This window comes from Mauremys mutica, chromosome 6 (assembly GCF_020497125.1).
Source record: "Mauremys mutica isolate MM-2020 ecotype Southern chromosome 6, ASM2049712v1, whole genome shotgun sequence".
NCBI lineage: Eukaryota > Metazoa > Chordata > Testudines > Geoemydidae > Mauremys > Mauremys mutica.
Window position 1 is genome coordinate 56,069,942 of NC_059077.1, and position 71,760 is coordinate 56,141,701.

The following is a 71,760-nucleotide window of genomic DNA, read 5'->3' on the forward strand; positions in this document are numbered from 1 at the left end:
CACCTCTAGCAAGTACAAACAAATCTTATAATTCATATTTGTATTGTCACCTGTGTCCCATGTTTTATGACTTTTATATCTAGCTCGTGAATTACAAGGTCTTTCAGGTCATGAGGTCTGTAGCAGAGGGACTTGTTCAGTCAGTAGGCCTAGTGGTTTGGACCTCTGACCTCAGTCTCTATTTCAGTTCACTATATCTTTTGCTCTCTGGATGAGGTCCCTGCTGGACTGGCTTCTTAGCTTGTAATCCCTTGCCCTGCCATTTTTGGGGCCAGGAGCTGTGGCTCTGGGGTGGGTAGGGGGACTCAGGCCCTCCTGCTTTACCAGGTCCCAGCCCAGGGCCCTGAAAGTGTAATGTGGTGGGATGGTCTGGGTTCAGCCGCTGCCCACATTCCCCTGGGCCACTTCCTACCACACCCTGTGTCTCAGTTTGGGGTGTGGCCACAACTGAGTTACAGTCCTTGACTCAAACCCCACAGTCTAGGGCCAATGCCTGCAACCGTTTGGTCTCCTTGCCCCTGGTTCTACCGCTCCCCAGGGTAGTGTCATGGGGGGCAGGACTCACAACCAGATCCCTTCAGTAAAAGTTTCTTCTCCTGCCACTGCACAGTAGTCTTCCTCCAGAAAATGGCTTCTTTATTTTCTCTCCCCACCACCCTCCGGAATTTATATTGGTCCTTTTCCCAGGAGCATGCTGAGCAGTGCCTGAGGGAGGGGCCTTCTGGGCCTTGAACTCTTCCACCCTTACTTTGCCTTGACCTTAGGGTGGGGGTCTATAGATCACATCACAGGGCCTTCTCTCAGTTACACAAGTGTAATTCCATTGACTCCCTGATTAACACTGGTTTAAATTAAAGGAGAAATAGGCTGCTTCTATTTAACTTGAGGAGTCATTTTGAAATAGGGCATTCTAAGAGCATGATGAAGAAGGAGACATGAAACTGGGAAGAGAAAAGAAGGATGGCGAGAGAGGCAAAGGAAGTGGGTGAGAGGAGGAAATTGTAAACAAAAATATCATGCAATGGACAATGGAAAAAGCAGACAACTCTTGAAAAATTAAGGCTATTGCAGCGTCTTGGATTTGTGGTGAAATACCAGTCCACTTGTACCTTGTTCATGTAATTTATGATGTCATCATAAAACCCCTTGATGGCATTATATCCATGTAATTCACAGTTGCATGGCATTCTTTTCTATATACTGTACAATAACTCAATGTGTAGCTATTGGTTACAGAGATACACTCACACACAAATGTTTATAGATATGTGTGTTCTGAGTCTATAGTCTGCAAAGAAACCAAGCATTTTAAATGTGGTCAATTGTGTGAGTAAAAGATAAAAACCCAGAGTTTGAAGAGACAGGAGCTGAGAATCAAACTTCCGTATGCTATTCGTTAAGTACCAGCTTTGTCCTGAAGCATTATCTAGCAGCGAGATGCATGATACAGAAAACATACTGTCCCTAACTATTTTAATGGATTTATTATATAAGTATTGAAGGACAAAATACTTGTAGGGTTAGCCAGGAGTCATTGTTGATGGGAAATATGTGAGATCACACAGAGATTAAGGAGGAAATATATTCAATTCATCCAAACATTACAATAATAGGATTAGAAAATAATAGGATTATAAACACTAAGCCTTTGGGGATAAATTCTACTGTTGAGGAGATCTGTGGCTGGATCTCTTGATTGTCTGACGATCTCTGCATGCAGGCAGGATTGTAGGAATCATTTGGAATCCTTCCTGACTTTCAACATGGATCTCAGTGTGTCAGCATCCATTTGAGAGGGTTTTCTCGAATGGTCGTACAACTCAAACACATGGTTAGTATTTATCCAACAGATCACTACCATATCAGAGTGTGATGTGTTAGTTCAAAGTGTTTTGTTGTTGCTGCCACACACAGAACAAATGAGATAGAGAATAATTTGTAATGAGAGAGAATAGGTAAAAGCTATTACTGACATCTCTGTGCACAAGACCAAGGATATTGCTGATAAGAATGGCCATACTGGGTCAGACCAAAGGGCCATCTAGCCCAGTATCCTGTCTTCTGACAGTGGCCAATGCCAGGGGCTTCAGAGGGAATGAACAGAACGGGTAATCAACGAGTGATCCATCCACTGTTGCCCATTCCCAGCTTCTGGAAAACAAAGGCAAGGGACACCATCCCTGTCCATCTCAGCTAATAGCCATTGATGGACCTATCCTCCATGAATGTATCTAGTTCTTTTTTTTTAACCTTATTATAGTCTTGGCCTTCACAACATCCTCTGGCAAAGAGTCCCACAGGTTGACTGTGCATGGTGTGAAGAAATATTTCCTTTTGTTTGTTTTAAACTTGCTGCCTATTAATTTCATTTGGTGACTCCCTTGTTCTTGTGTTATGAGAAGGAGTAAATAACACTTCCTTATTTACTTTCTCCACACCAGTCATGATTTTTACAGATCTCTATCATATCCCCCCGTAGTCATCGCTTTCCAAGCTGACAATACAAACATTGTTTCATGGTAATTATTAGCTATCCTTTATTAGCTAATCAGACAATGGGTGTGATTCTCCACTGCCTTGCACCTTGTGTAGTCATTGACATTTCATATTCATAGATTATACGGCCAAAGGGGACCATTGGGATCATCTAGTCTGAGTTTTTTTATAACACAGACCATAGGACCTCCCTGAATTGTTTCCTGTTTGAACAGTAACATATTTTTAGAAAAACATCCAATCTGGATTTTAAAATGGCCAGTGATGCAGAACCCACTATGCCCCTTAGTAATTTGTTCCAATGGTTAATTACTCTGACTGATAAATATGTGCACGTTATTTCATTCTGAGTTTTTCTACCTCCAACTTCCAGGCATTGTGCAAAATGAGGGCAAAACTCGGTAGTGTGTTACATTCACTATGCGTAGGGGTAAATAACTAGTTGCAAGGCAGTCGAAAATCGGGTCTTGTGTTTTTCAAACAAGGCCAAAGATTATATCATTTCTATCCAGGACCACTGTCACTAGTGAAAAAATTCCCCGTGCCGGCAGATTCCTAAGCAGTGGGCACAAAAGGATCATAGTGAGGGCTAAGATCTGATCCTTGGTATTGAATTTCAATGTGCACCAATTTCCCATACTTAGTCATTTAGACCTGTTTGGGGACCAATTTCACACAGAAGTGTAGCTTGCACCGTTTCAAATCTCTGTTGAATCTTGCCCATGGACTTCACTCACTTATTCCAGGCTGTATCTGAGAACTTCCACTTGAACTGGGATGCTGACATTATGTTGTTATATGTGTGAAGATGTCAATCAATATCTTTAGCAATGAGCAACTGACTTTACATCAGTCATTTCTTCTAAGATGGAGAAAAAGTACATATGAACTGGCACGTATTTAAATTAGTATCAGGACAGAAAATTTGACTTGTATTTGTACGTGCTTCATACTAAAAATATCCCATTCGGGAATCAGTTGGCCAAAAGTCAGAAAAGTGCAGACACACCATTTGGATTGTGGAAGAATTTTTTGGCTTTCAGTATATATTTATCCCCTAAAATACTTCAGCTAAGCTGCTTATCTGAAACCTTCTCTGTGCATTTTATAGTTCAATTTGGTCTTTAATTATGACCTGATCCTACAGTCCTCTTATGCAAAATTCCCAATGAATTCAGTGGGATGTAAGTTGAGTTTGGACTCTGGGATTTAGTTGAGAGATGATAGATCTCTCTAATAAATGGACTGCATTTTTTCTCAATATATTCAAGGGATTCTAGTGGTTGTAAAGCAGTGCCTAGGTTAGCAAATGTATTGATTGTGATTTATTTGTTTTTAGTGATATAGCTGATGCAATGCATCTTTGCAGACAGGCTTTACTTAAAATTGTTTTCTGAAGCATTTTTTCACTTCCTTTATTAGCTAATTCCTCATAGTGACTATTAAAAGTTCCATAGTCTCTTTCAATGAGGACCTTGAAGAATAGTCATTTGGAATTCCATACTGAGAAAGTTCCACCCAGCAAGTAGAAAGAGCAAAGATGCGAGGCAACATGATGTCCACATGTACACACCAACAGTCCCCCCACCTCCATTTTAATTTCTGCCTCTTTATGATGCTAGTGTGGACCACAATAACATTTTCCATAACATATTTGGAGCCAGGCCCACATGCAGAAAAGTGAAAGACAAAGCTCACTGAATTTATGAAATTGTGCATTATAGTGAGAGTGAAGGAAACTTCAGAAAACACCAAGTGCTTATCTAAAAATAAACTGTTCCTATATGGGGTAACATGCAGACAAACACAGGACAAGGTTGGGCCCAGCCTTGTACAGGTCTTGCAAGGGAGAGAAGGTGCATAGTGGCTCCTCACCACCAAGTGTACAGGAACAACAAAGAATGCCAGGACTTTGCAAACTCGGCACCTGCAGCACAAATAGCTTTTCCAAAAAGGACTTGCACATAGCAGACTGACCAGTGGGAGGCAGCACACAATATGCTGTACTAGAACTGTGTGGCAGAGAGGCTATGCTCCAGGAAGCAAGTGTGCCTACTTCATGTACAGAGTTCTTGGAGCACCTGCTGAGGTGAGAGCCTCCTCAACATTGCACACCCTGTAGGAACTGCAGCATCTCAGGAACTGCGACTATAGTGCCAGTGGCTTTTGAAAACTGTACATTATTGCTCAGTATAACAATCTACAGGTTGACATAGTTTTATGGTTTCATGCTTTAGAGGAGGGTGCCGGTAAGAAATAAAAATACCAAAACTAAAAAATTGGAGAGTTATCCACTCTGGTAATAGCTATACACTTGGATCTTGTATCCACAGTTTGATTGTACGTCAGTTTTGATTTGTCTGTTTCTTTAAAGGAAGGATACTGATCTTGATGAATAGCTAACAGGTAAGATCATTCTTAAAGTTGTGAGTGATTAATAATGATAGTGCATAGTTGTTGGGGTTTTTTCTCCAGGAATGGAAATCAAATATATCATTCACATTAAGGGTAAGTGTTTGACAGAATGATTCATAGTACATTGGTAAGCATAAGAAGTCAAAGTTAGGGACTTCCCAAAGGTGTCAAGTAAAGTTATTTATAATTCGTACATATAAATATTTAAAAAGTGTATGCAGGTATGGATATTCCTTCTAAGAGATTGGTAGAAATTATTTATTTGTCCAAAATTAGAAGAAGCAAGAGCTACTTTTCCTGTCAACCCGTGTTGCAGAGGATGAGTGAGTAAAGTTTAAATAAACCACTGCTCTACTGTGTCACTGGTCCTTAGAGTTCACTCCAATGGAGATTTTCTGTATTTCCCTTAAATTGGAGGATCCCAAGGGGTCGAAAAGCCATACAATACAGAGGTCTGATATGTACTCATTACACAATACAATGGAATGTTATTAAATTATTAACTGGTTAATGCACCGAAGCTAGAAAATGCATCTGCAGCAATGCTGCAAAATCTTTAAAAATGTCAATTTCCAATGCTAAAAATATAGGCTCTACATGGAGGAAAAAAATGTTTGCAAGTCAAGTCATGTTCCTTTTTTGTCCTCTTGACCAGCTGTCTGTTGTTGGGCTACAGATTGTTTTCTTTATCCACAAGAGATACTGAAAATTAGTATCCCCCATTTGTGTGGTGCAGTGTATCACATCATGATCCTCAGACCCCCCTTGCTGCCAAAGACAACAGAAATCAGAAATAGCACCTGAACAAAGGATTTGCTCTTAAGAATAACGTGCCGACTGCACTTTTCTTCAGCACCCCTAATGGCAGATAGGTGATGCACCATTAACAATGGCAGAAAATGACTCCTTGCATTTCTTCTCAGGTGCAGTGGCAAACAGTAGCAGTGATAAATGGAAACAGTAGTGATGGCCATGCTTAAGTGTCTTAGGGTGCGTGCCTAAAGAAGAAATGAACAGACGACATGTATCGTCCTAATTTTTAGCTATGGGTGAATTTAGGTAGGTTCACTTTTTTAAAGAATAAAAGAGAAGGGCACTGGGCATGCATGTAAAGGCCAATGGATAGATAGTTCTAATAAATTGAACTTTGGGGGGTATTTTATGCTAGCATAAATATCCAGTATTTTGTTAACTTTCTTAACATAGTAAATATTATGGAGGCACTGGTTTCAGAACCATATTTAAAGCTGAGTTGAATAGTAGGTCTAGGAACAGATTGAAGGCCAGATTGTGGCATTTAGCCAATAGCCCAGTGCAGAGCCACAAAGTCCCATGGGGCTCATGGAAGTCCCGGGTACAAATAAGATTAGCCCTCCACTGACAAGGACCATGGGGAAAGACAGTAATGATACCAATGCCAGCTCTTACTCAAAGTGAATTCCCCATGCGGTGGAGGTATCCAGGTATCCAGACATGTTTATCTGCATAAACCAGCTTGAATGAATTTGGTCCTTTGTATTACCTAATGTCTTCATCTACGTATGAGTATTCAACTCACCAATCAATCTGCCAAGTATTGACCGTCTAGAACGGCACCATTAGTTGTCATTTTGAGAAGAAGGATGTTATAGTAGGGACGAGCACAGACTGGGTGATTGGAAGTTATATAGAGGTGACTTGCTATTTCTTACTCATCCCAAGAACTTTAAAAGAGGTGGAGATCTTTGTTGCTGAATGCTTCTAACTGGGTACAAGGGATTCCAATAGTTCAAGCATCCAATATAAAGACAAAAGATAGATAAAGAATATGGGTGAACAGGTGCAGAATAAACAAGCATCCTTGCTTGATTTTGGTCATTTCCAGAACTGTACTTTACCTTTTTTTAAAAGTTCTGAAATTTTTACTTAATCTTATATATTATATAAGGTTCTAGATATTTTCAAAGCTCAATACTTCAGTGATCTGGTCAGAGCCAGACAATACAGGAACTAAGATACTTTAGGGAAAGGTTGTTCATTTGGTATTTCATACCTAATAAGAAGTAGAAATTTTGAGAAAGGATCTTGTTCTATCAGGATACCTAATCACATTTCCCCCCATACTTAATGGCTTCAGATAAGTTCCCCAATTCTAGATTTCTTAATGCACCCTGTCATCACACTCCAGCAAGGTAACTAGGGTGACGAAACCATACTAAGCAAATAGGAGGTTTAGAAAACAGGAATTTTGTGGAATTTATTAGATTTAGATTCACAATGTAATGCATGGATTTTAAGTTCAAATGGTATAGAGAACATTTATGAAACAGTTCACAAACTCTTTGAGAAAAAGTGGCAACACTGACTGACAAAATTACAAAATATTTTTTATTTAATATTTAAATAAATATTAATTACAAAATATTTTAAGGCAAATGGGAGAGTGCAATATCTTACGTGATAACATGTATTCCACTTTAAAAGGAGATAAAATAAATGTTTATAATGTAGGCTTCACTAAACATCTTTCTTTTCAAGACTTTATTAAGGGAACCATGTTTACAAAGCATGAAGCTGATGAGAAGCAGAAGAAAATTAAGAAATTCTAGGTGAATCAGTATAAACAGTCAGCTGGATTCTTTCAAAAATTTACAGAGGGGTCAAATAAATATATACAATGTTTAAAATTGGGCTTCATTTAATGAAAGTTCCTTGTTATAAGTACTAGACACCCAAAGATAACACAAAGCTCTTCAGACAAGTACTGAAGTCTGAATAGTAGCTATGTATTTAGAAGTTAGAACTGTAAACCAGCAGGGAATCAGAGCAGTATTTCATATGACTTACTTAGCATCCCAGCCAGGGAAGCTTTTGTGACTGTGAGCTAATGTTAAATTGAAAAGAAAGGAATTTGGAGGTAAATATCCATTTGACTTTTTTTTTAACTTCTATCTTTCATAGTTATATTGTCTTCATTCCACCAAAAATGCAAATTTATTTCAGGTATTAATTATATATATAATTGTCATTCTTCTAGAAAGGAAGCAAGCTTGAAATAACATAATTCATCTGAAAGCAAACACACTGTGAAGTAGTATGTCGCCATGGCTATTTACAGAGAAGCATCAAATAAGACCTAAGGAATTTTCTTTGTCATTTCACAAGTGCCCTATCCATCTTTATTTAACCTTTGACATAGAATTTAAAATACAGAAAAAAGGCCTTTTAAAAATGATTAATTCTTAATGGAATATTGGAACACTCCTTGAGAAATACTTCACAGGATCTGGCAAAAGTCAGCACCATTCATTTCTGCTTAATAGTCAGTAGAAAGAACAGTGCTAACATATCACTAGCATCTCACAGAGACCCACTAAAAGGGAATGGGCTCTTTCTCACAAGTTCAAGTTTTACACGGGTCTCCTACTGGAACAGAAAATTTCACCCATAATATTGCAAGGCAAAAAATAATCCATCCACCCCTTCCTCTTTGGACTCTATAATGTTGTCCTTAAAAATAAGACAATCATCTGTATGCTACTCATCATCAGGCAGGTCCTTGAAAGACAATTATTTTATATGTTCTTGCAGGTTCTTTATTGAAACAAAGGACACCACAGGTTTCAGGATAGATGACAGCCAAGATACATAAACTTTATTGTTATTACTGCCCATTTGATGAGCCAGTGTCCCAAATGGCTGTCTATTGGCCATTCAAATGGAAAACAGAAGCCTGTTTATCATCTGGCTAATTATACTGAAATATGAAATAAGACTCCCAAGAGGGAAACTCCCTCCCATTTCTGTTTCTTACCCAAAACATAAGTGACTTATGAAATGAGCACTTTCCAGTGCTCCGTTGTTTATCGCAGAGAACCATATCTGACTGTCGACCTCTCATTTCTGAATGGCTCTCTGGTTGTCAGATACATAATCATAGTAGAAAAGGAAAGAAGTTTCCTGACATTTTCAAACTTCCTTTTATCTTTATTCCTCACCTCAGGAATGAGATAATAACCAAAAGCAAGTGCTGTAGAAATATTTCTGAAAAGAAATCTGATGGAAGCAGAATTGCAGGACTGGATTCTTCAGGATATTGATAATAGGACATAGTTTCTTTCACCTCTAGGTTGCTGTTTCAATTCCAATCTAGATCATACTGAACGAAAGCTGCTACCATGTCATTGATGTTTAGTAGCCACTATGAAATGAATTTGATAGTCTCAGTCCACTCCTAAAGGGCAAATATTGACATAAAACCTCCAGCAATACAATTGTTAGTCATTTCAGCATTGAGGCCAATGATACTGTGCTGTGAAAAAAAAGGAGGACTTAGATCCCCAGGGATCTCTAGGGATGTCTGATTTGCAACTGTTACTATCACTAAATTTACATTAAAATTGAAAATACTAATTACAATAAAATAATAATAAATAATCTGGTCAAAGTATTCATTTCCAGTTGATGCCATAATCTGAATTTTCCAAATTTAGCATTGCTCAGACTTTTACCGAAAATCAGAGTTGTTCAGATTTGGCTTTAAGATTTTGGCCTGTTTAGCCCCTATGCCATCTATGAATTGTTCCTGTACAGATCACATATTAATTTTAAGATGGAGGAGCAAGAGAGGAGGACCCCTGCATTCCAAACTCCTGTAGTTTGCTGCATAACCAATGTGTTTTTACATTTTTGTCCTTTATCATTTTTCTATTAGTGTCTTCTCTTTGCCCATATGGAAGAGCCATTCATTCATTTCTATAATCTTTTTTTCTTTTTGTCTATTTATGGATAACAGAAAATGGAGGATCTCTAAATTCTGATCACCAAAAGGGGCTAGAACCATTGTCCTCCTTTGTGAATATTGCTATACCTGATGTAGTGCATATTAAACACTATATTTCAAGTTCCATCTAGCTTGCTCTACCATTATCAGAAAGGAAAAAGAACTTTTACATTTAGTGTTAAACATCTGACAAAAATGTACCACAGACCACTCTTAGCAGGAAGCCTCGTGTCTTAATAGACCACCTCATATATTAATTAGAAAATCTTCTCTGTTAGGCAACCAGTCTGAATACTTCTTTAACACAGATTTCACTCTGCCTAATTTGCTTATAGTTAAGTTTTGTGGAGTTTTACAAACTTTCACAGAATGACATGAGCTATTCTAGCTGAATTGCAATGCCAAACACAGGTGAGATTATTGTGCTGGTGAGCTAGGGAGGGGAATAGGTAAAAAGCTGTCCAGATGCAGCCACTATTAAGACAAGAGGTTGCTTGCTAAAAAGGGTCTCTTGTACAGATTTCAATGCGTGTTAAAAAAAAATAAATCTTGAGATATTTAATATTTCTTGTTAAATCTAAATAACATGGATCATTAAACCTCATGTTTAAAATGGTCAATTTCTAGAACTCAGCTCTCATGTATTTGATGTCTGCAAATTGCATCATAGACAAACAATCCTGCTAGCTTACTAGAGCTGTATTTTTAGTAGTGAATGAAATTGGGGCCTCTTTGTATTAGGTGGTTAGTAAAGGACTAGAACTGGGACTTGAACGCAGGTATCCCGAATTCCAGTCTAATGCCGTCACCCATCTTCCTCTTCTGCTAATAGTTGTGTGTATTTCTTTCACAATCAAAGAAACTGGGAATATCATACGGCTATTGCTCTTTTCTATGATAGCCCTTCTACATTTGTATTTTTATCTGTATCTCTGGCTTGTTGTACATTTCTACACTTAAGATAAATAAGTTTTGTCATGTGCCCATATTATTTTTACCTCTTGGATTATTATCACCCAGGCCTTTAAATGGTGGAATGTAAAGGTTCTCTACTCTCATGCCTCATATGTCAACTGAAATGAAACAGTTGCTTCTCTTCTCAAATGCAGCCTGTAGTGATGCATCTCCCCCAGCTCCACCTGTCTTTCTCCCTTCTTTGAATCCATACAGAAACTGGTGCTCACAGTATTTCAATTTTTATCAGGGATCCATCTCAGACTATACATTGAACAGCCCCTGTGGGGCACTGAAAGTTTCCAACTCCCACTGAAGTCAGGGAAAGGTGAGGGCACTCAACACTTTCTGGTCCAAAAGGAAATTGTTTATAACAATCTGTGTCCAGAGAATAGTTTGCTTCCTCTGTCAGCCAAAAATATTTAACAGGGGGTGTCTTATCATTTTGCCCTTGGGTTTTCCAGTAGCCACTGTCAAGCTGTCTGGAGTGGCTCAAAGGTATGTGTTCCAACCTCAGGGCAGACTGCTAAGAAGCAATGCATGCACCCCAAATTGGTTGTGAGTTCTGTACTTAGATTACAACAACCACGTAAAAAGTGTGAACTTCTCAGAAATTACAAGAGTCTTAACATAAAGTCACATACAGTCCCCTTGGGTACTCTGATTTATCTTCCCACACAAAGGTAAGCTTTCTTTTTGATAGATGGTCCCTTACACCAAAAATTACAACAATATTCAGGTTTCAGAGTAGCAGCCGTGTTACTCTGTATCCACAAAAAGAACAGGAGTCCTTGTGGCACCTTAGAGACTAACAAATTTATTTGAGCATAAGCTTTCATGGGCTACAGCCCACTTCATCGGATGCATGCAGTGGAAAATACAGTAGGAAGATAGATATAGATATAGATATATATACACACACAGAACATGAAACAATGGGTGTTACCATACACACTCTGATGAGAGCGATCTGTTAAGGTGAGCTATTACCAGCAGGAGAGAAAAAAACTTTTTGTAGTGGTAATCAAAATGGTTCATTTGCAGCAGTTGACAAGAAGTTGAGAGAAACAGTGAGGGGGGAGGGGAATAAACATGGGGAAATAGTTTTACTTTGTGTAATGACCAATCCACTCCCAGTCTTTAGTCAAGCCTTATTTAATGGTGTCCATTTTGCAAATTAATTTCAATTCAGCAGTCTCTCGTTGGAGTCTGTTTTTGAAGTTTTTTTGTTGTTGTAATATTGCGACTTTTAGGTCTGTAATCAAGTGACCAGGGATTTTGAAGTGTTCTCTGACTGGTTTTTTATTGTTATAATTCTTGATGTCTGATTTGTGTCTATTTATTCTTTTACGTAGAGACTGTCCGGTTTGGCCAATGTACATGGCAGAGGGACATTGCTGGCACATGATGGCATATATCACATTGGTAGATGTGCAGGTGAATGAGTCTCTGATAGTGTGGCTGATGTGATTAGGTCCTATGTCGGTGTCCCCTAATAGATATGTGGACAGAGTTAGCAATGGGCTTTGTTGCAAGGATAGGTTCCTGGGTTAGTGTTTTTGTTGTGTGGGCTGTGGTTGCTGGTGAGTATTTGCTTCAGGTTGGGGGGATCTCACAGATTAATAACAATAACAATATGAATAACAATATTCAGGTTATTCTCAGTCCCAAAGGATCAGTCACTTACCCCAGGTCAATTGCACCTTAGATCTCAGACCAAAGAAGATTGTAGCCAATCCCATAATAAACTATCTAAATATTTATTAATTACGAAAAAGAAATTAGTTATTTACAAGGTTAGACAGGTAAAAATACATACGAGTTAGTCTTAGTTCCAAGGATGGTTGAAGCTTCTATAAGAAGCAAACTCTATATGTCCTTCAGAGCTAATCCAGGCTAAGAGCTGGGGATCTCTTGCTTATGCTAGGAAATCTTTGCACTCAAAAGTCCAAGCAGCATAGAGGCCCAGTTTATTCCTGTCAGATATTTTTATTTCCTTCCCCCCAGAGTTGGTATGAATTCTAGTGGGTGTGTTGGGAGCAATCAAGAAAATATTTTGTCCTCTGATGTTCCATAATGATTTGTCTGGAGCCTGTGGCCTTCTTTAGTTGGGCAGAAGATAACACCTCTTGTGTCAAACCAGTATTTCACACTTGTTAATGCTTCTCTGATGATGGTGGAGGTTTAATATTACCTTATACCTAGGGCCCTTCATTTTCTATTTTTATTGTATTTAATTTTTCCTGGGAATTTATCGGTGTTTATTACTACAACAACAATACCGGGTGAAAATTGAATAGAAATAGAAAAAATAGAAACTATTACTAATTTTTCTGAGTAAATATCTGGGTTTATTTTGGTGGTCAGAAGGACAGGGGAAAATATTCAGTAGATTAGTGCTTTGATGAATGGAATTCCATGCGGTTTGCTGCAGAACTAAAACAGAACTCAAAACACAATGCTACCTCTGAGTTTAGGAAAACACTGTATCTCTAATCCCCAATAAAACTTTTCATCTGAAGAAATAATTTACTGTTGTAGACTTAGAACTATTAGCCTATAAATATTTGCATTTAATAATTGGGCCACACCATTTGCAGTGCATACACTCAACTTTATCCTTTTCTCCTGTCTTCTCCTGTTTCTCCTGGCCAGGCCTCTGCGTAGGACCCGGAGGGAGGACATGCTGCTGCTTCCGGGAGCTGCTTGAGGTAAGCACCACGCAGAGCCTGCACCACTGACCCCTCCAGTGCCCCAACTCCCTGCCCCAGTCCTGATCCCCCTCCCTCCCTCCCTCCGAATTCCTCAGCCCCATCCTGGAGCACTCTCCTGCACCACAAACCTCTCATCCCCAGCCCCACCCCAGAGCCTGCAACCTCCCTGCGCCCAACCCCCTGCCTCAGCCCTGATCCCCCACCTGCCCTCCAACCCCTCAGTCCCAGGCCAGAGCACCCTCCTGCACCCCAAACCCCTCATTTTCAGCCCCACCCCAGAGCCTGCACGCCCAGATGGAGCCTTTATCCCCCTGCACTCCAACAACCTGTCCCACCCCTGATCTCCTTCCCACTCTCTGAACCCCTTGGTCCCAGCCGGAGCACCCTCCTGCATCCCAAACCCCTCATCCCCAGCAACATGCCAGAGCCCTCACCCCCACATACACTGCACCCCAACCCCCGCCCCAGCTCTGATCACCCTCTAACTCTCCAAACCCTTCATCCTCATCCCGCAACCCAAACCCCTCATCCCCATCCCCATCCCCACCCCAGAGCTCACACCCCCAACCAGATCCCTTGCCCCTCACCCCAACCCCCTGCGCCAGCCCGGTGAAAATGAGCAAGTGAGTGAGGGTGGAGAGAGCGAGCAACAGAGGGAGGGGGGTGGAGTGAGTGGGAGCAGGGCCTTGGAGAAGGGAAGGGGGGCGGGGCAAGGGTGTTCGGTTTTGTGCAAGTAGAAAGTTGCAACCCTACCCCTGGTGGAGAGCCAGATGGGCAGCTGTCAGGAGCCTGGGTCCCTCCACCCACCCTGGGCGGGGGAGCTGGGGGGCAGGGACATGGGCAAGGGGCTGTTCTCTCCCCCCCCTCCCCCTCCGGGAGGACTCACTCCCCAGCCAGGGTTGAGGCCTCGGGGGAAGAGCAGGGGCGAGGGGGGGACTAGGGGGCTGGGGCCCCGGCCCCCAGCCCTCCACTTTTGGAAAGGCTCTGAAGCCTTTGGTTGCCTCTCTAATCTTTTGCGTGACTGCAGTTCTGAAGTGAGCACTCAAAAGCTTCTCACAAATTACTAGGCCCACCTAGTAATGTAATATGGCACATTCACAAATATCTTCCAAAGTTTTTAAACGTGGGCCTTTTATTATGTGTATAGTATTGGTAAATGCCTGTGTAATCTGAGAAGTCAGAACTAGACCACATTGTTCAAATGCAGATTCATAGTTCCCTAAAATCGGGGGCCTGTTCTGACTGAAGGTTTTGGCTTTGTCCATTATTTACCTCCAATTCTGAAAATGCTGTCCCTTCACAAAGATAATGACAGTTTACCCAAAAATGTAAATGTCTTGGTCTAAAACCCTATCTGCACACATTCCTTGTTTTTAGGTGTTTAAAGGTTTCATGCAAACTCTGGAATTTATAAAGCTGCAGAAACTTCTTTTCCTTGTAGCTGGAAAAAAAATGAAGCCCACAAATTAACTTCCTCCTGCTTTTCTTGTTGCATTCACTTACACTCCCTCCCTTATTTCTTCATTCTTCTCTAAAGATTCATAATGTGCAGTAACACCTGCTGGGGCAGTAACAGAAGTTTGAGCTTTCCCATAATGGTGCCCTGCTAATGTTTAAAGTGATATAGATCAGTGTCTCAACCCCTTTCACCGCTCACCCTTAAGTTATACCCTTTCTCTAAAAGATAACCACATTCCAGAGCAGTCTTCATTCCTAGTGTGGCAAGACCTAGAAACTTGGTCCTGTTTGCAGTTATGAACCTTAACAAACTGACAGGACTAAGAATAGAATCATTGTCTCTCTAGTACAGATGGTCAACAGGCTTAAGTGAGATAGTGCTTTGAGAATGGGCCAGATCTACTTTAATTACTAAATAACCTAGCATTCCAGGTTTGCAATCTCTCTGCTCAGATACTGCTAGTATATAAAATGTAGTTAAATATCTGCCAACTTAAAATGAAATATTTAAATAACCCTATTAGCTTTTTGAACCTTGCTCAGGAAAACCTGAGCATTATTTATATGGATTTATGGAGACGTAGAAGCCTAAAGTAATGTTTCAGCACTAACAAATTTGGGTAGAAGTGATTTAAAAACAAGCTGATCATGCATTAGAACAATAAAGCGCCAAAGGATTAAGGCAGTCAGTGAAGATGAGAGTGTGGGCAAATCTGCAGGGGGGGGAAAAGAGTTTGAGAGGAGCTTCTAAAGAAGTTAAACACACAGAAATGTTAAAGACTTACCCTGGTGATTTTTTTGAATCAACAGGTAGATTACAATATCAAGAAGGTGTAAGTGTCCTCAGCTTTAAATATATCTGATCTCTTCACTTAGGAAAAAGAAAATAAAGGGGAAATAGTTTTCTGACCCCTATGGCTTTGACAACATCATTTAGCACTATTATCTATAGAAAAGCATTTAATGAGTTGAATTGGGAACATTTCTCAGAAAAAAAATATACTACATACATGGGCCAGCTTAATTATCTCTACTGCAATGAACTGGTTCGTGTTTAAGTGTTCATAAAAAACTTCTGAGATAGTTCCTTGTTATGTACGCACACTTTTTTTTTTCCTAGTTAAGCAATGCCAAGAAGTGATAACTCTGAGTCTGGGAATTGTGCTGACAGTCAGCTGTCATTCATTGTCCTTTATTCTGACAACGTCACGCATTCAGCCATGGATTCATGAGTTTTTTTCCTTTCTCTTTATTTTTAAGGGGGTGGGGGATGGGGGAGTATATCAGAGGATTCAAACCTGAATAGACTTTTGTTTTGCTCTTTCTTTTGCCTCCTGACTGTGTCAAATGCAGTGTCTCTCATGCAGTTTCACTCTTTAGAGAGCCTTGACTGGGTCGGCTAGTTAGTATTCAGAAACAAACCAAAGAGGATAAAATTCTTCTCTCTGGCTTGCTGAGACTGCAAATAATCAATTACACTAAAAGCTGTGTATTGGCAAAAGAAGACTTTTGCAGCTTTTGTGGTTGACTGGAACCTGCCAATATATTTTCAAACTTTTAGAATTGCATAAGAGAGAGAAATATCCAGACATTACAAAGGACATATGATGGTTAATACACTTGTAAGGCATTTGCAGGAAGACAGCTCAGCTGTGTACTGTACTCTGTGAACTGTAGGATTTGCCATTTAATCTTGTTTACTTATTGTAATGAGAAACAAATGAGGGGAAGTTAGCAATGGAAATGGAAAATTCATCTTTTCCTGAAATGTAATTAAGATGTTTCACAGAGAGGAATATGTGTTAATATTATAGTTTCCCATTCCTATTTAATTCCTTGCTTCACATCAACTCCCTCTTCCTCAGCCCCTTTTCCATTGCATCATATTCAATCTTCTCATCATCACCCTCAAATCTCTGTCCCTCACTACTTATCGATTTGTGTATCTGATTGCATCACTCTCTGCTTTGCTAGTATTGCTACCCTAGACTTTTCTGCTTCTCTAGCTATCACCTTCATGTCTTCTTCCATGCTTACCCTTCCACATAGAACAGATGAGCAAAGCTGCTACAATTTTTGTTCTTGAGGTGTCTTTTGTGCAAGCATTTGCTGACTTCGTGGGGCCAGAGGTTATGAGTACATAGCCCACTCTAGGGACATGGCCTTTATCACCAGCCCTTTACAGCTCGTTAGGCCTCATAAACTTTCAATTTCCCACTTCTTTGTGTTATTGTTTTTAGTGGGAGACTTGCCTCCACCCTGTAGCTCCCTTTGGTCTCTTGGTCTATGTATTCCTCATATTCCTTATTTCACCTAACTCTCCTACAGCAGGCCAGCTGATGACTGAGGCTCTTTCTAAGTCCTCCTGGTCCTGGCCTTGGTCCCATCTGTCAAGGTGTACCAGCTGTTTGCTGATACTCCTCAGTTCTCTTCAGTTTCATCTCCACAATTGTCCTGAGTCTGTAGCTACTTTATATAACCTGTGTTGCTTTGTATGGTCATTTGACGGTTGAACCTAGCCCTTCTGTGGACTCAGCTCCTCTGTTGTAGTGGGCTGTCTGCTTAGCTTGATGTTGTATTAGCTGCTTCTGTGTACTGTCCATCATTTCTCTGCTGGGCTAAAGCAGACTATCCCTCTTGATGCTCAGGCCCATCTGTCTCTATGCAGGGTGTGATGCTGTCTAAACAGGTTACCAGCTCTGTGACACAGACAGACCAGCTCAGATCAGAGCTGATAGAAATAAAGAGACAGATGCTGATTGCATTGTTTTCATCTTTCTGTATCCTGTACCTAATTAGCCTTAGACTGAAATGTGTGTTAATGTATAGATGTAAATTTACTTGATGTTTAAAACTGCATGAAAACTAATGAAGAATTGTTTCTGGCTATCACATTGTGTTTACATTATATTTCCCCATTGGAGACTGGAGCCTTGGAAATGTAAATGAAGGAACATGTTGACTTCAAAACGTGGGTCATTGTGTGTTCAACAATGGGGAATCTACGGACCCAGGCTGTGCTGAAAACACTTTTCAAACTGTTTTCAACTATAAGAAGGAAGCAATTCTGTGTCTGATTTATTTGGATGCTGTCGGGGGGGTGTTCCAGGTACAAGATGGAGGTCCCATAAAGCCATTTTGGCAACACTGAGAGACCTATGGGAAACTAGCAGATACCACATCACTACTATCATTTCAACTTACAAACTCTGCTTCACCTGTTATGTAGTTTACCTGCTTTAACCCCTCAATAACTCTCATTTCTTTTTCTTAGCTAATAAATCTATAGTTTGTTTACTAAAAGATTGGCTAACAGCATTGTTATTAGATCCAGAGTATCTACTGACCTGGCATGAGTGACCAACCTTTTGGGGTTGGAAGAACCTAATGTGAAGTGATTTTTAGTTTTAATAACTTTTTATCACAAAGTCCAGCTTGTCTGAGTGGCAAGATATGCTGGAGAGCCTAAGGCCTGGTCTACACTACACGTTTAAACTGGTTTTAGGAGCGTTAAACCGATTCAACGCCACACCCGTCCACACTAAGAGGCCCTTTATATCGATATAAAGGGCTCTTTAAACCGGTTTCTGTACTCCTCCCCAACGAGAGGAGTAGCGCTAATATCGGTATTGCCATATCGGATTAGGGTTAGTGTGGCCGCAAATCGACGGTATTGGCCTCCGGGCAGTATCCCACAGTGCACCACTGACCGCTCTGGACAGCAATCAGAACTCGGATGCAGTGGCCAGGTAGACAGGAAAAGCCCCGCGAACTTTTGAATATCATTTCCTGTTTGCCAAGCGTGGAGCTCCGATCAGCACGGGTGGCAATGCAGTCCGAAATCCAAATCCAAAAAGAGCTCCAGCATGGACCGTACGGATGTGATCGCTGTATGGGCAGGCAAATCTGTTCTATCAGAGCTCCATTACAGAAGACGAAATTCCAAAGCATTTTTAAAAAATCTCCAGACAGAGGCCACAGCAGGGACTCAGCACGCTGCTGCATGACAAACATAACAGAAAGCCAAAGAATCAAATGGACGCTCATGGAGGGAGGACTGAGGACTCAAGCTATCCCACAGTTACTGCAGTCTCCGAAAAGCATTTGCATTCTTGGCTGAGCTCCAAATGGCTGTAGTGTCAAACACATTGTCCGCGGTGGTTCAGGGCATAGCTCGTCAATTTACCCCCCTCACCTACCCCCAGAAGTAAAAGGGAAAAAAATCCTCTCTTGACTGTTTTAAATGTCACCCTATGTTTACTGAATGCTGCTGATAGATGCGATGCTGCAGCAGTCAATGGCAGCATCCTCGCCCCCCCCCCATGGGTGGCTGATGGTACAATATGGCTGATATCCATCATCATCATCAGCCTTGTGGCAGATGGTGCAGTGCAAAAGGACTGGTATCTGTCATCATCAGCCCGTGAGTGCTCCTGGCTGGCCTCCGGTGAGGTCGGCCGGGGGAGCCTGGGTAAAAAACTCCTGATCATTCCTGGTAGATGGTGCAGTACGACTGGTAACCATCTTCATCATAGCAACAGGGGGCTGAGCTCCATCAGCCCCCGCCCTTCATGTGTAAAGAAAAGATTCTGTTCTGCCTGGACTATCATAGCAGCGGGATGCTGGGCTCCTCTCCCCCACACTGCTTAATGTCCTGTCTGGACTATCATAGCAACTGGAGGCTGCCTTCCCCTCATATCTCACTAACAAGTCACTGTTTCTTATTCCTGCATTCTTTATTACTTCATCACACAAATGGGGGGACACTGCAACGGTAGCACAGGAAGGCTGGGGGAGGAGGGAATCAACAGGTGGGGTTGTTGCAGGGGCACCCCCTATGAATGGCATACAGCTCATCATTTCTGCAGGATCTGACACGGAGCAGTTGTGCTCTCTGGTTCTCTGATACACTGGTTCTCTAGTACACTTGCCCCATATTCTAGGCAGGACTGATTCTATTTTTAGATACCGTAAAGGAGGGATTGACTCAGGGAGTCATTCCCATTTTTGTCTTTTGTGCCCCCGGCCGATCTCAGCCAGGGGCACCTATGACAGCAGCAGATGGTGCAGCACAAAAGGACTGGTAACCGTCATCTCATTGCCAATTTACAATGGCATGGTAGATGGTACAGTACGGCTGATAACCATCTCTGCTATCATGCAAAAGCAAATGAATGCTGCTGTGTAGCTCTGCTGAATCGCCTCTGTCAGCGGCATCTAGTACACATACGGTGACAGTGACAAGAGGCAAAACAGGCTCCATGGTTGCCATGATATGGCATCTGCCAGGGCAATCCAGGCAAAAAGGGCGTGAAATGATTGTCTGCCATTGCTTCCCCGGAGGAAGAAATGACTGATGACATTTACCCAGAACCACCCGCGACAATGATTTTTGCCCCATCAGGCACTGGGATCTCAACCCAGAATTCCAAGGGGCAGGGGAGACTGCGGGAACTATGGGATAGCTACGGAATAGCTACCCACAGTGCAACGCTCCAGAAATCGACGCTAGCCTCGGACCATGGACGCACACCACCGATTTAATGTGCTTAGTGTGGCCGTGTGCACTCGATTTTATACAATCTGTTTTACTAACCGATTTATGTAAATTCGGAATAATCCCGTAGTGTAGATGTACCCTAAGGGAAGCATCTGTGGCTCCACAGTAAAGCTAATATAGCACTCCAGGAGTGCATGCTTGTAACTGGTTTGGTAAGATCTAATTATAGAATATGACACCAATTTGGGATGTCTACCCTGTTTTTCTGACAGTCTGTTTTAAGATTGGCACTCTCAGTTTTGAGTCACTTACCAGGCACCATGACATAGGGCTTCTATCTCATCCCTGCGAGCTTGTATTGGAATGGTCCAACACTGCCGGATAAGGATCCCTTCCTGTCTGATTTTCCTTTGTCATCAGTCTCTTGGCTGTTTTTACTGCTGACTCTACCTATCCATTGCATCGTGGGTAGCCAAGGGAAGACGTCTTGTGCTAAAATTATCATTTAGCACTCAATAGTTTTAATTCTGCTGCAGTGCCAAATGGCGGACACATTGTGCTCATATTATCTGGAGATTTGTCCGGTATGGCTTACCAGAAAAAATGAGCCTTTAGTTTCCTGATTTCAGTTCTTGCCTGATTATTCTCCAGATAGTATACCTTCCAGAAACTGGAGCAGTAATCTACTATTCCTGGGCAATCCCGGTCATTAAAAGTGAATAGATCTGTTTGGACCTTTTCCCGGGGTCGGGTTGGAATTTCATGAGGCATAAAGTCTCCTTCTGTTGTTGATCACTATACTCTTTGCACACCTCACACTTTTCTATGTATGATCTCAATGACATTCTTGTCTGGCTGGTAGATACTCTTCCTGGCTTGTTTCAGGCATGTCTCCATCCCAAGGTATAAAGCCGATACCTCAGTCTTGATATCAATTTTTAATCTCTTGGGATTAGCGGTTTGTCCCTGTAACAGGGTGGCTTACCCATGTGCTGGAGAGCATGGGGTGAAGCTAGCCCTGGTTACAAGATGAGCCCCACATGAAAGGAAGCAGGTGGAAATTGGAAAAGATGAGAAAACTGCAGCAATGAATGTAGATGCCACAGGGAGTAGTAAGAAGGTTCTTGCAGGGCCCTGAGTCAGCAGAGGCAGGTACCAACTGAGAAAGCCTATAGATAAAGAGAGAAACTCAAGGCAAGAAGTCCTGGGAACCAACCAAACAGACAGATATTCAGGGAGGCGAGGCTGTGCCCAGCTGAAACTGGGAAGAAGATTCTGCGAGTTTGTGTTTGATTTTCAAAGAGTATGTTATTTTGGACTACTGGGAGAAGGATACTGAACTGAGGTTGTGGCCTGGAGGACCAATGTGTGCCCAGAGGACTGAATAAATGGGACCCCTTGTGGGGATTGTTTAAAGTACCTGTGGACAGGGTCCTGAAGAGTGGGAGAGAAATAAAGTAAGTAGTCACTGTGCTATAGTCTCCTTTAAATAGAATCCCATTTTGAACCCACAGCTCATCCTTCCCCTGGTAGTAGGGGGTAACATCCAGTGGCACTTGCTCCTTGCCATCTGGCCAATCCTGGAATATGAATTATTTTACTGCCTGAAGCACGTCATCCTGCTCGGTGCTTTGTTGGATTCCCTAGAGCCTCCCATCACAGATGAGAAGGTAATGTAGCATGTTGATAAATCTGTCTCCTGTTCCACAGAGCCATCTGTGTTGTACTGTGGAAGGCATACCCTAATCAGTGTCTGTGTCGTACTGTGGAAGGCATACCCTAATCAGTGTCTGTGTCGTACTGTGGAAGGCATACCCTAATCAGTGTATCTGCCACCAGTAGTGACTTTCTTGGGCAGTAACTTAGCCTCACATCACAGTGAATATGGCAGTTGAATCAGCAGCTGCCTTGTTCAGCATTACATGTATATTGAGAGTCTTTGAATCTGCTAAAGTCAAACTGTTGATATCCTCATCATAATATGCATTGTGTTCTCTTGGGTGCACTCCTAAATGGTTTCTTCATGCTGCTTTTTGGCTTCCGATGAGACCAGAGCCAGCTCTAGGCACAGCAAACCAAGCATATGCTTGGGGCAGCACAATTTCAGGGGCGGCATTCCGGACACCTTTTTTTTTTTTTGCTTCAGCAGTTGCGCTCTCTGAGGTGGGTTTTTTGGGGTGATTTTTGGTTGTTTTGTGTGTGTGTGTTGTTGTTGTTGTTGTTGCTGCTGCTGCTGCTTGGGGTGACCCTGGATGAGACTGCATGTCTACTTGTGCCCAAAGGTGAACTGATGAAATTGTTCCATTCCAAAGAGCACAACCCATAGCTCCTTTTTTATCTGAGCATATCTCCTTTCTGTGTCTGTCAGAGCTCTACTAGAAAATGTTGTGGAGTGCTGACTTTGCATCACTGTTGCTCCTAAGCCTCATTCTGAGGCATCACTGTGGCTGTAGCTGATCCACAGGGTTTTGCAGTACTTTAGAACTGATGCCTAATTTCTGATTTTCTTTACTTTTTCAAATGCCTGTTACTGGGTCTCTGCGTCATTGTGTGTTAACTGTCTCAAAGGTTCACCAGCTTAGATATGTGTGTGCAGAATCTGGAATGATAGCTGGCCATCCCTATACATCACTGAACTCTATTCACATCCTTTGATCTGCGCATTTCCTCTCAGTTCCTCAGTGTCTGCCTCGAGTCCCTTGAAAGTCAAGTAATGCCCAAGGTAGGGGACCTCAGTGCTCCTCATCTTCAGGGAGTTTGCATTCAGCCTAATATTCTGCTCCCAGCACCTGTTTAGGAATAGTCACAGCTTGGTATAATGGCCATAGATTGAGTCTTCCTTATCTCCTTCTCCTACAATAAGAATCTCATCAGCTACAATCTTGATTCCTGGAGTCTTTCTATTGCCTAGTTCAGTTTACATTGGAACACCTGTGGGACTGGACTGATGTCCATAAGCATTCCTACCCAGTGGTACCTGCCAAAATGTGTGGGAAATGTGATCGAGTGTTGGATGGCTCATTTAGTTCAATATGCCAGAACCTATTCTTGATATCACAAACAGTGAATACATTTGCCCTACATTGTTCCAACAGTATGTCCTCAATCATTGGTAATGGACAATGAAGTCTTTTCAGTGCTCTGTTAAGTGGTTTGTGATCAATGCAGATCCTAAGTTTATCTGATGGTTTTCTGACCTCTACTGGGCTGCTGATCCACTCTATGCTAGTTTCAACAGGTGCAATAACACCTCTTCTTTGCAAGATTACCCATTCCTTCTTCAGTGCCTCCACCAGGGCTGATAGAACTCTGTGTTTTGGTAGTCTCCTGGGATGTACATGTGGGTGGGGGGAGGTCTCCTTTGTTCACTTTGCCCCCTGAGTGTACATCTGCTAGAAATATGTCCTTATCTTCTGTTAAAGTGCTATGCAGGACCCACAGCAACTGTTCTCCTTCCTCTCCCAGGTTGAGGATATTCTGGTGGTGTACTGCAATCAGATCCACTGCCCTGCTGCACAGCAGTGGGTAGTACTCCTTTGTGTCAACACTCCTGTGTGTCAAGTGATAAGTCTCTTGGTTTGTGTGTTTCTTATCAACAGCCTGTATTTGCCCACTGGCGTCAGAATGGTTTTATTGTACATCACCAGCACTTGGTCACCTTTTTCCACTCTAATATTGCAGCTTATCAGTGTTGCTGGGATTACACTATAGGTGGTTCCACAATCCAGCTGGTACTGAATTTGTCACTGATCTAAGAAATATAGTAGTAAATATGGCAGTTGAATCAGCAGCTGCCTTGTTCTGCATTACATGTATTTTGAGAGTCTCTGAATCTGCTAAAGTCAAAGTGTCGATATCCTCATCTTCATTGGAAGTCTCTACATCTTCAGACACTGAATATACTGCTGCTTTTCATTTCCTGGGGTAGCTGCTGCACTGGGATATAAAGTGATTCTGTTTCCCACGTCCCTTGCACCATTGCCCATAGGCGGGGCACATTTTCTTTCTGCTTATTGTGTTGCTTTCCTCAGTATGTATCATGGACCATGATGCCTGCATTCTCAGTTTGGTCTGTCTGTGTCCTGCTTTCTTGGTTCCTTTAGCTTGAATCTGTGTATTTGTTCTGCACTAGTGGCTGACACTGTTTTGATCCTTTCCATGGATAGTTCAGCTGCTATTTGGCAGCATTTCTGTAGGGTTTGATTATTATTAATAATTATTTTCTGTTTCTCTCAATGATTTCTCCTGTAAGCTAGAACAGTGTGTCCCACAACCTATCCTATGTCTCCAAAGTTATATGTGGATGCCAAACTTCTTAGCTCTGCAACATAAGTACCTATTCCCTCTTCTGCTGCTTGATTTTGGGCAGAAAATCACTCTCTCTCTATTGTCTCATTCTCTGGCATCACAGTCTTCATTGAACACTTTTATCACTCTTCTAATATTTCAGGCATTATTCTTGTAATAGTGTCTCACGCCTCATTCTTGTTTCCCAATGAGATAGTAAAAAAAACCACTTTTACTCTCATTTTCCAATCTTTATCCCCTTGGTCAGCTCTGTATACAGACTCAGTTCTTGCTTCCATGCTAATGCAAAGTTTTTTGGTGGTCTGAGTCTCTCCCCATTGCTTATTTGCTCTGGTTCTAGGTCCTGCTTTGTTTGCTTGTTAATCACACTCTTCCTTGTTGTGGTTCTCGCTAAAGTGATGACTGCCACTATGTTTCATGTACCATATTCTGGGTAATAACAAGAGAGGACTCCATGCTTGTAAAATTAAACTGCCTATTTATTATGAGAACTACTTACAGAGTTGCTACAACTGCAACTAACATTCAAGCAATGTACACGCAGACTGGCTTCCTGGTGTTTCCACCAAACCCTCCCTTCCTGCAACATGTGCTCCTCCCTCTAAGTTCCATGCAGGTTACCGTTACAGTACCAAAAGCAGTATTCAGTTCTATATTGTCCCAGAAAATATTGTTGAATTGTTTAATGATGCTGTATAATTCAGTGGTCCTCATATACAGAGGCATATGCCAGCACCAGTGCTTAGGTTTCTGTGACTGGTATATAGTGCCTCCCCTACCTACTTGATCTAACTCCTACTGAAGTCAATGGCAGTTTGAGTGGGCTTTTAATTATGCTGAGCTCTGGTTTATTGTCAATATCCGCCTCTCCTGCAGTTGTGCAAGCTCTAATTTGCAGTGGACTCAAACTCCTGATTTGCAGTCACCAAAGCTGCATTCCTGCTTAAAATGTGCACCATTGAATCAAAGGTCTTGGACTGGTAAATTAGTACAGTTGGAGGTGTGGGGAAATAAAGGGAAATGATTTATCTAATGCATTTGCACTTACATGCTCAAAGTAAGGCTAGAGATAGGATCTCTTTTACTACTGAAATTCTACTGGACTAATAGACTAAGCCTAACAGAAAAATGGTTAATCATTACAATTTTAGTCCTGGAAGCAATTTGCCTTCAGTTGATAAACACCAACAAAACAGATGCTAAAATGAATAATTATTTTGCTGTGATACATTTGATGCCACGTTATATTTTACATTTTCACATATGCAGTATTACCTTTTACTAGGAAGAATCATTGTGACTGCAGTGTCAGCTGAGGCACTCTGAACTATCCCCTAAGAGAAAGAAGACGTAGTATAATTTTTTTTTTCTTTTTTTAAATTGCAAATCAGAATTTCAGTGTCAGAGTGGTTGGTTGATCGGGGACAATTTTCTTGACAATTTTCAGCTAGATGATACATTTTTTAAAAACTCTAAGAATAAACATGATAGTTTATTCAGCTGAAAACTTTTAAATTCTTCCCCTCCTAGTACTAATATAACATTTTTATGATTAAAATAGTTTTGAATACCATATGTTTGATTTTTCTCTATGGAATACTATATATACATCTATTTATGTGTGTCTGTGTACAAAAGTTTGTAACTATAGATTTTATATATAAAATAGTATTCATACTATGTTTATATTACCATTATTTTTATATATTTTTATATATATTTTATATATAATATAAAAATGGTTCCAATACATGGTCTAATTTTAAACTGTGATTTTCATAGGCACAGTACTCCACCTGTGTGAAATCCCATTGACTTCACTGGGACTCTGCACAGGCAAAGAAGTCCATTCACATAGATTACAATGCAAGATCAGGGCCTCAATGGCAAATAATGTACAGTACGTCTTAGTTTTTTGCACACACACAAACTTAAGCATACATGAATATCTAAAGCAAAAGAGTAGCAATTGCTGCTCTGTTGATTTTATATTACTTTGAAAATTCTGGATTTTTAAATATGTTTAGAAAATATATCATAGCGGATTATATATTTTATGGGTTAATGGATATTTGGAAGTAGCTTCTTCGAAAATATAGAATATTTTGTAGGCACAGAAGCATATTATAAACACAACAGATGGGGTGGTCCAATTACTGTAGATTCTGTAAATCTTGACCTTTCACACTTAATCTCTCTCTCAAAAAAAAAAAAAAAAAAAGACAATAAATCCCGTCTCATAAATCAGATGGGGTGGAGAGAAAGATGTGATTTACTTATCAGACTGAAATCTGAAGCATGTATAGGCATAGAAGATCTGTGCTAGGCATGCTGGTTTATATAAGCAGAAAGAAAAGGTGGCTGGGTAGATTTTATGTTCATATTGGATTTTTCTAATGGAATATGGTACATATGGACATCATTTCTATATGTACAAACCTTCAGAATTAACAATTACAGGAAACATAATTATATCCTTAGCTATAGATAACTTTCCAAGGCAACATTATTAGTTCTTTTTTTATCAAAGGTTTTACAAAATCCTCCTACTGCCCTAAAAGGTATGTACATGTATTGAGAGTCTCCTTATATCTGATTAGATATTTTTCATATGACTCTCATATAAATGTTATCTAATGCTTATTTTTTTTCTTTAAAAGCAATATTACCTACATTTGTCTCAGTCCCATATGGTAATAAGAAATCCATGTAGTCAAACAGTGAAAGTAAATGTCTTTTTCTTCTCTTTATGAGGGGATACAACAGTAGGCGATGAAGTATTTAAGCCATTTCAAAGTCATGTAAACTATCCCAAATATGCACTGGGAGGAAGAGACTGCAATTCATTATTTTCTGCAATGAAATGACATGCAAGAGAACATTTTAAAGAATCCAGTGACTTCATTTTCATTGTACATTGAATATCAGTGGTTCCATACCATGAATGTTTTGTCTATTTAATATATAATGAACTTTTTGGTAAACAATGGATTTATTTTTTTTCAGTCAAAAGGCAAACAGTTTTATGGGAATCTGTCTTTGGGCTGTCTTTTTCTGATAATAAACTATAGTGCATTACTGGCATTTTTGATGGGGTTTTTTTGTTTTTGTTTTTGTTTTTGTTTTTACCAGAATAGCTCTTTAAAAATAGCTTTTGGGTTAAGTTTAGAGGCGAGAGCAAGAAGGGTGATGTCGTGGTGCGCGTCTGCTTAGACCACCAGACCAGGAGAATGAGGTAGATGGGGCTTTCTTCGGACAGCTACCAGAAGTTTCCAGATCACAGGACCTGGTTGTCAGGGAGGACTTCAATCTCTCTGACATCTGCTGGGAGAGCAATACAGCAGTGCACAGACAATCCAGGAAGTTTTTGGAGAGTTTTGGGGACAACTTCCTGGTACAAGTGTTGGAGGAACCAGTTAGGGGCCGTGCTCCTCTTGACCTGCTGCTCACAAACAGGAAAGAATTGGTAGGGGAAGTAGAAGTGGGTGGCAACCTGGGCAGCAGTGACCATGAGATGGTCGAGTTCAGGATCCTGACAAAAGGAAGAAAGGAGAGCAGCAGATCCTGGACTTCAGAAAAGCAGACTGTGACTTCCTCGGGGAACTAATGGGCAGGATCCCCTGGGAGGCTAATATGAGGGGAAAAGGAGTCCAGGAGAGCTGGCTGTATTTTAAGAAGCCTTATTGAGGACATAGGAAAAAACCTTCCCAATGTGCAGAAAGAATAGCAAATATAGCAGGTGACCAGCTTAGCTTAACAGAAAAATCTTTGGTGAGTTTAAACTCAAAAAGGAAGCTTACAAGAAGTGGAAACTTGGACAGATGACTAGGAATGAGTATAAAAATGTTGCTCGAGCATGCAGGGGTGTAATCAGGAAAGTCAAAGCTCAATTGGAGTTGCAGCTAGCAAGGGATGTGAAGGGTAACAAGAAGGGTTTCTACAGGTATGTTAGCAACAAGAAAAAAATCAGGGAAAGTGTGGGACCCTTATTGAATGGGGGAGGCAACCCAGTGACAGATGATGTGGAAAAAACTGAAGTACTCAATGCCTTTTTTGCCTTGGTCTTCACAGACAAGGTCAGCTCGCAGACTGCTGCTCTGGGCAGCAGTATGGGGAGGAGATGAGGAGCCCTCAGTGGTGAAATAACAGGTTAAGGGCTATTTAGAAAAGCTGGACAAGCACAAGACCATGGGCCCATATCTAATGCATCCAAGGGTGCTGAGGGAGTTGGTGGATGTGATTGCAGAGCCATTGGCCATTATCTCTGAAAACTCGTGGCAATCAGGGGAGATCCCGGATGATTGGGAAAAGGCAAATATAATGCCCATCTTTAAAAAAGGGAAGAAGGAGAATCTGGGGAACTACAGACCAGTCAGCCTCACCTCAGTCTCTGGAAAAATCATGGAGAAAGTCCTCAAGGAATCCATTTTGAAGCACTTGGAAAAGAGGAAGGTGATCAGGGACAGTCAACATGGATTCACCAAGGGCAAGTCATGTATGACCAACCTAATTGCCTTCTATGATGAGATAACTGGCTCTGTAGATATGGGGAAAGGGGTGGATGTAATATACCTTGATATATATATATATATATATATATATATACCTTTATATATATATATATATATATATATATATATAACTTTATATATATATATATATATATATATATATATATATATATATATATATATTAATATACCTTGATATATATATATATATATATCAAGGTATATTACGTCCACCCCTTTCCCCATATCTACAGAGCCAGTTATCTATCTATCTATCTATCTATCTATCTGTCTATCTATCTATCTATCTATCTATCTATCTATCTATCTTAATATAGCTTTTGATACAGTTTCCCACAGTATTCTTGCCAGCAAATTTAAAAAGGTATGGATTAGATGAATGAACTATAAGGTGGATAGAAAGCTGGCTAGATCGTCAGACTCAATGGGTAGTGAGCAACGGCTTGATGTCTAGTTAGCAGCCATTATCAAGCGGAGTGCCCCAGAGATCTGTCCTGGGCCGGTTTTGTTCAACATCTTCATTAATGATCTGGATGATGGGATGGATTGCACCCTCAGCAAGTTTGTGGATGACACTACTCTGAGGAGAGAGGCAGATACACTGGAGGGTAGGGATAGGGTCCAGAGTGACCTTAAACAAATTGGAGGATTGAGTCAAAAGAAATCTGATGAGGTTCAACAAGGACAAGTGCAGAGTCCTGCACTTAGGACAGAAGAATCCCATTCACTGTTACAGGCTGGGGACTGACTGGCTAAGCGGCAGTTCTGCAGAAAAGGAACTGGGGATTACAGTGAATGAGAAGCTGGATATGAGTCAACGGTGTGCTCTTGTTGTCAAGAAGGCTAATGGCATATTGGGCTGCATTAGTGGAAGCATTGCCAGCAGATCGAGGGAAGCGATTATTCCCCTCTATTCAGCACTGGTGAGGCCATATCTGGAGTATTGCATCCAGTTTTGGGCCCCCCGCTACAGAAAGGATGTGGACAAATTGGCGAGAGTCCAGCAGAGGGCAATGGAAATGATTAGGGGGCTAGGCACATGACTTATGAGGAGAGGCTGAGGGAACTGGGGTTATTTAGTTTGCAGAAGAGAAGAATGAGAGGGGATTTGATAGCAGCCTTCAACTACCTGAAGTGGGGTTCCAAAGAGGATGGAGCTCAGTTGTTCTCAGTGGTGGCAGATGACAGAACAATGAACAATGGTCTCAAGTTGCAGTGCGGGAGATCTTGGTTTGATAGGAGGAAAAGCTATTTCACTAAGAGGGTAGTGAAGCCTGGGAGTGGGTTACCTAGGGAGGTAGTGGAATCTCCATCCTCAGAAGTTTTTAAGGCCTGGCATGACAAAGCCCTGGCTGAGATGATATAGTTGAGGTTGGTCCTGCTTTGAGCAGGAGGTTGGACTAGATGACCTCCTGAGGTCTCTCCCAACCGTAATCTCCTATGGGTCTATGATTCTAAACTCCCCTTGGAAGTTAGAATTGTTGTTATAATTCCTGCTAAATGGACAGTTAAAGTAGTTCGTCGGGGAAAATATTTTTTACTACAGGATTATTTATGTAAAGACAGATTGTGCCACTCTTACTCAGATGGAGTAGTATTTGAGGTCCAGTGCAGCAAGATACTTAAGCACATGAATATTTCCACTGACTTTAGTGGGATTATACATGTGTTTAAAATTATGCCCATGCTTAAGTACCTTGATGATTTGGGTCCTAAACTACTACTCCATTTACAACCAGGCCTATATGCACTGGGAATGGACTACACCATTTCCAAGATCAGTACAAACTTCATTTGAAGTGAGACCTACACAAAATAGTGGAGCTATAAAAGAATTAGAAACCAATACAATATACTGGAGACAAAACCATTTATACAGTTGTCTCCCAGTGTATATTATAGCATGGCAAATGTAATATCTTGCTGTTGCCAGATAATCTATCAACTTGGAATATTTTTTTTTCTTTTTAAAGCAGTGTTGCTTATCATAGCACAGTACAAGATTCTTTCTTTTTTGCCTGGTCTATCCATGATGTTTTGCCATTCAGTAGCAATGCTGACACACACAGGAAATGACAAATAGCATTAGTGTAATAAAAGAGTTAAATCAAGACCAAAGCACAGATGTATTTCTAGTTGTTTTGGAAGCACTGACCTCAGCACCTTCACAGGATTTTATGAAAGTTTTAAAATATTTGGCTGTGCTCCCTTATATAAAAAAGCTGACTTGTCATCAAATGGGTTTGAGATGCCTTTATCAAGAGCTAGCTTCATGCCTTTTTGTGAAAGAGGAATTTTTTAGGCCCTCATCCATGTGAGCTGAGAGGTTATGGGGTGTCAGGAGTCATGGCCCAGACTAAGCCTGAGATGCAAAAATGTGCAAAAAATGATAAATGGCTAGAGTGCCAGAAAGCAAAAACCAGGTTGCAGTAATGGACAATCTTTTAAACAGCCCTTCTGTCCTCAACCTCAAGGTTAGCATGTATACAGACCTGCTTATGGGAAATGGCCACTACCTGCAAACATTTCAATACTAAGTTTAAATTATAAAGAGGAGTTTGAAGAATTATGTTCAGATTCTAACACAAGAATCTTCATCCTCTGCTAATGATGTAATGGCTTTTGTTTACTTCATCTATTAATATGATTTTAAATGCATACTAGATGCCTCGTGTACTGGTAAAAAGCTCCAGTGCCTGCCCACAATCTAAAGTCCTGACCCTACATTCAGCACTCTGTGGGTGGGCCCCTGCATGCATGTAAGGCCCGTTGTAGGATCAGGGCCTAAGTACCACATTTGAATGTATCAGTGCATACACCATCCAAATGAAGCATAAACCAAAAGAGAGTGTCATTTTTTTTTCTCGGAGTGAATTATAATTCACTAAGATTTGTTAATGCTTAAGAGGAACTGATATTTTCTTGTTATTGTTTACAGAAGTGGTCCTTTCCATATGGGATCATGGTCAGCCCCAAAAGAATCAGATAGCTGGAACTACAGTGTCAGTTCTATTGCATGATTTACATTCTCTACGGCTGTTTATGTCAATGGAGCAGAGTGAAGTGGATACCGTGTTTTTTTCACATCAAGCACTAAAAATAGATAAATAACCAGACAACACGCCACACTAGGACCATTTTCAGTCCAAAAGCAACTATGCAGAGTACTGTTCAATTAGGCTCTGTAGTTACTTTTAATGAGGGCTGTTATGGAATAATTGGAAACATATGTTACCCTCGAAGTGTCTAGAGAAGTAGTGTTCTTTTTCCACTGATTAAGACTGATACTCCCGGAATACTATTTATGTGAGACTGAGTACAACCTTGATTTCTGTCTCAAATTAGTTGTTCTTAAGGGACTATCCTGTAATATACGTTTGACCCAATACCTTTTTCCTTTACTATGTAATTTCAGTATGTTTGGTTTTGCCTGATTAGTAGTTGCCCTCTTTCACCAGCTATAGCCTGGATTCATTGGTAACTTCTCCTTAAAAGTTTGAAATCTCCCAGTGTCAGGAATATTAATGTGCCAACAGTGTCATATCTATTTCAGCTCATACATATGCAATGTCTTTGTTTTCAAAGATTTATGTGAGACTTTGCTGAAGTGAGGTATTCTACCATTTTAGATAATAGCATGCCAAAGTGATGTTATCTGGCACATTCAGCACTCACTCAAGCAAACAGGAAGGAGCATCCATTCCTTCATATCTTGAACACATAGAAACCGTTATTTATCCTTATTTGATGAGGAAATCTTTCAGGGGGAAATGGTGTATTTTTAGAAGAAGATTATGGTCATCCTGTGGATTATCTTTTAATTAAGAATGGATGATTTGTGCCCACTCTGCTGTAGCAAATGTCTTGCTGCTAATGAAGTTTAAACAGACTTACTTTATTTAATTGCAGCTAATCACTAGGGTAAAATGTGGAATTGTCTTTGATCCGCATGTAGAGTGGTAATCCTTGTGGCAGATAGCATCTCTTATTCCCTCAAATTCTTTTCAGTTTCTCCAGGAGGTCTCAGCTTAACTAAGGGTTAATTGATATAGCTGGACTGATGTGATTGATGTATTTTTTCAGAGAAGCCATCCTGCTTTTCCATGGACTACTCTCTCTTTCCCTCTCTCTCTGCAGTCACCTTCGGACCGTGTAGTGTAGTAGATGCCTGCTTGTTTGACATAAGGGACCTGAGGGGGCCAAGGTCCTGCTGGATCAGTGAGAGAAAGAACAGAAACTGCTAGAGGGAGAGCAGAGGTTAGGAGAGGGCAGCAGAGACCAATGTAAAGCAGAAGAGGGCACTAGTAAACTGACCTATTTCAACCACAACTGATACATTCTGAGCTGGTTATCAGTTGAGAGCAGAAAAAAGTAGATTTTTATTTGGGGCAATAATGCACTTTTTCCATGTTTGGCAAATGAATAACACCAATGATTTTTTAAATTTAAAAAAAATTGTCTCACTACCAATCACATTGCAGAATCCTTTACTTCTGGCTCTTCAAAATCTAGCAAATAAAATCTGACGAAATAAAAAGCTGTTAGAAGAATTGGACACCAGATTCAAAGCTGAGTGACTTCAGATAATCTTTTACCTCAAGATTGCATTTTGTACTCACATGCCCTACTTTAATAACTTGTCTTGCTTTCTAGATTTACAAGTTACTGCGTCCACTGAACAGTGCAGGATGGGCTATCCTACCTGTTAACTGTTTGCCTCAGAGTTCTAAACTTTTTTTCCAGTTTGCTAAAACCAAAATAAGACCTCACCCTTCAAATACCAAAATAAGACCTCACCCTTCAAATACTTACACACAAGTAACTTAAGTGCGATTGCTTTTGTGCATAAAGTTATTCAGGTGTGTAAAGTTACCAGGATGGATACGTGTTTGCCAGACTGCAACCCAAGTTTCTTTCTCTATTGCACATTTCACAACAATTCTGGTTTCATGGGCATTACTTTTATTTTTTTTAATGTGTTTTGTTTCCCCTTTTCTGCACTGGATTGTATGCTTACATGTCCATTGTCTGAAAGTACTCAATGTTAATTTAAACATTATGGTAAAAGAACATAATTTACTCTGTTTTTTCAATGTTTTTTGTTTGTTTTTGGTTGTTTTTTCTAAGACCAACTTAAAATTGAAGCATTTATATATCAGCCAATTCGGAACTATTAATAACTCTAATTAACTCAGTGAAAAACTTGTTTGCTTTTATTGACAGGAACTATTAACTCACATTCTGCAGTAGAGGCACAAGAAATAAAATATCTTTTTGTATAAAATTTAAATAATTAAAATAGAATAGTTTGTGGTTAGGTTCCACAATAATGTGTTAAACATCTGCAGTTTTGTGTCTCTGTCGGGATGCATAGCTGTGCTGAAGTCACATCCTGATAACATCTGCACATTAGTAATAGCTTTTGCTTTATTCTTTATGGTCTGCTGATGAGAGATTCTTCAACCTTCTCTCAGTAATCAGAACCCCAGTTTAAAATTTTGCTTGAGACAGCCTTAAGGTGGCTTGATTTACATTTACCAAACATCATAATATATGAAAATACTTTAGTTTAATGTTTTAATCCTGGTGCTTTTTTTGGTTCTTTTTTCTTTCATGTGACACTTGTATGTTTTTCCAATGCATATGAACCTCAAAATACATGTTCCATGAAACATATTTTGTTCCAAATTGTTTCAACCCCATGGTTGAGATAAAACCCCTTCTTTAAAAAAAGTTTTCAGCAAGAAATAGCACCTCTATTCCTGCTTGCTTGGCAACAACAGCTGCAGTCACATGAAAAGGCTAGCTTGTTAAACATCATGTAACACCGAATGTAGTGAATATTTTAAAGGTCAGGTATTGACAGCCTCTGAGCTGCTTATGTTTCCCTAATGACCCCAATTACATCCAAGCTGAGTAAGTAGTCAATAAACAATGGCATTAACATATGTAGAAAAAGTGTTTATTTTACATTTCCAAGACAATTGACAATCTCCTGGTTGTCATACAAATGCAGAAGCTAGATCATAGGGGCCCTTTGATAAATGAGAAGAACAAGAGAATGGTTGTGGGTCTTAGAGACCTCAGGCCTGTCTGAGAAACTTCAGGTTGGCCATCTCACACTGGAACCCACAAAGTGGATTTATCACTGTGATTATGCTTAAGTAAAGAATCTAAAAGAAAGGGATAAATGTAAAAGATTAGTTATACCACCCTTCTGCAATTCTCTGTAGAATCCGTTGTATATTTAGCAGGAATATATAAAGACCCTTATGGAACCAATCAAGCCTTACATTCAAAAGAAGCTACCATTTATTTATATGTTTTACAAGTTCTCAGTAATCTAGGGTAAATAAATCTTCCTTCTTACTTTTAACATTTTCTCTCACTGTATGAATAAACTTTCTAACCCTGTTTGGAATAGTATAGTAACTTTGCAATCCATTATTTGAAGCATGCATAGAACTGTCAAATAATAAATTAGGCACTCAGAGGCCCCATGCTGTACAATATGGAGACAGGAAAAAAGAGATTTATCAAAAGAAATTGTAAAATATTAACAAATGGGACAAAAGGTTTCAGATTCATTCAATTTCCTTTCCAAGCTGCAGGCCACAGCTTTAGTGTAGGTGCATTAGCCTGCCAGCTGCCTCACATTGCAACAATTATCACTGGCTGTTGAAGGAGCAGCTTGACTCCTCTCCCAGCTAGTAAGTAGAAATGGTCGGATAGTAGCCAGCCAGGGAGGTGAATGTAAACCAGATACGGATACAAATCAGAACAATCTGGCAAATAGACCAAAAAATGGAGCCTTTTATGAAGATTATTTTATGGTGTATTGTTACCAGGGGATTGTGGAGGGGTCAGTTAATTTATTAATATTACTGTGTGTGATGGTAGAATCTGCAGGCCCCAACGGAGATCAGGGTGCAAGTGTGCTACGCACTGTATGATACCTAATAGGAGACAATCTCTACTCTAAAGAGTTTACAGTGTAAATAAAGTATGGGAGAAAGAGAGCATTATTATCCCCATTTTACAGACAGATAACTGAGATTAAGAGAGAGTAAGGCCCCAGTCCAGTGCATGTGCCTAACTATAATGGGACTAGTCTAGTGCTTAAAGTTTAACTAGATTCGTAAGTGCTTTTCTGGGTAAGGCCTTAATTCTCAGTCTAACCACAAAACCATCCTTCCTCCTTTTAGCTTTTAATCTGATGATGTTCAATACAGATATGCTGTCTTCAAAGACTTGGTGGCCTTTGGCTCACATAAACCCCCCAGAGTTCAATGGCATATATGAAGCTTTTCTGAATTTATCAGATGTAAATAGTTTTCGAGGTAGGGCGAAAAAGTTAATATTTCACATTAAAAACCCACCTGCACTCTGCAGAAAGAGAGAGAGAGAACATATTAATTCTCATCCACTTATAGTGTATAGAAGAGCTTGGCTGAGGGTTGAGTATTTTCTCATTTTGTTCATTTTTTTTCCGACGGGTGGAGAAGTGGGATAACTTGATTTAATGATGCTTTGTCAACACAGATTTATTTGAAGACAATCATGAAGTGTTTCGAGATATGAAAAGTGTTTCAACATGGTTCATTGAGCAGAAAAAAGACCAGTGCCATTCCCAATCCCATTAAACAAAATGTAGTATTCAATGATTGCTGCTTAGTGGTCAAGAATACCATCTCTTGTTAGAATTTCATGGGGGTGAATGAGTTACTGGACTGGAACGTTTTCATACTCAACTGAATTTGATCAAGAAGTTCTCAATCTTTGTAAAGTGATTACAGAGAGTGCCAAAAGGCCTACTTATCTGTGCAAACAACGTAAGCTAAGAAGCTTCTGTCCCACAATGAGGAACCCGATTGTTGTTAGCAGTAGCTTACTGATTTGTTTGGTTTTGGTAAATTGAAAGGTTTGATTTGTATTTGGGACTTGTAGAATGACAGAAAGTTCTATGGATGCTACATTGGGACGAGAAGAAGCTACATCTCTCAATGGGCTAGTCAGTGGGATGTTAGCATGCAGCAAGGGTATGAATCTACAGCTCACCAGCTTGCCACTCAGTAAGGTCCCATGTGGACACTGCACCAGTGCAGCAAAAGTTCTGTAGAGCACTTTGATGTGCTCCTCTTTCAAACAGCAGTATGTCAAAACACCCTATGGAAATTTGTGTGCTGTAGAAGGCTCCATGGAAGCTAGTATTCTATGGATCCAACCCTTGTCTTGCCACTCAGACTAATTCAGTGTGAAGACAAGACCAACATCTGACATTTATGATTATTATGAGATTGCTGAAGAGATGGAGTGAAGTGAATACACTAGAGTGAAGGTTAAGATTGTAGTTGTAATTTTTCTATTCTGAAAACCATATGCAGTCATAGAATGTAAGGCCAGAAGGGACACCTGAGCATCTAGGCTGACCTCCTACATATCACAGACCACCACCACCCAGAACCTGCACACTAAAGCCAGCAACTGAAATTAGACCATGGTATTACAGCCCTCAGGAATGTAGACTATTATGTGCTACAGACAGCGAATAGGAAGGACTGAGATACACCAATGCCCAAAGCCCCTGCAATGGCAAGAAATTGATTAAATGAAGTATACCAAGATGATCTTGGCAAGTTAATTGCACTCCATGCTGCAGAGTATGGCAACCCTCACCCCTAAAGTAACTGCCAATGTGACCTGGAGAAAAATTCCTTCACAACCCCATGTATGGTGATCAGTTAGACCCTGAACTCGTGAGCAAGACCCAACCAGCCAAGCATGTGAAAAGAAAGATTGCTCAGTGCTATCTCAGTATCCCATTTCCAGCTGTAGCCATCTCTGATCCTTCAGAAGAAGGAGATAAAACACTTACACACAAGAGAATACTTTTTTGGGGAGTAAAGGGGAGAATCTCTTCCTGATCCCTGCAGGTAAGTGAAAGCCCTTAAGCATGAGATTTTAGGAACATCTGCCATGAACCAGAAGGGACCCTCAGAGAAGCTAAGACCTGCCTCTCATAATCAAAAGTAACCTCATCAGAATATCCCACTCATATATTTGTGCAGCTCTCTCTTAAAACTAATTAAGTTGTTTTTTTCCCACAGCTCCTAGTGGAAGACTGTTCCAGAACCTCACTCTTCCAATGGTTAGAAGCCTTCTAATTTCAAGGCTGAATTTGCTCATGTCCAGTTTATACCCATTTGTTCTTGTGCCTTTAGTTTAAAAAGCCCATCAATCTCCCTGGTGTTTAACCCCCCGATATATTTATAAAGAGTAATCCCCTCTCAGCCTCCATATTGCTAGTCTGAACAAGTCAAGCTCCTTGTGTGATTCTGCATAATATCCAGATTCAAAACCTACTTTTAACAGTGAAGAGGTTGCCATCTCTGAAATAGCTATAAAGGCCATTCAACTAGTAATCTTTTTTCCCTGTGTTTTATTATATAATTCATAGTTGTGAATTATTTGTTTTAAGGATTGCTGCAGCAAAGAATAACAAAGTGTGTCATTTTCAAAATCACTTGTACCTACAAGGATAGCAACTGTCTTTCCTCTGAGTTCAATGAACCTCCCTCATTTTGCTGATAGCACTCCATATCTCTGTTGTCGTTATTACTGTTATTTTGCAGTACTCTGGAGCAAATGGCACCCTTTTTGGCAAGTATATTATATATTATAAAATCCAGAAGAAGAAATTCCTGCCCCAAAGAACTTACAGTCTAAAGGCAAGAATAGTTACAGTATAGCTAATAAACAAGGAAAAGTATGTGGATATCAGCATAAATGGGCTTCAGGGCATTATCCGACAGGTCAGTTGTTTAAATTGACCTGAAGAAGAGGGAGGGAGGATGCTTACCAAATACTGCTTCGGGTGATGTTCCAGGCATAGGTGCCAGCACAAAAGAAGACTGGAATGCCTGGTCAATAAGGGACCCTGACGGATCATCAGCACTGCTGACCAGGCTGTTAAAAGTCTGGTCGGTGGTGCAGTGTAGCGGGGCTAAGGCAGGCTCCCTGTGGCTCCTGAAAGCAGCCGGCATGTCTCTGAGGCCCCTAGGCCCAGGGGCAGCCAGGGAGGCTTCGCGCACAGTCTCCACCCCAGGAACTGCAACTAATGGGAGCTGTGGAGGTGGTGCATGCGAATGGAGCTCCTTGGTCGCCCGTATGCCTAGGGTCCACAGGGACATGCCAGCCGCTTCCGGAAGCCACTTCAGGTAAGCGTCACCTGGAGCCTGCACCTCGCACTGCCTCCTGCACACCAATCCCCTGTCCCAGCCCTGAACCATCTCCCAGAGCCCGCACCCCACACCTCCTCCCACACCCCAACACCTGCCTCAGCCCTGAGCCCCCTCCTGCACCCAAACTCCCTCCCAGAGCCTGCATCCCGCACCCCATCCTGCACTCCAAACCCCTTGGCCTCAGCCCTGAGGCCCCTCAAATCCTCCAACCCCCTCATATTCAGCCCCACCCCACAGCCCACATCCCCTCCCGCACCCCAATCCCCTGTCCCAGCCCGGTGAAAATGAGCGAGGGTGGGAGAGAGTGAGCGACAGAGGGGGGATGGAGTGAGTGGGGGTGGGACCAGGGTTTTTGCTGCCCCAAGCGGCGGGGGAAAAATAAGCCGCAATCGCGATTGGCAGCAGCTCCGCGGTGCTGCTTCATTCTTCGGCAGCAATTTGGCAGCAGGTCCTTCCCTCCAAGAGGGACTGAGGGACCCACCACCGAAGAGCCGGATGTGCCGCCCCTTTCCATTGTCTGCCCCAAGCACCTGCTTGCTGCGCTGGTGCCTGGAGCCGGCCCTGGGTGGGGCCTCAGAGAAGGGACAGGGCAGGGGGCAGGGCAAGGGTGCAATCAGAAAGTTGGCAGCCCTAGCTGTATCCCATATTATAAGATATCTGAGCCTTTGTATTACAAGTCTCTGTAACTGTAAATCACTAGACAAGAGAGAAACATTAACTAGTATGAAATGTTGATCTCCAACCAAAGGTGTTTCTGTCCTGCCCAACAGGGAAGACCCATCAACACTAGATGAACTATTGTGGAACATTAAACAGGACAAAAAAAAATTGTTGATTGCTGTCCCCAGCCCCCACTTCCCCATGAGTCATGCAAGCGAATTCCTCCCATCGGCTGAGTTTGAAGCTCAGAATGCAAGGGGGAAGGGAATAAAAAAACCCTAACAAGAAGGAACTGTACCTCAATGCTGCTTGCAAGCTGAAGGGCAAGGTTTTCTAGACATGAGCAAGAGAACCCTGGGGCATAGCCTGGACTGGCTCTAACAGACATATAGAGCTTGCTTATTATAAAAACTTCTATTACCTTTTGAAACTTAAGATTGTAACTTATGTGTTTGTATATGTTCACCTGCCTTAACCTTGTAAATAACGCTCATTTCCTTTTCCTATTTAATAAATCTTCAGATAGTTTATTATAGGATTGGCTACAAGCATTGTCTTTGTGTGAGATCTAAAGTGCAATTGACCTGGGGTGAGAGACTGGTCCTTTGGGATGGGAAGTAACCTGAATATTGCTGTGATTCATGGTGTAAGGGACCATTTATCACAAAGGTAGGCTTACCTAGGCGGCAAGACAGATTGAAGTACCCAAGGGAACTGTGTGTGACTCCATGTTAAGGCTGTTATAGTGCCTGAGGAGTTTACACTTGACAATTGGTTGGTGAAATCTAAGTATAGAACTCACAACCAATTTGGGGTTCGTGCCCTGCTTCTTAACAATCTGCCCTGAGGTTGGTACTCAGGCTTTTGAGCCACTGCAGCACAGCTTGATAGATAGCACTGACTCCTTCAGAGATCCTCCTTTAAGATTTTTCCCTATTTCCCAACTTGCTGCCCAATGCACTACCACTGCCTGTCAGTGACACTATTTCATTATGCTATCCCCTCACCTAGCTTCTCTCCTGGCTCAGTTATAATTGGAAGGGTATGACTGGCTGTCAGAGGGTTAACAAACTGTCACTCAAACTTTCTTTAAAGGAACAGTGCTTCTCCTAGTCTTCAAACCCTCAACATGTCCATTTCCATTAAAATAATTTTAAACCTATAGTGTTCTAAGGGTTTAATTTTTTCCAGACGTTACTCATGTGTGTAGTTGGAATAATTGTTTGAATTTTTACTGTCACATAGAGGTTCTCTAATGCTTTCAGTTTTCTACGGCATTATTTTCAATTTAATCCCTATTAGAATCTATTTTAAAAGGCATTGTATGGAGCTCAGAGTAATGGTTCCATTTTACATCTGTGAACATGACTCTGGTGTTCCTTGTGTGCAGCTGCAATTTGTGAAAGTGTAGTAGGGGGTGGCAGATTTAGCCATCACGTTGCCCATATGGCTGCCACAGGAGCACCGGGGTATGAAGGTCATGAACAAAGTCACGCTCTGCCGTGCCTTTGTTTGTAAAACTCCTTTGACTTAGAATACATGACTATCCAACTGCCGAGGTGCTGCAGCCCAGGTTGTCAGTGAAATACCAGTTTCATTAAGGCTTTTGAACCCTATCATGTTACACTTCAGAAGTAGTGACCAGCTTATTTAAAACAAAGAAGCTTTGACCTTTCTCCCCTTTTGAAACCAAAAACAGATGAAGCTAAAGTGACTCATTTCCGGCTTTAAACAAGCTCTAAGAAACATTTTTCCAAGTACAGTTTGTGGGCTTTTTCTTCTTTCTTTTTTTTTTCTTTTCCATTCTTCTTTTGCATAAATATCTCATTCCCTTTTTGTCAAGGTCAACATATTTATTACTTGTATTCATGGTGTGGTTCTTTTTTTCTTTCTAGCTTTCTTTTTTTCTTTTCTTTTTTATCTGCGTTGTTTATAACCATGACCCTTGATCCTCCAAGTCTTAAAACAGCTTTGCTTTCAGCAGCTAAATCTGACAAGGTCAGCATTTTTCTGTTTATTCTTAGAATAGTATTTACCCTCTGGGGTTTTTAAAAGCAATTCTGTAAAACATCACTTGGAAAAAGTTTGCAGCATTCACAGACACACAAGCTCGGTGCCCAACAAATACCAACTTTTAACTCTACTGTGGAACTCAGGACAAAGTCAATATTTTTTTCTTCCGAGAAAAAGATGTCTGAACAATATAACAACCTTTCCAAGAAAAGCTAACGTATTTCAGTCCAAACACTTTGTCAACCTAATAGTAGTTAGTATAATCTATTTCAGCTGTGTCAAATTCACTTATAATGATACAGGCCATACTATAGGATCAATTAGTTCCTAGAATATCTTTATTGTTGTGTGTACAGCTGTGGTGTTATTTTTTCTTCAAAAAGATGTGTATTGCAATGATGTTCAATCAAAATGGAAAACAATCCTGCAATCCTTAGAGTGTGCAAATGATTTCTTCCCAGATAGAACCAGTGACACAAAAGCAGAGTGTCACACATATTCTCTAAGTGATATTAAAGTTCCACAAACCATTTAAACAACTTGGACCATCTCATGGGATCTGCAGAAGAAGGTAATCCCAAAAGTGCAGATCTCCCCTGGGTATATGACACTGACACTTCTGTGACAGCATTTATTTCCTCCCTTACCTCCTCTTTGTCTTGCTCAGATATGCCTCCCCTGGAACACCAAGGAGATGGAGCTCTGCTAAATTCAGGGGAGACAAGTGAGGATGGAATGAAGTGGACCAGGAGAGCTGCCACTTTTTGAAGCATTGTCCCCCTGTAGAACCTGAGGATTTCCATGCATAAATCAAGGTAGGAGATAATACAGCTTTGCAGCTGTAATATCTCTCTGGGTCTCCTCCCTGGTATTACTAAACCACGGCAGCGGGGCTGAGCCAAAAGTAGTACAGCTACTGTGCAGCAGCACCTGTCTCTTCAAAATGGTTCCTATATCCATTCCGAAAGTGTCTCCCCAAAATCTGTGGAGCTAAGTAGGATGTGGCCCCCAAAATCCATGGCCTCTCCATCCCTCCCTCCAGAGGGAATGGTTTCAGGAAAATTCTTCAAGGTGAACCTTATGGAGTTTTACTCCACCTCTTCACCTTTGTTTCAGGTTTCCCCATGGGAGGATGATCTGACCCATTGTTAGGGCTGAAATGTTCTGAGTACAGTATGCTCATCCATCCTTTATTGGCCATTTGTGCTTGCTGCTATGATATGATAGGATATGAGATCAGTAACCGGTGTGAATTTCTGCCCTGAATTTTTTGATGCTTGCTCTCAGCCTAGAGGTGAATTCTTCTGGAAAGTTTGGTAAGATTCGCTTTGGTTGATTTTTGACTTATCCAAGCATGAAACAAAATTTTTTTTTATATATTTTAAGACACTTTTTCAGATGCTCTTTTTTATAACTTGTATAAGTCCAAGTCTGTCTTGTTTAAGAAGTGATTGCTTTCCAAGAAGAGTGCCTGCTTTGCTACATTTCAAAAAAAGTATTAGCGGGGGAGAGGGGGCAGGGGAGGGGGAATGGAGCTGTAAACAAGTTAAAACAGCATAGTGAGTATTGAGAATGCACCATTTTCCTGACTCAATCTCAGCCCAAACAGAGCTTGTATGTAACTGATGCAGAGAAGTGAGAGGGCTGTGTGTCAGGAACTCCTGACTGCTGTGATAGCTCAGCAAATCACTTCACCTCTCTGCCTCAGCTTCCACACCTGCGAGATTGGTATTACCTGCAGTACGGTAGTACTGTAACAAATAGCTAGTTATTATTCAAAGTGCTATAAAAGTGCATTTTGTTGCTATTATTATCATTAGTAATAGTGTTTCAGGGCAGGCCTCCACTATAAACTTGCATTTGCACAACTGCACCAATGCAGTTGCATCACTGTAGCGCTTCTGGTTAAGACACTCTAAGCTGATGGAGGAGACCTCTCCCGCCAGCCTAATAACTCTATCTCCAGGAGAGGCAGTAGCTATGTCAGAAAGAAGTTTTCCTACTGGTCTACATGAGGGGGGAGGGGTTAAGGTCAGTATAACAATGTTGCTCAGGGGGTGTGGATTTTTCACACCTCTGAGCTACATAGTTACACCAAAGTAAGTGTGTAGCATAGATCCAACTTAAGTATCCATCCACACAGTTGGCTGACAATTCTATTGTAATCAGTGATCATGCAGTCAAAGAAATGCACATGGAGGAAATTCACTTCTCTGCAGAGGGCCAGCACAAGGCCTGTGACTCAGTTAAGTCCTATTTATATACTTTTTAAGGACATAAGTGGTGCCTTCTGCAAAGGCCTGAATTTCATCCCTAGTGGGCCAGAGTTTGAGAGATGTCCACACACCTAACTGGCTAGATATGTGTAGAAATAGCCAAGGTGCACACGCCAACAGGGTTTGAATGTACAAATTAAGTTTGCAATATGGGATATGGGCAAAATCTGGTGCAATATGTTCATTTGTGCAATCATTTATCTCATACACCTGAAGGACTTGAACTGAATTAAGACGCAGGCTGTGCTGCATTTATTTCAGTCTGCAATTACACACTACTTTTAAAGGAGGTTGAAAGAAACAACAACAAAAATCTTATTAGTACAATGTTATGGTTTAGATTTAACAAGGACAAAAGTCAAAAAATTCAAAGTTATGTTTCTCACAGCACCCATAATTTGGTTTCATTGAGCATACTTGCACAGAACATTTATTTAGTCAGAAAAGTTATCACAACACACAGCAATAGAAAATATATATACACCAGAGGGCTGAGTTACATTTGCTGTGGGAACCATAACTCTGATTTTGCTAACTTCTATGCATGTAAAAATCTCATGTGTAGTATTGCATTAACATGATTTCACTCACTACCTCCTCGTGACATTTCTCGGAATGAATATATTCTGTTGCTTTAACATTTTATATAAAAGCATGGTCTAGACATGTACATGTACTAGTGGAATTAAATCATCAATAATCACTATCTAAAATGAATTACATTGCAAAAGCACAAGCTAATGATTTATCTTTTCTTCATGGGACTGATCTCTATCAGATTGATTTATGTAGCAGCCAATCATGTTTCAGTAAACTGCAGCATGCACATGCATCTTTAAGTGATGATAAGCTGTGACTGTCCATTTATTTGTACACTAAGATGGAAAAAAAGCCAGCCTAACAAAAATAACCCACCACACCAACCTAAGTACCATGCTACTCCAAAATACTTTGAGAAGCTCATGAATGTCATACCTTCTAGGTTAAATACGTGGAAAAATTAATCTAGCCAAATGAAAACATAAGCAAAAATATATACTGGGAGGCAGTGTTCCAATTTTTTCTTTATTTTTATGACACAACCTTATTTTCCCTTGCATGTTTACATTATTTGCTTTGATAGAAGGCACTTTTTTGTACATTTACATTATTTGCTTTGATAGTAGATGCTTTTGTTGGTTGCTGGAGTGATTGACAGCTTCCTGCTTTTCTGTTTAATTGCCTTTTCTGCTGTGCAAGATTCTATGTTTAGAAGACAGTTTCATAAATAAATCCTGGGTGTGCATGCTTGTGCGCGCACAATCGAGAATTGTAGAGGTTTAGTTTCTTTAAGTTGATTCACTTACCATTCAGATACAACTGTCGCCATACTTATGTGTATTTTATTCCACTGTATGGTGTGTTGTATTCTGTATATTTTCTCAGCCTCTCTTCTGCTCACGGTATTGAGGCGCAACATGGTACTTGTTTGGATTAAGACACTCTGTAGTGCCTCTTTCATTTCAAAGGCAGCATTGGAGAGACTGGAGACTTGTGGGTTTTTTACAGAGAAGAGTATGTTCAGAGTTCATCATTTGTTTTTGTTTATAAAAAGTAAGCAAAACATACACAGAGAAGAGAGAAAATGATGTCTCAGTTACAATCACTTGTAGTCTTTGTTTTGTGTGATTTATCCTTTGGACTTGTTCATAAATGTTTTAAATATTTTCTTCTCAATCCTAATTAGACAAATTGTTTTATCTCTTGCATCAAACTAGAGGATCTGCTTTTTTTTTTTTTTTTTTTTACTGGCAAAGGAATTTTATTTTATTGATTTACAAGGGATTGGAAACAGCACAAATAGTGTTTATAGCATGGTTGATTGCAGCTTGAATTTGAAAAGAGTTGCTGCAAACAACCAACTTGAGAACCTAATGCTTTGGTGACATCCTTACATCAAAGATAATCTGGCATAAAAATGAATTTAGTTTTTATTTTCTTGCCTGGAACTATGGCTGTGTGTTCAGGGGGTAGCTTATTTTAGTAGTAGATTTATTGTGCTTTGATAAGATAAACCTAAAAAGTTTTAGGGAGTTTCTGACACAATAGGCTTATGTTTGTGACACTGACATGTGAAATATAATTTTTGCACTATAAATTGGGGCTCCACAGTCTATACTAGTTGATGGCAAGATGGAAGTCATAGAGTGGTGTTTTCATATTAGCAGGGTATGAAGAAAACATTTGTGATCTGAGACTTACGGGCTGAGAATTCTTTAGGTGCTTAAGGCTTCCAGAAGATGTTTTCTTTTCACAATTTAGATTCTTTATCATTACTATTCAGCAGGATAGGTAGAAGCAGACTGTTTCTCTTTAAAATGTCAATATAATCTGTTGAAATTCTTCTTCTTTTTTTTATTTTTTCAAGGGAGAAGGTAAGTATAGCAGGATAGGAGACTGCCACATAAAAATATCCTTCATCCAATCACATTAGCAAGATCTGAAAGAGACTTAGACAGTTTTCACTTAAAATCTGGTTGCATTGGGGGGAAAAATACACACGCTGGGTGATGACAGTAGCACAGAGGATAAGATTGCATGCTGGTTAGTTACATAGCGCTGCATACTAGAGCCCTGTGCTGGACTTTTTTTTCCCCACCCGCTCCTGCATTTTCTTGCATTTTTATCCCGCTCCCACCCATAAAAATCTTAGATTCCACAAATTCTGCAAGAAAGAGATTGTCCCTTTGTTAATATATTCTATATATATATAGAAACAGAATTCAGACACAATTTTACCACTAAAAGAATAAAAGAAATCTTGCTTAAATCATGTAAAAAAATACTTTAACACCTGTTATAAGAGACATCACATTTCTTTCTATCCCTCACTTAAATTTAAATATTTAAACCTAAATAAAAACTTGCTTTCCACTGCTCAATTTCTATTTATGACAAACTGATAAGAGATTTAGTATTTCCCCGCAAATTACCATAGTTTATTTTTTCTGCCCATCCAAGCCCATGTGCAACAAAGTACATTTTACCCACTCCCGCTATTATGGCAGTGAAACCTGCGGGACCCCAGTCCCACTCCATGGCTCTACTTCATACTATATTTCTACTGTACTTGTTTTACCTCACTATGAAAGTACATTGATAAAGTAAAGAGAGGACGGAGAGGAATCTGGAGTAAATAGGCAAAAGAACCTGAGAAAAGGAAAAAATACAGCACGACAGGCCCTGTGGCCTTTTCTCCAACATTTTAGTGTATTCCTTTTGATATGCATGCATAAATATCAGATCATATTCATAGCAGATTTTGCAACATGAATTGAAAATGATCTATTTCTTTTTTATTATTCAAAATAATTTAATAGATTCCAAGATAGATTTGTAGCCTGAAAAGCAGCACATACCAATTAATCCTCACTTTGTTATAACAGATCAGAATGTATGAAAGATGCTGTCAGGTTTTGGGTGTTTTTCTACCCCTCTTCCCCAAACACTTTGCATACTGTAGAGACAAATGTCACATGAAGTGGAAGCCAGAGGTGTTAGCAGAGTACAAACAGGATGCAGTATAGGCCCCTGAATCACATTAGAAAAGAGCCAATTCACAGATGCCTATTGGATATTGAAACAAAAAAACATAATCCCAATTTTTTGCTTTGGATATATGCTGTGGAATGAAAGCATTGCTTGCAATACAGGCAAGATTATCTATGCAAACTGTGCATTACCACCACAGACAGTTTCTGCCATAAGATCAGTTGGTCTTCTACCTTTCAGTCTATATGGGTTTTTTGGACCACCTGATCCAAAGCCTACTGATGTCAGTTGAAGCATTCCCACTGATGTCACTGGGCTTTGGATCTGAAAAGAGGGGGTTTTGCCCCCAGTGGAATAAAAAGAAGGGTTTTCACATGTCGTTTCAATTTACCTCAAAGAGAAAAATATTTCACTTCATTAACACCATATATTTTAGCTTCCTTTTCCAATAACTGCTGTGTGTTCCAAGCCCCTTTCCTATGGAGTGTAGGAGAAATGTTCCCATTTGATCGCCTGCACTAAGGATGAGTAAAGAAATGATGAAATATTACTTTTCATAATAATGTGCAGAGGATTTGGATTTTCAAAGCTATTCATGTAATTTTTTTCCTCCCCCAGTGCTCATGTGGGTAATTTGCTCATGATAGAGTTAAATTAAAAAGTAGCCCATCCGAATGGGATAAAAGACGGGCAAAACTCGGGAAACTATAAACTAAACAGAAGTGACAGTTATAGTCCCCTTTTACATAAAAAATTGTAAACTATTTCCTGTTGTGTCCCATTTTTCAGTTGGAATGTATTACAAGGAACACAGCCAGATTAGGGAGCTAAACTACTTTTTTTCTTTTTCTTTTCTTTTTTTTTTTAATGCTACATAAATATTATGATGAGCATGGAGTTTTACCAATGATGAATTTGGTCTATTAGCATCTCAGTTAAATAACTGAGCTAAGTTAATTCAACAATATAGTTTAATATGCATACACTACATGAGCAACAAAGAATCCTGTGGCACCTTATAGACTAACAGACGTTTTGCAGCATGAGCTTTCGTGGGTGAATACCCACTTCTTCAGATGCAAGTGCACCCACGAAAGCTCATGCTGCAAAATGTCTGTTAGTCTATAAGGTGCCACAGGATTCTTTGTTGCTTTTACAGATCCAGACTAACACGGCTACCCCTCTGATACCATACACTACATGGGTAATGTCATTGGAAAGGAGAAAATAATTAACCTTAGAAACCATTAATGGCCATACTCCTTTAGCTGAATCCTTTTGTAGGTAGAATACAAAAACAAGAGGCTAGTTCACATTATTTATTTTTGCTCCACATACAAAATTCTGATGCTGATAAGTCTGATGCTGGTGTAAATTGGGAGTAAATGCAATCATTGTTGTCTCATCAATGACAAGCCAATATTAGGTTCATATCTGGCCCCTTTACCATAGTATCTCAATGCCTCTCAATCTTCAGTGTATTTATTCTCACACCACCCTTTGTGAGGTAAGAAAGTGCTATTACCCCCATTTTACAGATGGGGAACTGAGGTACAGAGACTGAGGCCATGTCTACACTACAGGTGCTACAGCATCACAATTTAGTGCTGTAGTTATGCCACTGTAGCACCATAGTGTAGACACTTTCTGCAGTGACAAAAAGGTTATTTCCATCACTGCAGGTAAGCCACCTCCCTGAGTAGCATTCTTCCATCCACTTAGCTGATTCTATACCGAAGGTTAGGTCAGCATAGCTACAGTGCTCATAGGCTGTGAATTTTTCACACCTTGGAGCAACAGAGCTACATGTAGACCACCTACTTGTTTGAGCCCCAGTACCCCTTAATCACAAATTAAGCACTGGGTAGTGCTGTGCTACAAACACCATGTTTGGTTGGTTGTTTTTTAATGGAAAAGTTTGAAACTTTTGAAAAATAAGTCTTCGAGCAAGATTTTTTTAAAGCTTTCCTGCATTTGCAAGAGATCTATAATTTTTATTTACTACATTTCAGAAAACCATATTATTGTCATATCTTCTGTGCTTGAAAAGTTAGTGTTGTCAATTAAATAAAGCAGTTAAGTGAAATTCACAAAACAGTTAAATGTGATTATGGCTCTCTTTAAAAGAATAAACATGTCAAGTGTCAAAAACATTGTAAGTCTGCTGTACTTCAATTTGAGTCAAAATAGACTGCTTAACATTTGTTCCTCTTCAGTGAATATCTGAAAAGAGAAAATGATACACCTGTTAAATTAACACATTTATTGTGCACCAAGGCTGTTCATTTGTACAGTAAATAAGTTAAAAACTTGAATCTCATGTAATCCACTATTCAGCCTGACTGACTGTAGAACCTCCCTAATCAAATACATCTACATGATATTGTAAGCTACATTACAGTACATTATTAGCTTGTAAAATGAAATTGCTGCAGCATTATGTATTGTACATTTGAAGCAGTAACAAATTTACCAGTGATAGATGCTCTAATGGATATGTTGTATAGAATAAATATAAATTCTGAATAGCAATTGGAAAGCATTAACATTTTTGTATATGAGTTTAGGCATTTATGAGGCTGAGCTGGTGAGCAGCAGAAACAGAAGAGGTCATCTTGCTAACTGCCACCTCATTCTGGATTGTCCAGGGCAAAAGAATGATGACCTTTCCTTGCAATAGGACTCTTATGTGTAACATAAGGGGACTTGTGACTGTTACAGAAGTTCTTTGTGTATAGCTGTCATTCCACTCTCTATTAGAAATTGCTCTGTACTTTGCAGCCTGCAGGTAACATGCAGAAGTTGCACACCAATATTTTTCTATGGCCTTGCACACTCATTTTCCCACCACTGAACCCTCTTTCCCATTTTTCTCCTGAGTTGCTGGATGCCATCTTTACTTTTTCCTGTGCTGTCCTCAGAACAGTTGATTTGTAACAATCAAAACCACTTAAGAGGACAAATCAAAAGTGAAGTTAACAAGATGGTGTCCCTAGCCTCTGTTTGCCAGAAGCTGGGAATGGGTGACAGGGAATGGATCACTTGATGACTAACTGTTCTTTTCATTCCCTCTGGGGCACTTGGCATTGGCCACTGTCGGAAGACAGGGTATTGGGCTAGATGGACCTTTGGTCTGACCCAGTGTGGTCGCTCTTATGTTCTAAGTAGCAACTAAAGCAGGCAGCAGCTAAAGAGAAGTGTTGTATACACATTTTTTTGGTCATTTGCTGTCATTTGCTTTTCCTCTCCTGCAGCTGGTACACCTGCACAGACCTTTAGAACACTGCAGGGAACACCTTGTGCCAGGAAAAACAGCCAGGACAACAGGATCTGGACTCAAATGCAGGACAACAGCAACTCAGATAGCCATAGGTTGGGTATCTAAAATGGGCAATTGCAGCTTGGTAAAAAAATTGGGTTGAAGGCATATGTTGTGAAAGAGAGAGGAAAAGACGGCCTGGAGGCATGACTTTTGGCAAAGGATGGTTGGCTGGATGGGAGAATGTTGTAAATTGTTGGTTTGTGATGTGGAGACATTATGAAATAGGTGGAGAACCACGGGCATAGTTTTCTTGCCTGTGCAGATCTCACATCTTATGTGCTTATTTTTTGTGTGGCAGCGACAGCTGCATGTGTTCTATTGTTCAGTGATACTTTCCTCAGTGATATTTACCCTGCATTTACAGCCCATGTTTTCTCCACTCGGTACCCTTTTGTTTTCAGCATAGCAAATTGTTGAGTAGATTTTGGAATCAGATGCCACAATGGATCTATGATATCAATAGAAGGATGTCAGAATGAGGACGCAATTATATAGTTACTGGAACTGGCAGAAATACAATAAAGTGTTTGGGTATTGTAATTCAGCTTAATGTGAAGTGCTATTAGTTTGCTTGTCACTGAATAGTCTTTTAATTAATGAATCTTGATACCAGAACATGCTGCATTTGGGTAAAGACCAAAGACGCATGCCACCATTATTCTACACATGTGATGAAAATAGACATTCCTCTACTTTAGTGAAAAAAGTAGCATAGCAATTTGATGGGCTAATCAAGATCTGTAATCTCCGTGGCTGAAAAGTGTTGCAACATTCTATTTGTATTATATACCCTGTCCATTCTTCAGTGGTCTTCCATGAGGTGAAAGTTAGCTCAGAATTTGGCCTAGTTAATGTATTCCTTCAAATGAATCATTTGAATTTAATAAATTGGCTAGCCAATGATTTGTACTGTATGTATCCTATTTTTCAAATAAGCTATCACTACCAAATAAAATGCTGGCTTCAGGTTTGTAAACAGACAAATCATTTTCAAATCTACACAGACAAACAAAAACAATGAGGAGTCCTTGTGCCACCTTAGAGACTAACAAGTTTATTTGGGCATAAGCTTTCATGGGCTAGAGTCTACTTTATCAGATGCATGAAGTGAAAAATACATGAGCAGGTAAAAATACATGAAAGAATGGGGGTTGCTTTACCAAGTGTGAGGTCAGTCTAACGAGATAAATCAATTAACAGCAGGATACCAAGGGAGGAAAAATAACTTCTGAAGTGGTAAGACAGTGGCCCGTTACGGACAGTTGACAAGAAGGTGTGAGTAACAGTAGGGAGAAATTAGTAATGGGGAAATTAAGTTTAGGTTTTGTAATGACCCAACCACTCCCAGTCTTTATTCAGGCCTAATCCAATGGTATCCAGTTTGCAAATTAATTCCAGTTCTGCAGCTTCACGTTGGAGTCTGTTTTTGAAGTTTTTTTTTTGAAGAATTGCCACTTTTAGGTCTGTTATTGAGTGACCAGAAAGATTGAAGTGTTCTCCTACTGGTTGTTTAATTTTATGATTCCTGGTGTCAGATTTGTGTCCATTTATTCTTTTGCATACAGACTGTCCGGTTTGGTCAATGTACATGGCAGAGAGGCATTGCTGGCACATGATGGCATATATCACATTGGTAGATGTGCAGGTGAACAAGCCCCAGATGGTGTGGCTGATGTGGTTAGGTCCTATGATGGTGTCCCTTGAATAGATATGTGGACAGATTTGGCACTGGGGTTTGTAGCAGGGTTTGGTTCCTGGGTTGGTGTTTTTGTTGTGTGGTGTGTAGTTGCTGGTGAGTATTTGTTTCTGGTTGGGGGGCTATTCTTGAACATGGGAGTGGAGAGGAATATAGAAAACAAATAATCAGCACCTTCTTTGATTAGCAAATTATGAATATGCCTTCTGTCTACTTGTAAGTCCCCATCACTTTAGTATATGAGAACCTTACAAACATTAATGAATTTATCCTCACAACACCCAAGTGAGATGGGGTGGTTATTCTCATTTTTCAAATTGGGAAACAGAGGCACAGCGAGAACAAGTGACTTTCTATGGTCATGCAGGCAGTCTGTGGAAAATCTTGAGGCTAATTGGGTATATTGTAGGACTTTCTAGGTGATATTCTATGGCTTGTGTTGTTCATGTGGTCAGATTAAATGATCATAGTGGTTCTTTCCAGTCTTAAAATCCATGACTCTCCTGAGCTGCCCAGTGCCAGCTCTGCCAACGACTTACTGTCAATGAATGCAGAACTGAATATTGTCTATCCCGGGCCTTGCACTTTGTAATGTTGGGGGAACTCTGCTTCACTGGCTGCTTCCAACTCTTCCTGAATTCTCCTGTCAAAAGGGAAGAAGATAATTCCTTCTCTTCTTTGTGAAGGCTAACTCTTCTTCCACCAGCAATGACATTGCTGAAGAATCTGAGCTTTTCTCTTCACTCCTAATGTTATGACTCTTTTTTGGCACATCACCAGGTCCCATTGGCAAATTCACACATCTGAAACTCCTTTGTCATCTCCTGATAGATTGCTTTCCTGGCAAGAGTCATAACTGAGTGTGAACTGTATCCTTTAATTTGTCTGCTCCAGTTTCATCCTGTACTTTTTAAAAAAAATGTGACTTATAGACACCATAGGAAGTTGTAAGAATACTTGTATAGAAGATTATATAAAAAGGTATTCAGCAATCTACAGTTACTGAAAGACTATGCTGCTTTGTAAAAAATATCAACTACAAAGTGATTTACAGAATAAAATCAATGTTTACTACCTACAGGCCCTATCCTGACATAGGCTGATTTCTGTATTAGACTCTATTTTTAAGTATTTTTTGAAAACCAAAAACCAAATTTGTTTTATTTTAGTGACACAGTGACAGAACTGACTGAAGCCAAGCATGGTACAATTTTCTCACTATGTTCTGCCAGTTCTAGTGATAGGAAACCAGCCAATTTTTTGCACCTCCAAAGCTTATCTGATCCTTTTCAGTCTAGAAATCTGGCACAATATCTCATGAGAACAGAGTTTTTCTCAAGATTACTTCCCGCTAATTTCCAGTTCTGACTACATCAGAAATTAGACTTTTTCAGGTATTTCTATACTTCCATGTTAAGTAATCACTAAAACTACAAAGTACAGAGTCACAGAAATGTATAAAAATAAGTTTTTTGAATATTTCAGTTCAGTTTTGAATTGAGTTTTAGGTGAAGGTTCAGGTAATTTCTTACATTAACAACAATGGGAAAGGAGCACAAACCCAAATAGGGAAAGATTGTGTTAAAAACATTTAGGTAAATGTGATGAATTTCATCAGGCCTGCTGATTTGAATACATCGTAGAGTAACTTAAGAATCTAGCTGAAGAAATCTTGGTATTGTTAGCAATTATCTTTGAGAGCTCCTGGAGGCAGGTGAGATCCCAGAGGACTAAAGAAGGGCAAGCATAATACAGTAATTATCTTTAAAAAGGGCAACAAAGACAACCTGGGAAGTGATAGATCTGTCAGCCTAACTTCGATACCTGGAAAGATACTGGAACAAATTATTAATCAATTTGTAAACACCTAGAGGATAATAGGGCTATAAAAAATAGCCAGCATAGATTTGTCAAGAACAAATCATACCAAAACAACCTAATTTCCTTCTTCAACAAGATTACTTGCCTAGTTGATAGGGAGGAACCAGTAGCAGTGGTGTGTCTTGATTTTAATAAGGTTTTTGATACCATCGCACATGGCATTCCCATAAGCAAACTAGGGAAATGTGGTCTAGATGAAATTACTATAAGGTGGGTGCACAACTGGTTGAAAGAGCATCCTCAAAGAGTAGTTATCATTGGTTCGTAGTCAAACTTTGAGAACATACCTAGTCCTTGATCACAAACAGGCTGGAAAATCAGTATTCTAGCCCCTGCATTTGTAATCCAGGAAACCCTTCAGCCTACCTGACATAGCTCTGATCTGCCATGTGCTTTGGGCAGTCCATCCATTGTTTGTAGCTGTCTCTACTACATAAAAGGGGTTCGTTGCTCCTTCCATTAAGTCTGAAAATATGTTTGGCACACCTATGTACTTTAACTAGTTCTGTGCTTGTGTTTGTCTCAAAGGGCTTATCTTCACTACAGCTTTTGGTCGATTTAAGCTATGGAATTTGAGTTATGTTAGTAGTTTAGATCTACTTACCACGGGGTTCTACTGTTCTATCTCTTATTAGTAAACTCTGTATTGGATGTTTAGTCAGATTACTATTATTAGAGGACGGACACAATAAACAAATGGTGGTGTGGGTGTGTGTCTATTGTTGGATGGGGATTTACATGTATAACTATCACTAGTGCTAATGGGAATTACACTCCCAAAGTGCCGTCATGCATAAATAGGAGAATAAATCCTATGCTTTGTTTTTCAGGCAAAATACTTTTTAAAAGCAAATACATGGCGTTGTAAATAAGAGTCTATAAAAGAATACATGAACCTTGTGATGGAAAAAAAGTGAAAATGGAACACACACACACACACACACACACACAAAAGGAGGAATCTGACAGATGAACTGAGTCAACTGCATAGATTAGATAGGAAGAGGAAATTAGAACTAGCACAAAGTACTGCCTAAAATGCTAACAAGCAGAGAACAAATAAAATAATGGATAACAGGAAGGGAACTGAACCAATATAAACAGTTGCAAAGGGTATTGTGGCAGGATTTCAAACTCAGAGTTTAAGGAGGACAGAAACATTTAATTGTTGAGCAATAGTTTTTAAAATATGTTTTACCTCAGGAGCATGATATTGATGAAGTATTCAAAAATCATGAGCCCTTTAAAATCATGGGTCTGTAGCAGTAAAGAAGGCTTTCTCTAGGAGTTCTTCCCCTATTGTTCCAGCATGGAAGGGCAATGTTTGCTCTCTCCTCAAGGACTAGACCGCAGGTCCGAACCCAAGCCTATTGGATCTCCATGGATCCATGGGAGGTCTTGTGCCTCTCCATTAGCTCAGACTAATAGTGTTTCCACCTCCACATCCCCACTCCAATCCACATGCTTCTTAGTATCACACCTTCACTAGAGCCTTTTGCCAGTTTTTTCCCTCTGGTCATAGCTGCTCCTGGATGCCCTTAGGTAGAGGGTGGGTATCAGGCTCCATGAATAAGACAGTACAGCCCTAGACTGAATTATTATTTTTGAGGAATCGCCAAAGGAATCCCAACCCAAAACTAGGCTTCCTATTCCTTACCCAGGCATCAAGTGTCTGCCATCTTCTCCAGTGTTGACCCATGGAGCATCATCCATGGGGTCTGGAAGAAGGAGAATGCTACTGCAAAGGTGACTGTCATGACTACTTCCAAACAAGAGGAAGGAAAAACACATATGGACTGTCTCTTCTGTGCATGGGTTGTGGGTGAAGGATGATCCAGTCAATATAATGCAGATCTCCATCCTGTATCTAAAAGCCTAGCTGAAAAGAAAATCTAGTGAGGACAATAAAAGTACAAAGATGATGAGGGAGATATTAAAATTAGACAATGAAAAATTAGGTGAAAGAAGGTGCCTAACTTACATTAATTTCAATGATCTGGGCATGTAAGACTATTGTTGCAATAGCAGGAAGTCTGACAGAGACCACTATACATGCATTATGTGGAACTCTGGGTAGCCAAATGCTGTTTCTTATCTTCATGTAATTGAGAAAATGCTGACTGTTTATCTGTAAGTTTGCTCTGATTGGTTTGAAACAGTTACACAATATTCTCAGCTTGTTCTCTGATAAGGCAGAAAATATATGAATATTTGTGTGTTTGTGAATATAAACATATAGAGTTTATTGTTCTGGATCAGATCAATGGTCCATCAATCTTTCTCCCACAGTAGTCAGTACCACATTCTTCAGACAAAGGTTTGAAGACCTTCTCTGAATGAACAATGATGCAATGATATGCCATTGCCAGAAGTTTCTTCATACACCCAAACAGGTGGTGGTTGGTTTATGTCCTGAAGAATTGTGAGTAATATCCCTTATACATTTTAATTCTAGTTTATGGTCAAATTTTTCAAAAGTGATTAGTGATTTTGGGTGCCCAATTGAAGATACCTCAAGGGGCATGATTTTCAGAGGGCAGATGCTCTCTGTGCATCAGGCCCCTTACTGTGTCTCCAGCTGTGTTCCCAAACCAGAGGCACCATAGGGGGCAGGAGGGGAAGGGAGAGAGCATTCAGGGTCATGTACCTCCTCTCCCAGATTTGCTGCTTGGCTTGTACTGAGCATGCTCAGTAACACTGCTGAAGCCAGCTGCCCTCATTTTGCCCCCTCCCTATCGGCAGGCATCAGTCATTCTGCCAAAAACCACTATTCACTTTTGAAAATGTAAGCCAATATTAGTATCAATATACATGTCTACTCCATACATAACCTTCGGAAAGTGAGAGTGGCTTCCATTGTAGCCTCTTCCTCCTCAGTCCCTCCTTTTCTAGTTGCATATAACTTCCTCAGATAAACTGAGATTAAAAGGTGTTAGGCACCATGGCACTTCTGAAAATTCCTCAGGGTGCCTAGCTGCATCTTTAGGCACATAAATACCTTTGAAGATCTGGCTCAGAATCCTATCCCACTGAGCTCACAATCAAAAAAAAAGTGATGGGTGAAAGGTGGGGAAGAAAGATAAACATGCATTATTTTAATGTTCCAGGCACAAAGTTTGAACATGTGCACGTCAAAATGTTGAAAAGCTTTTACTTAGAAATTGTCTTGTAGATCAGAAATCATCTAAGGAACAAGTCAAGTTTGAAAGAAATTGGCTTGGTAGTTCTTAAACTATGAGCATAACATCTTTCTCACCCTGTGGAATTCTCTTTCAGATGTCTTGTCTTAATGGTAAACTGGGGAATTCAGTGATCTGGTTGGGACTTCCAGGTTTTACTGTAATATAAATAACAACAATAATAAAGTTTAGGATATCATATGTAGAAGAATTTGCTGTGTGTTTGTTTTGTTTGTTCATTTTAGGGAATGCTGAAGATATTATAAAACAGTTTAGCACTCACTTCAACTTCCAAGGACTACAAACATCAAGAAACCAAACAAAATTGGAAGTCTGAAACAGCTGAAAATGTGAAGAGGACAAGATGCCACTTTCTTAGCAATTCCATATCGTAAAGTAATGAGCACTGTACTGGGAACCCAGAACAATGGAATTCTAATCCTATTTCTAACACTGACATGCCTTACTGATACTTTGTACTCATCCAGCCCTTTACAAACTTATTAAAAAAAAACAATAGCATTCTACTAAGGTTTTAGTCCCTTAAATTATTTATATGTATCTCAACCTTAATTCTATTTTAACAATGCTTTTTTGGAATAAGAATACTTTCCTTAGCAAGACAGAACAGCACTATGTTGTAAGGAGCATGCAATCTGACGACACTGCAATGTTGGTCCTTTATTTTTATGTCATTATTCTGCTGTGGTGATGGTCATTGAGAAATAACTGATTGACTGAGTATGGTGAGGAAATGTTTTCAGGGACTGCTCCTCCCAACATGATTACGATGGGTATATACTGGACATGTACCCATTGGCCACTACCCCCTGTGCTGCCTTAACTGCCTACTGCACTCCAACCATTCCTTCAGAGAAAGATGTTTCAGATCTAGGCTTCAAATTTTGCTTGGAGTTGTGGATTTTTCCTGTGGTGTGTTCCACTTTCAGGATCCCCTCTGCAATATTAATATGATGTTTGTGCTCCACTTCGGACCTTGCATATCCACAGAGGGTGACAGAGAATTTGACTCTACCTGAAATTTTCCACTGAACATAGCTGTAAATACAGCATTAAGACTGAAAAATATTCCATGTGTTTTATGAAGGATGGAGAGGAAGAATGGTTTTGTGAATAGGGCATGGGACCTGGTTCAGTTCCTGTCACAGACACAGACTTCTGGAGTGACATTGAATGAGTCACTCAATCTATCCAGTGCCTTTGTTCCTTATATATAAAAGGATGATAATACTTCCCTACCTTAAAGGAGTGTTGTGAGGAAAAATCAATGAACAATTGTGAGGTGCTTCAATGCTATGGTGAGCAGGTCCACCTAAGAATCTACGTAGTGAAATAGAATTGGAACTGTTTCAACTTTCAGCAGACCCACTGAGGGCCAGCTGGTTTATTTGACATACCTGGTAATGGGATCCGGTACAAATGGAACATTTTTTTTAAAAAAAATCTTAAATCTTTGTGAGCTCTGGGTCTTGTTTTAGCCTGTAACTAACGCCAGTTCCAGGAAGTGTACAGTGAAAGATCAAAGTAAGAAACGCTAAGTAAGCTTGTTGAAATGAAGTGTTACTGGCATATGTTCTTCATCTCACGAGATCATTGACTGCGTGCTTTAACAGCTGGGATAGAAGACAAATGTTTTAGGCAGATTCAACAGAAAAGCCTGTATTTTATTCAGTCAGCACGGGGCTTACCTCTTATTGAAAGACAGTAGCAATTCTGAGGATGCATTTTTACAGGACCAGCAATATGAGTAGTTTACTCCCAATAACTATTTTTATAGGCCATATTTTATCAATTATATTGGGGAGATGAGAAGCTGCACAGTTCCAGAAGAAGCTCCAGGAACCACAATCCCTTCCCTATTCACTCACATGAATGGAAACTTGTGTGGTGCACCATGCTTTGGCCACAGCCAGCCTATTCTGTGAGGTTCTGTTGGGGCCATGGTCCTGCATTTTTCCTGGCCCCTTTGAGCCCCTAGGGATATATGGAGGGAGCAGTCCCTGACTCCTCCAGATGCATAGAGTGCAATTGTCCTTAGCCTTGTAGAGAACACAACCACATCAGCCCAACCCCGCACATCTGCATTATGTCTACTGACAAGCTGGCTCGGTGTTAACATACTTGATGCATCCCAGTGAATGTAGTCACCAGCTCCACTAGTGATTATCTGATCTGAAATAAAAACAAATTAGGCTGATCCATGCCCAAATTTAAATTGATAATTAGTCTCCTTAATCATGAAAGACAGCATGGTTTGGTGGATTAGGCCTGGGAGTTAGGAAACTTGGGTTCTATTTCTGATTTTGCCACTGACCTCCTATATGACTTCAGGCAAGTAACGTCACCTCTGTTTCCTTGCTCACCTTGTGTCTGTCTTGTCTGTTTAGAGTGTAAGCACTTCATTAGAAGGGACAGTCTTCCACTAGGGGTTTGTTGATACACAGTTTTTGTACCACTTTAACTAAATTAGGGTTTTTTAAATTATTTAATTCAATCAGGGCACCTTCCTAATCAGGCTGCAGTTGTTCTGGTATCAAGGTTTTTTATATTGTTATAGCTTGTTGCAGTAAATGGCATATAAATATGTTTGTACAGTGCCTAGCACAATAATGCCCTATATCAGCAAGGCCCATAAGTGCTTCCATAATATAAAAAATTGCTAACAGTATCCATGAATCACTATCATGCAGTGACATTTAGAGGTGTATGTGTGTTAGAATATAGAGCTGCTTTTGTATTTGTATTTTTTTCTGGACTTTACTATCTTGGAAATACAGTGCAATGGCAGGAAGGATTTTAAAGTGCAAATGCCTGTATTTTGTATGGTTAATTTCTGTACACTGTGAAATCCCCAGTTAGAAGCCATACTACTGATTGGGGCTTTAATATAAATGTACAGGTGAATATAAAGAAGATTAGATAAGACAGAAATTGTAGAAGCAAATACAGTCCAGGTATTTAGAAGATCAGAGAGTAGCTCATGCTGTGTTGTAATATCTTTCTGACTTTTTTGCGGATCCTCCAGACTATTATATGACAGCTTAGCTTCTCACCAAGTAATATTAATCACTTCTTAATCAAGGTACACTGGTTTTCAGCTTAAGACTAAAGAGAACTGTTTAACAATGTAGCATTTTCAGAAATGGTTGAATAATTCTTTGGTGGAGGCTGTAGGGGTGAATCTTTATTTGTCTAAAGAATTAATGTTTTCTGCAAGCAAGGAACATTTCCTATCCCCAAATTCCAACCTTTCCAAGCCTGCCTGAAATTAAAATCCAATCACTGAGACTCAGCACACTAAGTACTTTCATTTCAGGCTGAATGCATTGTAACGTAAATTTGAGGAGAGTTTTATTTAAATGAAGTCTAAATCCTAGTTTAAAAACAATTCTGTTACCATAGCTAATTGCTGCATGTGACTAGCGCTGTTAGTTTGTTCTTTATATCTTTTGGTTCAGCCTCTCACTGTACAGTTTGTGATTTGGCAGTACTGTTCTTATAGTTCTGCCAACAAATCAGCCCTATTTACTTCTTAATTTTTAAGTGAATCTGTATTTAGTGAATTTCTAGAAGAAATCTAATAATTTTCATGTCCCTAAGAGCTACTTTGCCAATAGTGGTTGTATGAAAATGTCTGCACCTCCAAAACTAGGTAACTTTATAACTTGCAAATAGCAGAAATGCTAATGTCTGTTTTCTACATTTGCATATTTTCAAAGCATATGTTTATAAAGCAATATTTGTATCAGATATTTGCTCACTGACATTTTAGCACCTAACACAGAGTTTATTGTATTCTTCCTCTTCAAATGTTATAAGTAATACACAATATTCTAGGTTATCTTTTCTCGCCTGTTCAATTATTGTTCCTATATGTTTGTTATAATTGATGGATGGTGCAGAATATGTTTTGATGCTAAGGCTGTTCCCTTCCTCATTGTGTTTGTGTGTATATATATCATGTCAATGGAACTATGCTTATTTACATCAGTTGAGAATTTGGCCCAAACACACACCCAGAAATTGGTTAAATGTTGGGGCCTGAAACAGTTATTCAGTTGGTAAAACTAAAAATGGATGGCATCTATTTACATGAAGCCAAAGGAAGCTGCAGAAATCAGATAAACTGTATAAGCTTCTCAACAGTGGTGCTGGAACAGGAGGCCAGTGGACCCTGCCCCCTTCCCCTCTTCTGCCCCCCAAGATCCCACCCCCACAGCCAGGCCAGTGTTGAACCCGGCCGGGGACGGGAGCCCAGGCAGTTGTGGGAGCAACGTGTGTGGATTCTCCAGCTGCCCACGGTGTGGGGGGACCAAGAGAAGCCCCCAGCCCATATCCTCGTCCCCTAGGCTCCCTGCCCGGTCCAATGCAGTGGAGAGTCCACGACTCTGTGCCAGCTCCCCACAGCTGCCCACATGGTCTGTCCCCAACCCGGCTCCAGCCAGAATGCGGGGGGCGGGGGGTGGAGGGGCAACCCTCAGAGCTGCAGCCTGGTCATGGTAAGATACCACGTGGGCAGCTGTGGAGAGCCATAGAGTCTCCACCTGTCCTGTGTGGAGCGCCCAGGGGGCAGGGACACTGGCTGGAGTCTGCTCTCCTCAGGCCCACCGCACCACGGGCAGGTGGAGGGTCCACTGCGGCTCCCCACAGCTGCCAGCGTGTCTTTTACCATGGCCAGGCTGCAGATCCAAGCCCCCCACCCTGGCTTGAGCTGGGTTGAGCCGCGAGGGCAGCTGTGGGGAGCCACGGTGGACCCTCCACCTCACCTGCCCTGGGCTAGGCGAGGAGCCTTGGGGGCAGGGACATGGGCAGGGCACTACTTTCACCCCACACACACACACCTCTGGCCCCACTCTGGCTTCTGGCATGGCCAGGGGCAGGATCATGGGGGGCAGGGCCTTGGGAGAGTGGAGGCCCTTAGTCCCCCTACTATTGTGAAGGCTCCAACACCCATGCTTCTCAATACACACACACCAGTACTTCAATCTTTGAGAGGTGGCTATTCTCTTTAAAATTAATGGTACTCAAGATTCCTGACTTATTTCTGAAGGTGTGTTATGCAGAGGCTGATATTTTTTGCCAGACTTTGATGAGTTGCTTACTGGTGATTTCCTATGTCCTTTACTTTTATGAAAAATACAGAATAATTTTAATACTGTGTGAGGTGAACATAATTTTTTCACAGCTATTTTTTTTAACAAAGCCAAACTAAAATAAAAAGTTTTCTTTAAATACATAAAAAGTTATTTGACTCCATTTAATTCTAAATACTGTCTATACCTTATTTTTTCATTATGGTGAAAAGCATGAAGTGACTTCTACAACATTAAATGACTAATGAATTCAATTTTATAGCAATTACATGTGTTGATTTTCATCTCAATATCTATGTTAATCTATACAACATTTTAAAAAGATCATTTCCACCTCCCATTAAATTCAGAGTGTATTTCAAGCCACTTACATCCTAAAACAATGTTTATAGGTGTAGAAAACACACTGTTAATTTAATCTCTGTTTACAAACTGCTAAATGAAAGTGCCGAGTGTGTGTATTCTGTTTTCTGTCTCATGACAACTTGATGCTAGCTTTTCTTGTTAATGGCTTCTATCAGTGAGAGAGAAAATAATCTGAAAAGCTTTTGACAAAGTAGAGCAAAGTACTTTAGACAAACCCATAGATGACTGCTTGGCCCAACCTGTAAGAAAATAAAGCTTGCCCACAAAGAGTTCTCCAACCATTCAAGGAAGACAGATGATCTTTGTTGAGATTTCAGTAATCCAAAGAATTGAAAGAACATTCTGCAAGGGACAACAGGATGGTGTGCTGCCTTCCTGGAGCCAAGATACAAGACATTATTCTGAGATTGGGTAGGCTTCTGAAGTTGACGGATAAGAATCCAGTGGTGATGGGTCATATCTGTAGTATAAAGACACTGCATCACAGGATATGTTGAAGATAAGAGATGACTTCAAGAAAACTTGAAAGTGTGCTGAGGAAAAGAACATCCAGGTAATATTCTCAGGGATTCTTCCTGTCCATGGATGAAAGAAGGCATAAGATTCTGGAAGTGAACCACTGGCTAGGTATGTGGTGTAGGGTGGACAGTTTTGGTTTTGTAGAATATTGGTCCACCTTCTATGGGGAGAGGGGTCTGTATAGTTTGGATAGCATTCCACCTAAGTAGAAGGAGAGCTAATCTCCTCAGGGATAGGTTGGCTAAACTAGTCAGAAGAGTGTTAAACTAATAACAAAAAAGGAGAGGATAAAGAGATGGACAATATGAGCACTCACTTAACACAACATTCAAATGGTAAGAACACAATTAATCCAGGAACTAAAGGACATGAAGCAAAGAAATTCTTTAATTGCCAATGCTAGGAGTCTGGGTAACAAATAAAAGGAACTGGAATTGCTCATTTAGTACTACACATTTGATTCAGTTGTTATTACTGAAAGATGATTTGCATGACTGGAATATTAAAATAATAGGTTATAACATATTTAGGAAGGATTAAGTGAGCAAAAGGGGATGCGGAGTGGCACTGTATGTCAAAAATGGCATTACCTGTTTCCAAGTTACTGATAATACAGAAGAAAGTGATCTTGAATGCTTATGGATCAATATCCTAACAGATAAAGCACAAGATGGGGATATTAGTTGGTGTCTATTGCAGACCATTTAATCACAGTGGGGAACAACTCCTTATGCACCTATGTTTAATGTGTAACAAAAAGAGCTCTGTGATCATGGAGACTTCAATTTGCTGGTTGTCTCATGCTGCCAGCACTAAAACATCCTTGGAATTTCTAAATTGTATACATGACAATTTCTTAACTCAAAAAATTTTGCTTCCAACATGGGGGAATTCTATATTAGACCTCATCTTGACAGATAAAAAGGAACTAGTCAGAGACCTTAACATTAATGGTAGCTTAGGTACAAGTGATCGTAATTTGATCACATTTATAATGTACAAACAGAATAATGTCCAGGCCAGTAATATATATGCTTGGTACTTTAAAAGGGCCAATTTCACAAAGCAGAAAGCAATTAAATTGTGAGCCAAATCATTTGGGAGGTACAATTTAATCAGAAAATTGTCAATGATAATTGGGACTTGTTTAAGAACACTTTACTAGATGCACAAAAAGCCGCAACCCTACAATCGAGGAAGAGGGTCCTAATGGTTAAAAAACTGGCCTGGTTTAGAGAGGAGCTGAAGACAGCTATAAAAAAATTTAATAAATGTATTTTAAAGTATATTAGGAACAAAAAGAATCCTAACAATGGTAATGGTCCATTACAAGATGAAAATGGTAGAATTATCAATAATAATGCAGAGAAGGCAATGCTCAGTAAATATTTGTGCTCTGTATTTGGGGGGAAAACAGATGATGTAGTCATATAATAATGACTATTCTTCCCATTCCATTATTATCTCAAAAGAATATTAAATAGCCATTCCTAAAATTAGACATTTTAAAATCAGCTAGTCCAGATAACTTGCATCCAAGGGTTTTAAAGGAGTTGGCTGGACCATTAATGTTGATTTGTAATAAGTCCTGGAGTACTGGGAAAGTTCCAGAAGACTTGAAGAAATCAAATGTTGTGCAACTATTTAAAAAGGATAAGCTGGATGACCCAACAAATTATAGGCCTGTCAGTCTGACATAGATCCCTGGCAAGATAATGGAGTAGCTGATACAGGACTCAATTAATAAAGAATTAAAGGAGGGTAATATAATTAATGCCAATCAACATGGGTTTATGGAAACTAGATCCTGTCAAACTAACTTGATATCTTTTTTTAATGAGATTACAAGTTTGGCTGATAAAGGTAATAGTATTGATATAATATATTTAGACTTCTGGGAAGGTGTTTGACTTGTTACCACATGACATTTTGATTAAAAAATTAAAATGATATAAAATTAACATGGCACACATTAAATGGATTAAAAGCTGCTTAACGGATAGGTCTCAATATGGAATTGTGTACCAGGAATCATCCTCAGTTGGGTGGGGTCCTGAAGGGAGTGGCTCTTGGGCCTGTGCTATTTAACATTTTTATTAATGACCTGGTAGAAAACATAAATTCTTTACTGATAAACTTTGCAACTGACCTAAATATTGGGGGAGTGATAAATAATGAAGAGAACAGGTCACTGATACAGAGTGGATCACTTGGTGAGCTGTTTTAATATGTCTAAATGTAAATGTATACATCAAGGAACAAAGAATATAGGCCATACTTAAAGGATGGAGGACTCTATCCTGGAAAGCAGTGACTCCCATGGTGGATAATAAGCTGAACATAAGCTCCCAATATGACACTGGCCAAAAGGGTATTGTGATCCCTGTATGCATAAACCGGGGAATCTCTAGTAGGAGTACAGATGTTGTTTTATCTCTGTATTTGGCACTGGTGCTAATGCTGATGGAACACTGTGTCCAGGTCTGGTGTCCAGAATGATGTTTATAAATTGGAGAGGGTTCAGAGAAGAGCCTTGAGAATGATGAAAGGATAATAAAACATGCCTTATAGTGATAGACCCAAGGAACTGAATCTATTTAGCATAACAAAGAGAAGGTTAATGGGTGACTTGATTATAATCAATAAGTATCTACATGGAGAAGTATTTGATAATGGGCTCTTAATCTAGAGAGAAACCTATAACATGAGCCGATGACTGGAAGTTGATGCTAGACAAAATCAGACTGGAAATAAAGTATGAATTTTTAACATTGAGAGTAACTGACAAATGGAAAAATTTACCAAAGGTCATGGTGGATTCTCCATCATTAGCAATTATTAAATCAAAATTGGCTGTTTTTCTAAGAGATCAGCTCTAGGAATTATTTGGGGGAAGTTCTATGGCCTGTGTTCTACAGGTGTTAAGATTCGATGACCACAATGGTTCCTTCTGGCATTTCACTTTGTAAATCTATAAGAATCGTGTTCTGGGAATTTATCTTCCATATTCCTGAGTACGAATTTGGAACTAAAAATGCTACCCCAAAAAAACACTTTTGGTTTAACATTAAGACCAGGCCAGGGCATGCTGGCACAGCAGTTTGGGGATTAATCAGTGGTATAGAGATACTTGTGCAGTGGAGATGCATTCAATAAAGCTGTTAGTCATGTACCTCGGTATCAATTCTTAGTGCTTTGATTCAAAAAGATTCCAGTAAGCAAGGACACAACATGTAACAACTTTACTCATTAATTAGTTTGGTTTCTTTGACTTCATGGGAAAGACCTATTGAGTTTTCTGTTCTAAAATAGTGCTTCTTGACAAAACTAATAGTAAGTAATCAAGAAATATCCTAAATGATAGTGGCATACATAATTGTGAAGGCAATTCACAGACAAAATGTACTGAGAGAAAGCAGCCAGTGTTCCAGAAACAAATGCCTTTACCATCACCCTTACCGATATTGACAGTTATGTTTGGCGTAGTGTTCAGAACACCAGAAGTGTGGTGTGTCTCCTTAAATGTAGTCAGGCAGCTGAACACAGCACTCAGAAACTGAACTTGTGATAAAGTGACTGAGTGAGTCTGGTACAACATTATCAGTCAGGGATTAGAATATTATAAATGCACGTAGATATTTTGATTAGCTTTCAAAAAAATTCCTGAATTTCCCAACATATCAAGAATGAACAGGGCTATTATTTCTCAAGAAAATCATTTTGTGGCAATATTACAGCTGAAACAATACTGTTCTTAGGACTCCTTGAGGCTAAATTCAGGAAATGGTTAAATAGATACTTTAAGCCTTTAAAAAAAACAACAAATTCTTGAAATTTCTTATATCACTGCTTTTCATTAAGAAGCCAATCATGTCCCCAGCCCCATGGGCATGGGAGAGCCTGGACACTGTCAAACTGTGTGCAAGAGGAGGCAGGGAGTGTGCAACTCTTGCATGGAAAAGTAAGGGTGAGGGACCTTATTGGGCACTGGTTTGGTGTGCAAGCCAGGAGGTATGGGGCCAGTGAATCCATGACCATGCCAATATGCCAGCCATTCCCATGACTAATAAGTGGAAGTTGCCTTATTTGTCTCTAGCTTGTGTTTACTCTGAAGCCTAACGATGGTAGTTTAAAAGTCAGCACTTATAACTGTTGCACTGCAACTGATTTACCAGAAAATTCAAGTGAAAGCACTTCTACATTTTTATTGGATTCAGTGGAATAGGGTTACATGTGGGGAGTTAGTTGCTGTCAAGGTTTGCTGCAGAGGGGAATAAGATATTCAATCTCTTTCCCACCTCCAAATTTAAAATAATTTCTAGCCTCTATCCTAAAAGGGGACGGAAAAAGAAGATGCATCCCTGCCCCTATATAAAAGCTTCTATTGTTTCCTGGACACCAGAACACATGGAAACTCAACAAGCCTTCCTGGGTGAGAAAAGCAGCAGCTTTCTTCTATCCAGCTGCCATAACATGAGAATATGGGTGTGATAAATGAATGGGGAAAAGGTTAGCTTCCTTCTATGGACACCCAGCCAGCCAGTTGGCTATAAAGTTCCTCTTGGTGGCTGTTCTCTGTTCACTTTACCAGGTAAAAGGAAAGGAGTGGGCACCTGACCAAAAGAGCCAATGGGAGGGCTAGAACTTTTTTAAATGGGGGAAAAAACTTCCCTTTGTTTGTGTGTTGTATCTCTCCAGGGAAAGAAGGGAACAGAGGGCATCAGAAATGCTGTGTAAGGCTTGAATCAGGTATAAAAATTCATCTTCCATACCTAGAAGAAATCATTTGGATAGGGAATGTTTAGTTAGACACTATCAGGTTTATTTCTTATTTAGGCTTGTGGATCTCCTCAATGCTAACCCCAGATGCTTTTGTTTGCTTGTAACCTCTAAGCTGAACTCCACAGAAAGCTATTTTGGGTGCTTAATTTTTGTAATTATTTCTTTTATGATTTAGCAAAAAGCCTGAGTTCCAGATGTATTTTCTTCACTTTTTGTTTTTAATAAAATTTACCTTTTTTAAGAATAGGATTGGATTTTTGGTGTCCTAAGAGATTTGTGCATGTTGTTTGATTAGCTGATATCCACAGCTACTTTCCTTTGTTTTCTTTCTCAGCTCTTCCACAGAGGGGGTGTGAAAGGGCTTGAGAGTACCCCGCAGGGAGGAATCCCAAGTGCTCCTTCCTGGGTTCAAAGGGTTTTTTGCATTTAGGCAGTGGCAGCGTTTACCAAACCAAGGTCAGAGAGAAGCTGTAACCTTGGGAGTGTAATACAAGCCTGGAGTGGCAAGCATTAATTTTTAAAATCCTTGCGGGCCCCCACTTCCTGCACTCAAGGTGCTAGAGTGGGGATTTAGCCTTGACAGTGGGCACAGCATAAAATACATTGGATTTAATTCCAGAATAAATACAATACCAATTGCACTGTGCTGGATGGTGGGGGGGAGGGGAATAATACTTGTGGGTAGTGTTTCAGCTGCATATTTAGTTTAATCCACCACATAGAACATTAGACTTTGAATATATTTCAGTGTACTACACATTATTGGCTAAATTCTGCTCTGAGTGATCCCCATGCAGTTCCACTGAAAACAATGTCAATGCAGAACTTAGTGCTATACCTCTTCATGTGTTTTTAAAATGTAATTAAATGAAAATAGAACATAAGATCGAAGACTTATTTCAAAGACAACTAAATTTAAACTTGGATACTTCTAAAAGACCCAGACGTTCACTCACTAATTTGTGGCATTCTGGACTGAAGAGAAACCAGAATTGTTTTTTTTAATTTGTATCATAGTAGCACATAGAGGTAAAAACCAAGAAGCTCGTGGCCCAGGAAGCCTGTGCTACAGCTGGAAATGAACCTAGATCTCACAAGTACATTTAAATGGAAGACCATCCTGCCTCTGTGAATAATTCTACATCTTCTATCTGTGTTGGAAAATATCTGAGTGCCTGTCCCCTAACTTCTCATGGAGAATCCTATGCAAAGCCTAAGCACAGAGAAAGGATATGGACCTCAGCAACTCAAGAAACAGCTCCTGGTGACCAAATATTGAAGTTTAGTTTTTGAACACTAAGAATAGTTGTATGGTGACTCTGTACTGTGAATGCATTTTTATGGAATTGATATTTATGTATTTGAAAATTAAATTCTCATCCACCTATATCTAAACTACAAATTGCAATGCATGACAGCTTCATTGAGAATTACATAACTGTATTATGTTACATTAGGCTAAATAAATTATAGCATTCACAGCGCCAAATGATATAATTGAGGCTGAAATGGCCATGCCATTTTCAAACCCCTCACTTCAAGTTTCTAAAAAATATATCTTGTTTTTACCAAACTGTCTGACATACATCCGTGACAGTGGATGGGAATAATTAACTCCAAGTATAATTAATGCAATCTGAAGGGCTTAAATAGCCATGGAGTTATTATGTAACTATGAGATAATTAAACGATCCAGTGACTTCACAGTAATTTCATAGTGATTTGTGCTATATACAATATTTACAATGCACAAAACAAACAATGCTGTCACAGAGTTCAGAAAGGAAATGAACAGCCATATGTTAACACTAAGATATATGCAAGATTTTGATGGTGACTTACTCACAAAATTATCACTGCTTCTCATCTCAGTATGATTTGACTGCCGTGTCTCAGGATAAAGTGGCAAGACGACTTTTAATGAAAATGTGCACCTTTGTGAATACACCTCTACCTCGATATAATGCTGTCCTCGGAAACCAAAAAATCTTACCGTGTTATAGGTGAAACCACGTTATATCAAACTTGCTTTGATCCACCGGAGTGCGCAACCCTGCCCACCCGGAGCGCTGCTTTACCACGTTATATCCAAATTCATGTTATATTGGGTCATGTTATATCGGGGTAGAGGTGTATATGCGCTTCTGTGGGTGAAGATGAAATTATGGGGTGTTTAATACTGGAAACCTAAAACAATGTAGCAGAGAGCGAAACAAAATCATGCCCACTTTGGGCCCCAACTCAAATCCCACAGAAATCACTGTGAGTCATACCATTCCCTTGAATGGGTTTTGAATATGGCTCCTAACAAGTAGAGGTGTATCTGTGAATCAGTGCAGAGCAAAAAGAACAGGAGTACTTGTGGCATCTTAGAGACTAACACATTTATTTGAGCATAAGCTTTCATGGGCTACAGCCCACTTCATCGGATTCATAGACTGGAACATACAGCAAGAAGATATTTATACATACAGAGAACATGAAAAGGTGGAAGTAGCCATACCAACTGTAAGAGGCCAATCAATTGAGATGTGCAGAGCAGTGACCCTCCCTTTACCCCTGTCTGTGCCCCGCTGGGAGCCACGGCCAGGAGTGGGACCATGGCTCCCAGGGGGTGGGGGAGATGTGGACAGGAGTAAGGGGGCCAAGGCTGGGGCCACAGCTAGGGGTGGGCCTGAGGACAGGAGTGGGGTGAGGAACAGAGCCATGGCTAGGAACCAAGGCTGGGATTGGGGCTGGGGCTGGGACCTTTAAATCGCTGCCAGAGCCCTGGGTGGGGTGGGCCGGGCAGCGCTGAAGGGCTGGCTGGGGGAGTCTGGCCCCAGCCCCGCCCATTCTGCCTGAGGCCCTGCCCCTTCCAGGGGCCCACAGCTGCCTCCCCACCCCCCATCTTGGCCAGGACCCTGGCTGCCCTGCCAGGGGCGGCTCTAGGATTTGCGCTGCCCCAAGCATGGCGGCACACTGCGGGGGGCGCTCTGGCGGTCGCCGGTCCTGCAGCTCCACTGCACTTCCTGCGGAGGGTCCGCTGGTCCCCCGCGGGA

General features: G+C 40.3%; 2 long non-coding RNA genes across 2 annotated transcripts; both read left to right on the forward strand.

Annotated features, from left to right (window-relative positions):
• Positions 1 to 3,829: 3,829 nt before the first annotated feature.
• Positions 3,830 to 12,040, forward strand: LOC123372803. Its single transcript, XR_006580460.1, has 3 exons — positions 3,830 to 4,902; positions 5,835 to 5,970; positions 11,983 to 12,040. It is a non-coding gene; the product is annotated as an uncharacterized LOC123372803 (long non-coding RNA).
• Positions 12,041 to 12,045: 5 nt separating this feature from the next.
• On the forward strand, positions 12,046 to 58,422 carry LOC123372801. The gene is made up of 5 exons (XR_006580458.1): positions 12,046 to 12,064; positions 13,283 to 13,338; positions 21,814 to 21,969; positions 42,721 to 42,868; positions 58,184 to 58,422. It is a non-coding gene; the product is annotated as an uncharacterized LOC123372801 (long non-coding RNA).
• Positions 58,423 to 71,760: the final 13,338 nt, after the last annotated feature.